This window comes from Zea mays, chromosome 5, assembly GCF_902167145.1.
Source record: "Zea mays cultivar B73 chromosome 5, Zm-B73-REFERENCE-NAM-5.0, whole genome shotgun sequence".
In the NCBI taxonomy this organism is placed as follows: domain Eukaryota; kingdom Viridiplantae; phylum Streptophyta; class Magnoliopsida; order Poales; family Poaceae; genus Zea; species Zea mays.
Window position 1 is genome coordinate 174,624,755 of NC_050100.1, and position 70,372 is coordinate 174,695,126.

At 48.2% G+C, this 70,372-nt stretch overlaps 4 protein-coding genes across 5 annotated transcripts; 2 read left to right on the top strand and 2 right to left on the bottom strand.

Annotated features, from left to right (window-relative positions):
- Positions 1-23,264: 23,264 nt before the first annotated feature.
- On the top strand, positions 23,265-30,003 carry LOC103627269 (uncharacterized). 2 transcript variants are annotated; one of them, XM_008647558.2, is made up of 5 exons: positions 23,265-23,686; positions 23,781-26,139; positions 26,554-26,740; positions 28,025-28,073; positions 29,259-30,003. In XM_008647558.2, exons 2-5 carry the CDS (start codon positions 23,834-23,836, stop codon positions 29,309-29,311), a joined length of 2,595 nt encoding a protein of 864 aa, XP_008645780.1. In that variant the 5' UTR covers positions 23,265-23,686; positions 23,781-23,833; the 3' UTR covers positions 29,312-30,003. The 2 variants fall into 2 exon arrangements, with proteins under 2 accessions (XP_008645780.1, XP_008645779.1); XM_008647557.2 differs by having other exon boundaries at positions 23,269-23,686; positions 26,509-26,740.
- A 412-nt stretch (positions 30,004-30,415) lies between these two features.
- On the bottom strand, positions 30,416-31,670 carry LOC100194254 (Tetratricopeptide repeat (TPR)-like superfamily protein). Its single transcript, NM_001139295.2, has one exon. It carries the CDS (start codon positions 31,584-31,586, stop codon positions 30,600-30,602), a length of 987 nt encoding a protein of 328 aa, NP_001132767.2. The 5' UTR covers positions 31,587-31,670; the 3' UTR covers positions 30,416-30,599.
- Positions 31,671-32,595: 925 nt separating this feature from the next.
- On the bottom strand, positions 32,596-36,534 carry LOC100382511 (Alkaline/neutral invertase CINV2). The gene is made up of 4 exons (NM_001175248.1): positions 35,925-36,534; positions 35,357-35,788; positions 33,735-34,293; positions 32,596-33,295 (listed from the first exon to the last, which is right to left on the bottom strand). Exons 1-4 carry the CDS (start codon positions 36,312-36,314, stop codon positions 32,997-32,999), a joined length of 1,680 nt encoding a protein of 559 aa, NP_001168719.1. The 5' UTR covers positions 36,315-36,534; the 3' UTR covers positions 32,596-32,996.
- Positions 36,535-60,486: 23,952 nt separating this feature from the next.
- LOC118472071 (zinc finger MYM-type protein 1-like) lies at positions 60,487-63,239 on the top strand. The gene is made up of 2 exons (XM_035959197.1): positions 60,487-60,715; positions 60,852-63,239. The coding sequence occupies exon 2, from the start codon at positions 60,860-60,862 to the stop codon at positions 63,194-63,196; it is 2,337 nt and encodes a 778-aa protein (XP_035815090.1). The 5' UTR covers positions 60,487-60,715; positions 60,852-60,859; the 3' UTR covers positions 63,197-63,239.
- Positions 63,240-70,372: the final 7,133 nt, after the last annotated feature.

The following is a 70,372-nucleotide window of genomic DNA, read 5'->3' on the forward strand; positions in this document are numbered from 1 at the left end:
GCCAGGCTGTCGGCCAGATCGTTCTTCGACAGCACCGAGAGCCCGTCTTCTAAAGTTGGGAATCCGAAGCTCTTGCTCATCTCCCGACAGACAGAAATCTCCTTGTTGTCGGGGAGACAATACAAGAAGTCTTCTTCCCCACTGCCATTGAATATTAACGCTCCCTTTGGATATTTCAGTTTTTGGGCGTAGTGCTGGGCCTCTTGCTCTTCTTTTTCTGATAGTTTTTTCCCCGAAGCATGACGAACAATATAATCACGAACTTTGAGGGATGCTTCGGGGGCAATAACACCGGTTTCTTCAACAAAAGTTGGCTTTGTTATTTTTTCTGCCTCACTTTTCAAGGATTTTATCTTTGCGGGCTCTGAGGGTCCAGCTTCGGCTTCAGTTTCTTGCTCTGGAGCTTTAGAACCAGAAATTTCAATTGTTGTTTCAGGAATGACAACAGCCTTCTTCGGAGGTGTGTTTGAAGATTTGATCGTTTCCAGTACATCTAGCACGTTGGCCATCCTCTTTCTTTTCGGAGTCACTGCTAGCACTTTTTGGTTTTTTACTGTCTCAGTGTTTGCTGCAGGACTCAAAACTTCTGATGTTTTGGATCCCTCAGTTGCTTCTTTTACTGTGGACGGCGCTTCGGCCTTCTCTTTCGTTTCTGATAACAAAATCTTTGATTGTTCCAATTCTATCTTTGTTGGCACTTCGGCCGTTTCTGCGACTTCTGGCAGCAAGGTTGGCTCGGTCGGTTTTTCAGCTTCGGTGGCCGAAGAAGTTTCTCTGGTGAACTCAGGCACCGAAGCTGGTTCAATATAGCGCGGCCGATGTGTAAGGACTTTTATCCTCTTTCTTTTTGGCTCGGGCTCGCTAGGAGCAGCTGCAGCTTCTTCTTTCGCAGAGGTCGTGCCTTTTCTTTTCTGCCCTCGAATGGGATAATGATAGTCAGGGTAGACGAACCCGATCGCATCAAACACCCGATTCAGCCTCCTCTTTTTTCGGCCTCCGAAGGCTGCTGACAGTGCAGTATCTTCGGCCTTCGAATAAGCCCCAAGCAGTTCATCACTTAAATTTTCAATGCTTTTTAGCCAGTCATCATCTGGCTCAACGAATTTATCTCCAAATTTAAAAGTGTACTTCAACCTGATAAGTCCACCTTCGTCGGTCTCTTTTACGGTTTCTTGTGGCATTTCCCATTTCTCTGCGAGCGGCCATACCCTGAAGGCAATATGCTCTTGTACTAAGTCTCTCGTTCCAATGAAAGAGCAGACTGCGCCGAAGGCCCTCTGGCATTCTTCGGCAGCCTCATTCATTTCAACCTTCGGCCTCCGAAGGCCGAAGCTTTGCCAAATAGGGTGCATAATTATACCTTTGATGTCTTCTCGTACTGTCAGGTCATTCTTCACATAAAACCATTCTGTCATCCAGTCCTCGGGCCATCTCTTCCGAAAAGTTGGCACGAGACAACTTGACCCGGATCGAGAAACGAAACTGTAGCAGCCAAAATTATTATGGTACTGTTCTTTGCCCCAAGGTTTTGTTTCGTATGATAATTCGTGTATAGCGCAGAAACTTTTTGCATCAGGCTTCAGACCTTGGCTTCTCACGGCCCACACGAAGATATTCAGCCTTATAATTGCTTCGGGGGTAAGTTGATGAAGATAGATATCAAACATTTTCAACACTTCTACGACGAAGCTGCTCAGGGGAAATCGTAGTCCAGCTTTCAAAAAGCTTCGGAACACTACGACTTCATTTTCTTCAGGGGTCGGGCAAGTTTTCTCTCCTTCGTCGACCCTCACAATGGATAAATCCCGGAAGTATCTTCCCCTCATGTTGACAAGATGATTTTCTTTGATATTTGATTTACCAAAAACTGAATGGCTTGGTCGCCAGGGGCGATCTTCGGAGTCTTCACCACCACTATCCACATCATAGCTGTCGCTGTCATCAGTATCTTCAGACAAACCTTCTAAAATCTCCTTGGTGATTTTTTCTGTGTTGGTCTTCGACATTGCTATAAGGAACCCCAAGTTCTTCTCTTCGTCGAGACTCAGCTTCATCTCAGCAGCAGCTTTCTTCTCTTCAGACATCTTCGGAAACGCTAAAAAACTGTTTTCAAAGCCGAAGCTTTAAAACTAAACGCTCAGCAAATTTTAGTGCGCAAGAGCTAAAAATTGAGTAAGCAGGAGCAGATGGCAAGAGAGCGTGCCAAATGAGCTCGCGGTACACTCTTATTTATACGCCCAGTGCGTTAAAAATTGAAAGACCCCGCCTATCAGTGAATGTTGCTATTCTAGCAAAGGGAAGGTGTTTTTTCGGACCTTCGGCTTAAAGCCTTCGTTCATGTCGCAATCTAAATTTATTATTTTAACAAATTAATATTGCGAGGGGCTACTGTTGGGGGCCTTCGGCTTCCGAAGGTCCTCAAAAACAGGATTTAACAGTGTTTCTGGAGTATAATGTGTGAACAGGTATTTTCGGACTCAGGTCGATATCACAGTAGGAGAAGCCCAAAGTAATACGAAGGTTGATACAGCGCCGAAGATGTGAGCGGGAAAGCTTCGGCGTGGTAGCGGAAAAAGAAACCGACTTAAAGATGAAAAGGCTATTCGGACCTCGGTGGATTACTATAGAATTATTATCAAGTGTAGAGGGCATGAATGTAAATTTACACGGGCTGTGTCCCGTGCCTATAAATAGGTGAACAGTACTCCCGTACTGTTCACGCTGACTTGGCATTTACTTCTGCGTCACGCTTGTACTTTTACCTTCTTTCAAGCCGAAGGTACGCTTGTAATTTGTTCTATTTTTCTATAATGAAAATATAGAAATAAGTCAATAATTATACATAATTGTTTATGTTATCCCTTGTATTACATATGATTCCTTCTTCATCATGATATGTCGTGATTATGAAGGTTTGTCCTTCATAACCTTCGTCCGAAAATCATTATGTCTCAAGGGAAATAATGCTTCGAGGGACGAAGGACTTTAACGTTTAACATTTTTTGTGTTGCCTTGTTCTTAACTCATAGCATTTGAGAACAAGTCACCAACAGGAACGACTTTTAATATCTTCGGCAAACTTACGTTGTGTTCCTTAGAACGACTTGTAATGTGATTTCTAGGCCTACGTTCCCTTAGGAACGACTTTTGTGCTTTAGTGACTTTTTGAACTTCGTGAGCCTGTGGAGAAGGTATATTTCGCTATGACAAGAACGAAGCTATTACAAGAAATTGAAAATGTCAAGAGAACTAGGTTTTCAACAATTGTTCCTAATTTAATAAGAAAATGGCAATGAATGTAAAAACTATTTCGAGGGTACGATATCTCTCAATAGATATGCTTCGATTCTGGCACAGTACTGTTGACTGTGCGAGCTTTGGACTCCTCCCTGAAATCTCGCTGTTGATGGGTCTGTTGGCTCCCTTCTAGCTGTTGGCCTCGTGAATACATAGGCTGTAGTGGTGGCGGAGGTGGAAGCTATGGCCAAGACGGTTGTGGCTGGCTAGCCGAAGCAACAGAAGCTACAGGATGGTTACCCACATACTCTGGTATGTAGGGTGAGTGATACGAAGCGGTGTGCATGACCTGCTTCGGCTGGTTCTACTGAGCTGCAGCTTCTGCTATTTCCTTTTGTTTCTGAATGGTGACATGGCACATCCTTGTAGTATGGCCCTTGTCCTCACCATAGAATAAGCAATAAATTTTTCTGGGCTGATCCCCAAACCTTCCTCCGAAGCCCCTGGCGCCTCTGCCTCTTGGAGCTGTCGGCCGGAAAGAGCTTTGTTGCTGCCCTGAAGATTGTGAAGTATATTGTGACTTCTGCAGCTGACTTCCTCTGTCATCATTCTGAGTGGAGTGAATTGACCTGACATGCCTTGGGTGGGTTCTTCCTCCGAAGCCCCTGGTCATCTCAGAGAACCTGTAGGCTTCCTCTCTTCTTTGGCGAAAGTCATTGTCAGCCCGGATGTATTCATCCATCTTTTGGAGCAACTTCTCTAGGGTCTGAGGGGGCTTCCTAGCGAACTATTGGGCCGTAGGTCCTGGCCGAAGCCCTTTGATCATAGCCTCAATGACGATTTCATTGGGCACAGTTGGCGCTTGTGCCCTTAAGTGCAAGAACCTTCAGACATACGCCTGGAGGTATTCTTCGTGCTCTTGCGTGCACTGGAACAAAGCTTGAGCAGTAACCGACTTTGTCGGAAACCCTTGGAAACTGGTGATTAGCATGTCCTTCAGCTTCTGCCATGATGTGATTGTTCCTTGCCGAAGAGAGGAGTACCAGGTTTGCGCAACATTCTTGACTGCCATGACGAAAGATTTTGCCATGACTGCGGTATTGCCCCCATATGAAGATATGGTTGCTTCGTAGCTCATTAAAAACTGCTTCGGATCTGAGTGCCCATCATACATGGGGAGCTGGGGTGGTTTGTATGATGGAGGCCATGGGGTAGCCTGCAGTTCTGCTGACAGAGGAGAAGCATTATCAAAAGCAAAATTTCTATGATGGAAATCATCATACCATCCATCCTCGTCGAAGAAGCCTTCTTGATGAAGCTCCCTATGTTGGGGCCTTCATTCTTGTTCGTCCTGAGCAAGATGGCGTACTTCTTCAGTGGCTTCGTCGATCTGCCTTTGAAGATCAGCTAGTCGGGCCATCTTCTCCTTCTTCCTTTGTACTTGCTGATGAAGTATCTCCATGTTTCTGATTTCTTGGTCCAACTCCTCCTCTTGGAGTGTTGGACTAGTGGCCTTCCTCTTCTGGCTTTGGGCCTCTCGAAGAGAAAGGGTTTCCTGGTTTGGGTCCAGTGGCTGCATAGCGGCAGCCCCTATCGCTGAAGCTTTCTTTGATGGCATGACGAAGGTCAGTGCTTGCCGAAGGTGGTCGAAAAGGATTCACCGGAGGTGGGCGCCAATGTTGGTGATCTGTTCTCAAATGCTATGGATCAAGAACAAGGCGACATAAAATGTTAAATATTAATGCCCTTCGTCCTTCGAAACATTATTTCCCTTAGGATATAATGATCTTCAGACGAAGGTTATGAAAGACATACCTTCGAATATCAAAAGTAAGATGGTAAAAGAAAAAGGCGTGTAAAATACGAAAGATGACATAAAGAATCATATAGCATTATGAATTCATCTCCATTCTATTATCATGAGAATATAAAAACAATATTGAATTACATTCGATACCTTCGACTTGATAAATAGCAAAGGTACGAGCGCGATGCAAAGGCGAATGTCCAGTTAGCGTGAATAGTATGGGGGTACTGTTCATCTATTTATAGGCATGGGACGCAGCCCACGTGAAATTACATTCATGCCCTTTACATTTGCTAATGATTACAAGGTAACTAATCAGGGTCTAAATAGCCTTTTCCCCTTTAAGTCGGTTCCCTTTCCTGCTGTCATGCCGAAGCTCCCTTGCGCGTAGCTTCAGCGCCTCATCAATCTTCGTATTGTTCATGCTTCCCCCACTATGGTTCTGATTCGAATCCGAAGGTTCCTGCTCATGTATTACAACTCCGAAAACAATGTTAAATCATGTTTTTGAGGACCTTCGGAAGACGAAGGCCCCCAACACTTATCGTCCTGCCGAAGGTGTATTTTGCTTAAGGGGACCTTCGGCGGAGAGAAGAAGCCCCCAACAGGTATGGTGTAGTGCTCTGTCCTTCTGGTATGCGGGTTGCTGTGGAGACTCTGATGCTTAGGTCTCCCACGATCGGGGATTGTTGGTCCCACAAGGCAGAGACGGGTAACGCTAGAGACCATACGCGGTGGTGTACGTCATGTCGATGGAGACTTCCCGGCACCCCCTTTGGTATGTTGCGCCATTGGTTCCGATAGAGTTTGGTGATGACGGGGCCTTTTGTGGCTGATGTGGATCAACAGTACTTGCCTCGTTTTCACCCGGGCGAGCGCAGGCGTACGTGAACAATTATTCGGGGATTGACAGGTGGGCCCACGGGCGTGTGCGCGAATCACAACCTGGTCAGAGCCTTCGCCTTGCTGAGTTGCTTGGCGGAGACTTGGTCGAAACCTCTTCCTCGCTGAGTTGCTCGGCATGGGCCTGGTCGGGACCTATGCCTCATTGAGTTGCTAGGTAGGGACCTGGTTGGGACCTCTGCCTCGCTGAGTTGCTTGACAGGGACTTGGTGTGGTAGAACCGCCCGAATTATTCCAGCTTAAGTGCCCGAGTTGCACCTTAAAGGCAGCAACACACTTAAATCAGAATAACTCGTTAGTTCTTCGGATCTCGTTTGATAGAGCCACTTACCAAGGATCGAGTACCATTAGCTCACACGATGGCGAGGCTCAGAGATAATACAATAAACATGAAACCACAAATTAAAGTACTTGAGTTATTACATAAATCAAAGTTTGATAAAAGATAACAAGTTCTTAACAGTGTAGCGGATAATAGATAATGTCGATGCTGAGGAATAGGGCAAGGCCTAGCCCACTACTCCTCCTAGTCCTCTCCTGCCGACGTGACATCCCACTCGACCGTCCAACCCGGTGGCGGGATGGAGGGCCAAGTTACACCATCAACCATGTCCTACAGTGTACCTGTAAAAATAATGCCACAAGCAAGGCTGAGTATACTAATACTCAGCTAGACTTACCTGGTGTGAGGAGTCTACTCCTCTACCTCTAGACCATGAAGCTATTTGGCTGAGGGGTTTGTTTTGCCAAAAGCACTAGCTGAGTCTAAAAATAGTTTTAGCTTTTCCAGTTTTAGCATATTTAATTAAGCTAGGTGTCCTCCTTTCTAAGCATATATGGTAACAATCATTTAATGCAATCAACATGTTATCTCAAGAAACCTCATTTCACTTTTTTTACTCGATGCGGTACAAGGGGTCAAGCAGTCTTATTAGCTGCGATAAGCAGACGATTCTAATCGAGTTTTAACATTGCAAGGTAAACCTAAACACACGACATGTAGGGGCACTCTGTCCCCACACATATCAACCGTCCCCATCGATTCCCTGGCAACAGAACATGGCTCATGGCCTTGGCGTACAATGCTCCAATTGTCCCCGACTGCCACCGTGCAACGACCGCACTTGTACCCACCATAGCTAGCATGGGAGACTCCATGCCAGGTCCAATGAGGAGTAAAGTCTATGGGCAGGTTCAATCAGGTACTAGGCTTATCGGTTACCATATTTCCCGACATGTGTCCAGTACGTTCAAACGCTTGACTCAGGTATCCGCACATTAATCCTTAATTTCATTCCTCTCTCATAGACAAGGCATCCACCCTGGATCCGTGTCCATGGACCATCATCGATCATGTTATCAAGATGAATACAATCAAAGCTTGACCTCGCACGAGTGCTAGAAAAATCACTCGACTTCTACCGAGATCCTAATTAGCGAAGCAGCTACTCAACCTATCATACTAGTATCCATCTCAAAAGGAATCCTGAGTTCATGCAGCCAGGGTTTCAAGCAACTCCTACACTTAAGTGCACGGTACAAGCCTACAAACATTAAATATAGTAAAAATAGCATATATAACAGTTATGTATAGAACCGAGGCTTGCCTTCAATTGCGGGTGCAGCGGGAGATTCTTCGGCGACGAGTTCGGGAGCTAGTTCCTGAGCTTCTTCTTGCTGTGCCTCTGGCTCTTGGATCAAGACGTAATGTCTGTCTGCGAGGTTGCAATCTGATGAATGCAAATGTATGAGTATGAATACAACATAATTATATCCATTTGTACATGTCCAAGGTGCATACTAGGTTTCAAGGATTTCTTTCTCTTTTTAATTCTTAAGGTCTTTTATATGGTAGTTTAAACTACGCTTCTATTTTAGAAATTTCCAAAAATCTTATAAAAATTATAGTGGGTTCTTATTGACTTACACAAGTCTGTCTCAAAAATCGAGGCCTACAATAGGGTTGGTTTTCTTTGTACAAAAATATTAAAGTCTAGGGTAGAGGGGGCACTTTAAATTACAACCCTTGTGAAGAAGTGGCTTCTGCCCTATAACTTTTTTGTTGGTGTTTATGGGTGATATTATGCTCCTACTCCAAATTTCAGCCAAGGATACCTAATGGTTAATTAATGATGATTTTCTAAAGTTTGGAGGCTTAGTGGGTGCTTTCTACTACCACTCTATTTTAAAAATGTCAAACAACAGATTTCCCAATTTTTCTAGTTTCTTCTTTGTGCAAGAGCAATCATTCCTAAAGTTGGTTATTTTTACTTATAGGAGATGGGTTGTACAATTTCTTAGAATATATAATCTTTCTCATGCGGCAGGGGATGGGGTGAATTCCCTTGTATATCTACCTTAGTTTTATATTTTTTCCTTATAGTACCTATCACAAGTACTTAGAGGAAAATGAGGTTACGTACTATTTTCCACTTTTGGTCTCTCTTTTTTTGAAGTATTGGCAAAATCCTAGTTTTATTGGTTTGACCCACTTACTGTGATATTCTGGGGGTGGTTACTATTTTTGCAGTGGTACAATAGTGGTCAAGGGTCCACTGAATTTTTCTTATCACTATTACATATGTCCTATTATTTTTAATCATTATCTTACTTAAATACTCAATACCTAAATAAAATCATAAATTCCAGAATAGTACTGGACTAGGGTTCCATATATTTTTTCCATGAACTTTATCACCTAATCATGCTAGGAAAATAGTATTGCTCTCTGGTTTCTATTTTTAGTGCCTTTTTCTATTTCTCCAAGGTTTGGGTGAAAATAAGTACTAGGGGATAAAATTTGTTTAATCTTGGGTACTGGGGTACTTAACATTTTTAAACAGTGTAACTACTGGTCAAGTATCTCCATAAATTTTCTCAAGCCTAGTCTAAAAGTTTTCCTACCAGTTTCCTTATTTTCAAGGTTTAAGTTGTTTTCTCCTTTAGTTCAAAACTCTAAAAAGTAATATAGGAAATATGGGTTCTACAATTTTTGCTTGGTAGATTATATTATGCAGAGTCCAGTAAAATTGGTTTGATCTCATTTGGATGAATAATACCCAAGTTATGTTTTTTCTAAGTCTGTTGTTTATTAAAAAGGAATTAAATGTCAAAATGGAAAAGGAAATCCACTTTGTGCTTGGGTCCCTGGTGTATTTTCCTTGCGCTCCTTACAGACGGGTCCCTGGGCTACTATTCATCTGAGTCACTAACATTGCAGAAAACCCTCTAAGCTTGTGAGCTATTGAAAGTCGCCTAGAGGGGGGTGAATAGGCGGAATCTGAAAATTATAAACTTAAGCACACACTACAAGTCGGGGTTAGCGTTAGAAATAAAATTGAGTCCGAAAGAGAGGGCGAAAACAAATCACAAGCAAATGAAGAGAGTGATACGGTGATTTGTTTTACCGAGGTTCGGTTCTTGCAAACCTACTCCCCGATGAGGTGGTCACAAAGACCGAGTCTCTTTCAACCCTTTCCCTCTCTCAAACGGTCACCTAGACCAAGTGAGCTTTTCTCCTCAATCAATTGGGACACTTAGTCCCCACAAGGACCACCACAACTTGGTGTCTCTTGCTTTGATTACAAAGGTGTTGAGAACAAGAATGGGGGAAGAAGAAAAGTGATCCAAGCGACAAGAACTCAAATGAATACAAATATCTCTCTCTCACTAGTCACTAAATGTTTGGAGTGATTCCGGACTTGGGAGAGGATTTGATCTCTTGTTTGTGTCTTAGAGTGAAGTCTAGAGCTCTTGTATTGAATGCAATGGCTGAAAACTTGGATGCCTTGAATGTGTGGTGGTTGGGGGTATTTATAGCCCCACCCACCAAAATGGCCATTGGGGAGGCTGTCTGTCGATGGGCGCACCGTACAGTCCGGTGCGCCACCGGACACTGTCCGGTGCGCCAGCCACATCACCCAACTGTTAGGGTTCGACCGTTGGAGCTTCTGACAGCTGGGCCACTGGACAGTCCGGTGGACAGGTCCTGTTCACTGTCCGGTGCGCCTTCTAGCGCCTGCTCTGACTCTGTGCGCGCAGTCCGCACTGTTCACTGTTCATTTTGCAGTCGATCGTTGGCGCTGTAGCCGTTGCTCCCGCTGGCACACCAGACAGTCCGGTGCTACACCGGACAGTCCAGTGAATTATAGCGGGGAGCGATTTCCAGAAACCCAAAGGTGGCAAGTTCGGAGTTGATCTCCCTGGTGCACCGAACACTGTCCGGTGGCACACCGGACAGTCCGGTGCGCCAGACGAGGGCAGCCTTTGGTTGTCTTTGCTCCTTTAATTTGAACCCTTTCTTTTAACTTTGTATTGGTTTGTTGTGAACCTTTGGCACCTGTGGAACATATATTCTAGAGCAAACTAGTTAGTCCAATTATTTGTGTTGGGCAATTCAACCACCAAAATCATTTAGGAAAAGGTTTGACCCTATTTCCCTTTCAATCTCCCCCTTTTTGGTGATTGATGCCAACACAAACCAAACCAAATATAAAAGTGCAGAATTGAACTAGTTTGCATAAGGTAAGTGCAAAAGTTGCTTGGAATTAAACCAATTTAAACTTTCATAAGATATGCATGGATTGCTTTCTTCTATTTTAACATTTTGGACCATGCTTGCACCGCTAGTTTTGTTTTTGCAAATTCTTTGGAAAATTCTTTTCAAAATCCTTTTGCAAATAGTCAAAGGTATATGAATAAGATTGAAAGACGCATTTTCAAGATTTGAAATTTTCTCCCACTGTTTCAAATGTTTTTCCTTTGACTAAACAAAACTCCCCCTTAATGAAGTTATCATCTTAGTGTTTAAGAGGGTTTTACCAACTGAGATAGAATTTCTTAGAGGAATACTAATTTCAAAGATACCAATTGAAAAATATTTAAAAACTTAAACTTGTTTCGAAAATTTTTGAAATCGGCGTGGTGGTGCGGTCCTTTTGCTTTGGGCTAATACTTTCTCCCCCTTTGGCATTAATCGCCAAAAACGGATACTTAGAGTGAAATATGAGCCCTTTAACATTCTCTCCCCTTTGGCAAACAATATATGAGTGAAGAGTATACCATTGGAGATATGGCGGAATACCAACAAAGAGTCGATAATACCGATGGAGTTGAGTGGAAGTGTCGTCTTTGCCGAATACTCCATTTTCCTTTCAATTCTATGACTAAGCATGAGAATACACTTGAAAACACATAAGTCATAGACATAAAAGAGATATGATCAAAGGTATATAAATGAGCAATGTGTGCAAAGTGTCAATCAAAGTTTTGAGAATCAAGAATGTTTAGCTCATTCCTAAGTTTGGTAAAGGTTTTCTCATCTAAAGGCTTAGTAAAGATATTGGCTAATTGATCTTTAGTGTTAATATAGGCTATCTCGATATCCCCCTTTGTTGGTGATCTCTCAAAAAGTGATACCGAATGGCTATGTGCTTAGTGCGGCTGTGTTCAACGGGATTATCCGCCATACGGATTGCACTCTCATTATCACATAGGACAGGAACTTTGCTAAAATTGTAGCCATAGTCCCTAAGGGTTTGCCTCATCCAAAGCAATTGCGCGCAACAATGGCCTGCGGCAATATACTCGGCTTTGGCGGTAGAAAGAGCTACTCAGTTTTGTTTCTTTGAAGCCCAAGACACCAGGGATCTCCCAAGAAACTGACAAGTCCCTGATGTGCTCTTCCTATCAATTTTACACCCTGCCCAATCAACATCTAAATATCCTAATAAATCAAAAGAGGATCCCTTGGGGTACCAAAGGCCAAACTTAGGAGTATAAACTAAATATCTCAAGATTCTCTTCATGGCCCTAAGGTGAACTTCCTTAGGATCGGCTTGGAACCTTGCACACATACATACGGAAAGCATAATATCCGGTCGAGATGCACATAAATAGAGTAAAGATCCTATCATCGACCGGTATACCTTTTGATCTACGGATTTACCTCCCATGTCGAGGTCGAGATGCCCATTAGTTCCCATGGGTGTCTTGATGGGCTTGGCATCCTTCATTCCAAACTTGTTAAGAATGTCTTGAATATACTTCGTTTGGCTGATGAAGGTGCCCTCTTGGAGTTGCTTGACTTGAAATCCTAGAAAATACTTCAACTCCCCCATCATAGACATCTCGAATTTTTTAATCATAATCCTACTAAACTCTTCACAAGTAGATTTGTTAGTAGATCCAAATATGATATCATCAACATAAATTTGGCATACAAACAAATCATTTGCAATGGTTTTAGTAAAGAGAGTAGGATCGGCTTTACGGACTTTGAAGCCATTAGTGATAAGAAAATCTCTTAGGCATTCATACCATGCTCTTGGGGCTTGCTTAAGCCCATAAAGCGCCTTTGAGAGTTTATACACATGGTCAGGGTACTCACTATCTTCAAAGCCAGGAGGTTGCTCAACATAGACCTCTTCCTTGATTGGTCCATTGAGGAAGCCACTCTTCACGTCCATTTGATAAAGCTTAAAGCCATGGTAAGTAGCATAGGCAAGTAATATACGAATTGACTCAAGCCTAGCTACGGGTGCATAGGTTTCACCAAAATCCAAACCTTCGACTTGTGAATAACCCTTGGCCACAAGTCGTGCTTTGTTCCTTGTCACCACACCATGCTCATCTTGCTTGTTGCGGAATACCCACTTGGTTCCTACAACATTTTGATTAGGACGTGGAACTAAATGTCATACCTCATTCCTCGTGAAGTTGTTGAGCTCCTCTTGCATCGCCAGCACCCAATCTAAATCTTTAAGTGCATCCTCTACCCAGTGTGGCTCAATAGAGGAAAGAAAAGAGTAATGTTCACAAAAATGAGTGACTCGAGATCGAGTGGTTACCCCCTTATGAATATCGCCGAGGATGGTGTTCACGGGGTGATCTCTTTGAATCGCCTGGTGGACTCTTGGGTGTGGCGGTCTTTGACCCTGTTCATCTTCCTTGTCTTGATCATTGTCATCTCCCCCTTGATCATTGCTCTCCTCTTGAGGTAACTCATCTTCTTGATTTTCTTCTTCACCATCTTGAGCCTGTTCCTCATCTTGAGTTGGTGGATATGCTTGTATGGAAGATGATGGTTGATCTTGTGCTTGTGTTGGCTCCTCGGACTCCTTAGGACACACATCCCCAATGGACATGTTCCTTAGCGCGACGCATGGATCCTCTTCATCATCTAGCTTATCAAGATCAACTTGCTCCACTTGGGAGTCGTTAGTCTCATCAAACACAATGTCACAAGAAACTTCAACTAGTCCAGTGGACTTGTCAAAGACTCTATATGCCCTTGTGTTTGAGTCATAACCAAGTAAAAAACCTTCTACAGCCTTAGGAGCAAATTTAGATTTTCTACCTCTTTTAACAAGAATAAAACATTTGCTACCAAAGACTCTGAAATATGAAACATTGGGCTTTTTACCGGTGAGGAGTTCATATGATGTCTTCTTGAGGATTCGGTGTAGATATAACCGGTTGATGGAGTAGCAGGCGGTGTTAATCGCCTCGGCCCAAAACCGATCCGGTGTCTTGTACTCATCAAGCATGGTCCTCGCCATGTCAAGTAGAGTTCTATTCTTCCTCTCCACTACACCATTTTGTTGTGGCGTGTAGAGAGAAGAGAACTCATGCTTGATGCCCTCCTCCTCAAGGAAGCCTTCAATTTGAGAGTTCTTGAACTTCGTCCCATTGTCGCTTCTAATCTTTTTTATCCTTAAGCCGAACTCATTTTGAGCCCGTCTCAAGAATCCTTTTCAGGTCTCTTGGGTTTGAGATTTTTCCTGCAAAAAGAACACCCAAGTGAAGCAAGAATAATCATCCACAATTACAAGACAATACTTACTCCCGCCGATGCTTATGTAAGCGATCGGGCCGAATAGATCCATGTGGAGTAGCTCAAGCGGCCTGTCGGTCGTCATGATGTTCTTGTGTGGATGATGAACACCAACTTGCTTTCCTGCTTGACATGCGCTACAAATCCTGTCTTTCTCAAAATGAACATTGGTTAGTCCCAAAATGTGCTCTACCTTTAGAAGCTTGTGAAGATTCTTCATCCCAACATGGGCTAGTCGGCGATGCCAGAGCCAACCCATATTAGTCTTAGCAATTAAGCAAGTGTCAAGTTCAGCTCTATTGAAATCAACTAAGTATAGCTGACCCTCTAACACTCCCTTAAATGCTACTGAATCATCACTTCTTCTAAAGACAGTAACACCTAAATCTATAAAAAGACAGTTGTAACCCATTTTGCATAATTGAGAAACTGAAAGCAAGTTATAATCTAAAGAATCTACAAGAAAGACATTGGAAATAGAATGGTCAGGTGATATAGCAATTTTACCAAGTCCTTTGACCAAACCTTGATTTCCATCCCTGAATGTGATAGCTCTTTGGGGATCTTGGTTTTTCTCATAGGAGGAGAACATCCTTTTCTCCCCAGTCATGTGGTTTGTGCACCCGCTATCAATGATCCAACTTGAGCCCCCGGATGCATAAACCTACAAAACAAGTTTAGGCCTTGTTCTTAGGTACCCAAACGTTCTTGGGTCCTTTCACATTAGAAACAAGCACCTTGGGTACCCAAACACAAGTCTTTGAGCCCTTGTGCTTGGCCCCAACATATTTGGCAACTACTTTGCCTGATTTGTTAGTTAAAACATAAGAAGCATCAAAAGTCTTAAATGAAATAATTGGCTCATTTGATGCAGTAGGAGTTTTCTTCTTAGGCAATTTAGCATGAGTGAATTGCCTAGAACTAGATGCCTCACTCTTATACATAAAAGCATGATGAGAGCTAGAGTGAGACTTCCTAGAATGAATTCTCCTAATCTTCTCTTCGGGATAACCAGCAGGATATAAAATGTAACCCTCGTTATCCTGAACCATGGGAGCTTTGCCCTTAACAAAGTTAGACAATTTCTTAGGGGCATTAAGCTTGACATTGCCTCCCTGTTGGAAGCCAATGACATCCTTAATGCCAGGGCGTCTCCCACTATAGAGCATGCCTCTAGCAAATTTAAATTTTTCATTTTCTAAGTCATGCTCACTAACTTTAGCACTAAGTTGAGCTATGTGATCATTTTGTTGTTTAATTAAAGCTAGGTGATCATGAATAGCATCAACATTAATGTCTCTACATCTAGTACAAATAGAAACATGATCAACAGTAGATGTAGAGGGTTTGCATGCATTTAATTCATCAATCTTAGCATGTAACATGACATTCTCATTTATAAGATTGGAAATAGAAACATTGCAAACATTTAAATCTTTAGCCTTAGAAATTAATTTATCATTCTCAATCTTAAGGCTAGAAAGTGATTCATTCAACTTGTCAATTTTAGAAATCAAACTAGCATTATCATTTTTGAGGTTGACAAGAGAATCATCACAAACATTTAACATGCTAAGCTATTAATTTGGCATTTTCATTTCTAGGGTTAGAGATAGTGTCATGGCAAATGCTAAGCTCACTAGTTAATTTTTCACATTTTTCTACTTCCTGAGCATAAGCATTTTTAACCTTAACATGATTTTTGTTTTCCTTAATAAGGAAGTCCTCTTGGTTATCCAAGAGTCCATCCTTCTCATGAATAGCACCTATCAATTCATTTAATTTTTCTTTTTGTTGCATGTTTAGGTTGGCAAAAAGAGCAAGCGAATTATCTTCATCATCACTAGAGTTATCCTCATCACTAGATGTTGCATATTTAGTGGAGGCTCTCGATTTTACCTTCTTTTTGTCGTCCTTTGCCATGAGGCACTTGTGGCCGACGTTGGGGAAGAGGAGGCCCTTATTGATGGCGATGTTGGCGGCGTCCTCGTTGGAGGATGAGTCGGTGGAGCTCTCATCGGAGTCCCACTCCCGGCATACATGGGCATCGCCGCCCTTCTTCTTGTAATACTTCTTCTTTTCCTTCCTCCTTCCCTTCTTGTCGTTGCCCCAGTCACTATCACTAGATAATGGACATTTAGCAATAAAATGACCGGGCTTACCACACTTGTAGTAAACTTTCTTGGAACGGGGCTTGTAGTCTTTCCCCTTCCGTTGCTTGAGGATTTGACAGAAGCTCTTGATGATGAGCGTCATCTCCTCATTGTCGAGCTTAGAGGCATCGATGGGGAGCCTACTTGATGTAGACTCTTCTTTCTTCTCCTCCTTTGCTTTGAAGGCAACGGGTTGCACCTCGGGTGTTGCGGTGGCGCCTCGCTCGATGATTTGTTTGGAGCCTTTGATCATCAATTCAAAGCTCACAAACTTCCCTATAACCTCCTCGGGAGACATTAGCTTGTATCTAGGATCACCACGAATTAATTGAACTTGTGTAGGATTAAGAAAAACAAGTGATCTTAGAATAACCTTGACCATTTCATGGTCATCCCATTTTGTGCTCCCGAGGTTGCGCACTTGGTTCACCAAGGTCTTGAGCTGGTTGTACATGGCTTGTGGCTCCTCTCCTTGGTTGAGCATAAAACGACCGAGCTCCCCCTCGATCGTCTCCCGCTTGGTGATCTTTGTCACCTCATCTCCTTCGTGCGCGGTTTTGAGCATGTCCCAAATTTCTTTGGCACTCTTCAACCCTTGCACCTTATTATACTCCTCTCGACTTAGAGAGGCGAGGAGTATAGTAGTGGCTTGGGAATTGAAGTGCCGGATTTGGGCAACTTCGTCCGAATCATATCCCTCATCCCCTACGGATGGTACCTATGCTCCAAACTCAACAACATCCCAAATACTAGTGTGGAGTGAGGTTAGGTGATGTCTCATTTTATCACTCCACATACAATAATCTTCACCGTCAAAAACCGGTGGTTTGCCTAATGGGACGAAAAGTAATGGAGTACGTTTAGAAATGCGAGGGTAGCATAAGGGGATCTTACTAAACTTCTTGCCTCATGGCGCTTAGAAGTGACGGACGGCGCATCGGAGCCGGAGGTAGATGGTGACGAAGAGTCGGCCTCATAGTAGACCACCTTCTTCATCTTCTTTTTCTTGTCGCCGCTCCGATGTGACTTGGTGTGTCAAGAGGATCCCTTCTCCTTGTTGCCGGACTCTCCTAATGGAGTCTTCCCGTGGCTTGTGGCGGGCTTCTCGCCGGTCACGACCTCCTTCTTTGCGTGATCTCCTGACATCACTTCGAGCGGTTAAGCTCTAATGAAGTACCGGGCTCCGATACCAATTGAAAGTCGCCTAGAGGGGGGTGAATAGGCGGAATCTGAAAAATATAAACTTAAGCACACACTACAAGCCGGGGTTAGCGTTAGAAATAAAATCGAGTCCGAAAGAGAGGGCGAAAACAAATCACAAGCAAATGAAGAGAGTGACACGGTGATTTGTTTTACCGAGGTTCGGTTCTTGCAAACCTACTCCCCGTTGAGGTGGTCGCAAAGACCGGGTCTCTTTCAACCCTTTCCCTCTCTCAAACGGTCACCTAGACCGAGTGAGCTTTTCTCCTCAATCAATTGGGACACTTAGTCCCCACAAGAACCACCACAACTTGGTGTCTCTTGCTTTGATTACAAAGGTGTTGAGAACAAGAATGGGGGAAGAAGAAAAGCGATCCAAGCGACAAGAACTCAAATGAACACAAATATCTCTCTCTCACTAGTCACTAAATGTTTGGAGTGATTCCGGACTTGGGAGAGGATTTGATCTCTTGTTTGTGTCTTGGAGTGAAGTCTAGAGCTCTTGTATTGAATGCAATAGCTGAAAACTTGGATGCCTTGAATGTGTGGTGGTTGGGGGTATTTATAGCCCCACCCACCAAAATGGTCGTTGGGGAGGCTGTCTGTCGATGGGTGCACCGGACACTGTCCGGTGCGTCAGCCACGTCACCCAACCGTTAGGGTTCGACTGTTGAAGCTTCTGATAGCTAGGCCACCGGACAGTCCGGTGGTCCACCGGACAGGTCCTGTTCACTGTCCGGTGCGCCTTCTGGCGCCTCCTCTGACTCTGCACGCGCAGTCCGCACTGTTCATTGTTCACTGTTCATTTTGCAATCGATCATTGGCGTTGTAGCCGTTGCTCCCGCTGGCACACCGGACAGTCCGGTGCTACACTGGACAGTCCGGTGAAAATTATAGTGGGGAGCGATTTCCAGAAACCCGAAGATGGCAAGTTCGGAGTTGATCTCCCTGGTGCACCGGACACTGTCCGGTGGTGCATCGGACACTGTCTGGTGGCACACCGGATAGTCCGGTGCGCCATACTAGGGCAGCCTTCGGTTGTCTTTGCTCCTTTAATTTGAACCCTTTCTTTTAACTTTGTATTGGTTTGTTGTGAACCTTTGGCACCTGTGGAACATATATTCTAGAGCAAACTAGTTAGTCTAATTATTTATGTTGGGCAATTCAACCACCAAAATCATTTAGAAAAAGGTTTGACCCTATTTCCCTTTTAGTTGTCCCACCCGCGCTCCTAACCTCACCAGAATAGTAACTGTGGCGGGATAAAAGGGCAGCGGGGCTTACTGGCGGTGGTATAGCTCTAGCGAAGTGTCCATGGTGGTCGAGGAGGTCCTGGCGAACACGTCGATGGGCTCATGGCGGTCGGAGGTGGTCGGAGTCGCTCTGGCCGCGCGCGGGGGCGGAAGAGCTCGTCGGCGGTGAGGAGTCCGGCCTAAACACGGCGGTAGAGTTGAAAGGGAAATGTGCCCTTGGGCAATTTCTATTATGTTTTGGTGATTAAGTGCCCAACACATTTAATTAAGTTCTTATGTGCTAAATGAAGAGAAAAATGCAAATCAAGACATGAGGTATGTTTCTAGACTTAGTACATTGTTTTGAGTACTAACATATTTTGTCTAAGTGCTAGAAACAGGAAAAGAAAGAATTGCAAAAGACTTGGCTGTGTGCAGCCAAAGTCCAGCTCAACCTAGCACACCGGACTGTCCGATGGTGCATCAGACAGTGTCCGGTGCGCCAGGCTAGACTCCGTTGAAAAGGCCGCTCTCGGGAAAAGTTCAGCGGCGTACGGCTATAATTCACCAGACTGTCCGGTGAGCCAACGGTCGCCAGCACAACGGTCGGCCGCGTAATCCGCGGGCGACGCGTGGCCCGCAGCAACGGTTGGTTGGGCACACTGAACTGTCTGGTGTGCACCGGATAGTGTCAGGTGCGCCAACCGATCTCGAGGACCAACGGTCGAATGCGCCAGAAAAGGAAAGAGATCGCGCACCGGACAGCTACAGGGACTGTCCGGTGGTGCACCGGACTGTCCGGTGCACCACCCGATAGAAGGCAAGTTTGGCCTTCCAAGTTGGCCTCCAACGGCTCCTAGCTACCTTGGGGCTATAAAAGGGACCCCTAGGCGCATGGAGGAGCTACCCAAGCTTACAAGAAACATTCTAAGACTCCAAGACTCCAACTTCACACATTTGATTCTTTGAGATAGTGACTTGAGCTCTATTTGAGTTGTGAACTCCGTGTGTTGCGTTTTGAGCTCAAGTTGTGACTTGTGTGCGTAGTTGTGCTGCGATTTATGTCTTGTGTGTGTTGCTCATCCCGACCTTACTCCGTGCTTTCATTGTGATCTTTGTTGTAAGGGCGAGAGACTCCAATCTTGTGGAGATTCCTCGCAAACGGGAATAATCATCTAAAGGAAAAACCGTGGTATTCAAGTTGATCATCGGATCACTTGAAAGGGGTTGAGTGCAACCCTCGTCCATTGGGACACCACAACGTGGAAGTAGGCAAGTGTTACTTGGCCGAATCACGGGATAAAAATCGCGTGTCTTGTGTTGCTCCTCTCTGTGATTATTTGTGTTCGCAAGAGCTTGCTTCAAACTATTTAGCCGTAGTAACACTTATAACTAAGTTTTGTGGCTATTAGTATTTGATTTTTACAGGATCATTTATTCACCCCCCCTCTAGGTGCTCTCAATTGGTATCAGAGCCTTTCTCTTCACGCAAGGGACTAATCGCCCAAAGAGATGGATCCTAAGGGAAAGGGGATGGTGGTCAACGACAAGAAGAAGGAGTCCTCCCTCAATGAGCCTAGAGACGACAAGCCTACCGACTCAGGCTCAAGTCACAAGAAGAGGGATGGGAAGAAGAAGAGGCGCATCAAGAAAATCGTCTACTACAACAGCGATGCCTCTTCATCTTCACCAAGAGACGACAATGACGACGACTCATCATCGAAAAAGAAAATGGTTAATCAAAATTATTCATTTGATTATTCTCGTATTCCATTCAATTCTAATGCTCATTTACTATCAATTCCACTTGGGAAACCTCTGCACTTTGATGGAGAAGACTACTCATTTTGGAGTCATAAAATGCGTAGTCACCTATTTTCTCTCCATCCTAGTATTTGGGAGATTGTTGAAAACGGAATGTATTTTGATAATACTGACAACCCAGTTTTCATAAATGAGCAAATTCATAAGAATGCACAAGCTACCACTGTTTTGCTAGCATCTTTGTGCAGGGATGAATACAACAAGGTGAGCGGCTTGGACAACACCAAGCAAATTTGGGATACCCTCAAGATATCACATGAGGGAAACAACGCCACCATGATCACCAAAATGGAGTTGGTGGAAAATAATATTGCTCTCTGGTTTCTATTTTTAGTGCCCTTTTCTATTTTTCCAAGGTTTGGGTGAAAATAAGTCCTAAGAGATAAAATTTGTTTAATCTTGGGTACTGGGGTACTTAACATTTTTAAACAGTGTGACTATTGGTCAAGTATCTCCATAAATTTTCTCAAGCCTAGTCTAAAAGTTTTGCTATCGGTTTCCTTATTTTCAAGGTTTAATTAGTTTTCTCCTTTAATCCAAAACTCTAAAAAGTAATATAGGAAGTATGGGTTCTACTATTTTTGCTTGGTAGATTATATTATGCAGAGTCCAGTAAAATTGGTTTGACCTCATTTGGATGAATAATACTCAAGTTATGTTTTTTCTAAGTCTGTTGTTTATTAAAAAGGAATTGAATTTCAAAATGGAAAAGGAAATCCACTTTGCGCTCGGGTCCCTGGTGTATTTTCCTTGCGATCCTTATAGACGGGTCCTCGGGCTACTATTCATCTGAGTCACTGACATTGCGGAAAGCTTGTGAGCTATCCCACCCGTGCTCGTAACCTCACCGGAATAGTAACCGTGGTAGAAGAAAGGGCGGTGAGGCTTACCGGCGGCGGTCTAGCTCTAGCGAAGTGTCCACAGAGGTCAGGGAGGTCCTAGCGAACACGTCGATGGGCTGATGGCGGTCGGAGGTGGTCAGAGTCGCTTTGGCCGCGCGCGGGGGCGGAAGAGCTCGTCGGCGGCGAGGAGTCCGGCTTAAACATGGCAGTAGAGTTCAATTGGTCGGTTCGGGGTGCTTTACCAGGTGACGCAGAAGCTGTGCGCACGAGGAATTTGAGAATTGTGCAGCGGCTTACCCGGTCCACACTCTCCGGTGGGCGGAGGAAGTCCGGCGAGGGTGATCTAGCGTCTCCGGTGGGGTTGCGCTTGGTCTGAGGGCTTGGGAAGCTTCACGAGTCTCTAGTGAAGCTATCCGAGCAGCTGGCGTGGGTGAGGGGTGGCTGGGGTGAGCTGGCCACGGTGGCCAGAGCTCGGGTGGCTCGGCGGGCGGTGAGCTCTCGGTTCACGGTCAGGGCTCCAGTGATTGAGCGCGGTGAGTGTGCGAGGCTGAGGCAAGGATGTCCGAGGGGCTGACGGCCTTTATAGGCGCGGGCGCGTAGCAGACTGACCGTGCGCGGGGGCGAGCGCGCGCAGGGGTTGGGCAAACGTCGGCATGCCGACCAGGGTCGAACATGTGTGTGCGTTGTTTCTGCTCGAGTTTTGGCGTGTGTAGTCGCTCGTCCAGGCCTGTTCTTGCCTTGGTCAGTGAACAAAACCTCTTCCCCTTCCCTCAAGCTACCGATCTTGTGTGGTGGTCAAAGGATTTGGTCTACTGGATCCAGAGATATTGAGCACTCAAGTAGGATCCGTCTCATAGCCCAAGCCCGAGGCAAATCCCTGGTTTTGTCGTGTCTAAGACCCGAATCCCAATGCCATCTTCAGATATGTGGTAGAGGGGTTAGTTTAACACAAAATCTTCATGAACGCGGGCAATCTTTGTAAGAGGGCTGAAATTCAATTAGGAGAAATCCTTATTTGCTTTGGGGCCCTCGGCTTGGGTGGTTTATTTAGGGATTTTGCAAAATCTTTTTGAGCCAACATTCTTACTATCTTTTGTAGGTTATTAGTTGTATTACAACTTTTATAATTGGCCCAAGTCACGACAATGTGATTTTCTTGGTCTTTTATTGAGTTTCTTTTCAATGTCCCATTGCTCTAAAGAAAAGGTTAGGGTTTTGGCATTTTCCTTCTTCCTTAAGCTTCATATGGTCAGGGTATGATTCTTAGGGTGAAAAAGACTTGATTAAGTTTTAGCTCCTCAAGATTGGTGCCTTTTGCTCCAATTAAAACACATGTGATAATGGGTCATAATGTGGGTACTAAGGAGAAACCCTGAGTAACACCTAGGGTGTTACACTTGGTCGGGACCTCCTTTTGCTGAGTTGCTTGGCAAGGATTTGAACGGGACTCCTGCCACACTGAGTTGCTCGGTAGTGGCCCGGTTAACAAGTGGGCCGTCGAGAGTCTTGGGCCTACTTTAGGCATCTGGTTCCTGGGTACCCGACACTTTTATTATTGATAAGGTACGAGACTTCAATATTTTATATTTGGTGCTTAATTTTGCGATTAAAATTATCATATCTATTGAAATGTTTGTGGGTATGGGTACCCGATGGGTACCTGTTATCCGTTGTATGGGGTAATTTTATAGCCATGGTGGATATTGGGTATAGATAATGCAGTCTTTTCTCTGGTAAGTATGGTATGGCCAGTGGCGGATCTACACCCCGGGCCACCCGGTCCGTGACCCGGTGCTTGATTCATGTAACTCTATATAAGTCTCTATTTAATACGGTATAAAATAGTTAAGATAAAATGAAGAGAAGAAAATTTGGTAGATTTGGTCCGAGTCATAGAAAAATTCTGGATCCACGCCTGGGTATGGCATGACGTTGTGTGCCCGTGGATATCTTATCCGCTGCCATCCCGATATGGAAGCAACAACAATGAATGTATATGTACATTATTTTAGTGCAAGATAGTAATAAACTACTAGTGTTGACAATGCTACAATCAAGACAATTTAATAGAACTCAAGAAAATAAGTGGCAGCAATTGATCCACTAGTGTAGTATACCTACCACAGTCAGGGGAACAAAGTTATGCGTGGAGTGATCATGCCGTTCTCCACACCGGACCTGCCCCATGTCGGTTAGTTAAAAAAATAAACTCCTCCACGAACCGTCCTCACGAAATGACATCCGGGACCCACAAACCATCCCCATACCTCCCCCTCCCCGCCCTCCCCCGACCCAAGCAGCAGCCAGCAGGTAGAGCCGTAGAGGCATTGGATCCACGTGCGGATTCACGCGCGCAACCGGAAACTGGTACTCCGACCCACCAAAAGCAGCGACCATTAGTTCCCCCCTCCTTTTTATTAATTCCCTGGTTTAAACCAAGCAGCAAATTCTTGCCGTAGAAATTAGAACTCCCAACAGAAATAGGTGCGTCATCGCGTTCTTGTAATCTAGTAAAAGTCTTCCATTTTTCTGTGATCCTTCCCCTTCTCCCGCATCGATCGTCTCTCAAGAACAGAGGGTAGAATCACAGGTAGAAAGAAACAAGAACTGAATTAGCCAGTGGTAATTCCGGCCTGGCAGCTGAATCGTGACTCGTGAGTTCTTGCCCTCATTTTAGGGTTTCCTGTTCCTCGCCGCGATATAAGTCGCAGAAATCGTAACACTTTTTCTTTTTGGTCTTTGCCTCAGAATTCCTGACGAATTTCTCGTGGATTCCGTGGAGAAAAAGTGTGACCTTTCCGATGCAGTACAACCACCGCAGCCGCTTGCCGCCGCCGCCGCTGCCGTTCGGCCGCGGAGGGCATCCTCGCGGCCCCAAGCAGCCATGCTACGCTCCGCTTCCTCCGCCACCGTTTCCTCCGGCGCCGCCGCCGCCGCCGCCGTCGCTAGAGCGCAAGTACGAGGTGCTTATGGAGGCCGGTCGCCTCGCCACCGAGTATCTGGTCGCCCAGGGCGTGCTCCCCCCGGCCGCTCTGCAGCGCGGCGCCGGCATCTCTGGCGCGTGGCCTGATCATCCTCTTCCTCCGCCACCGCAGCTGCAACAGCAGGAACCCCGGGGGGGTTATGGCCGGAGGCGGTACAAAGATGAATACAACAATAATCCTAGGCGAGCCAATGACACTAGTAGTAGCACCAGTAGCAGAGATGATTGCAGCCGTGGCAGCTACAATGGAAGAGGGAAGATGAAGTATGGGAAATACAGGAGGGGGTATTTGGATTCAGGGAGGGACAGGGAGAAGGAGAGGAGAAGGCCATTTCCAAATGGCCGGCGCTACGAGGAGGATAAGGATGAAGATGGGGCACCTGGGTTTCGGAGGGAGCGACACGGCAATCGGGGGAGTGATGAGGTGAGGCCTCATGATACAGAGGCACTGAGGGAAGGGACACCATTGACAGCGAAGGCTGTAGAAGGGTTCTGCATGGAGGATGCAACGTCAAAGATTATGAGCTCTTTCAAAGATACTATTAAGGATTCTAATGATGCGCCAAAGGTGCCGGAGGAGACTGAGGAAGGCGAGGTGGAGGATGACAGGGAGACGCAGAATTCAGAAACTGAGGTAGTGAAGCAAGGGATAGATACCGATGTAAATCATGCTTCTTGTTATGTTATTACAGAGTCAAATCCCAACCAGTTATCAGATGGTAAGATTCAAGATGAGATTCCTGACGAGGAAGCTGAAGATGACAAAAAAGTTATGGATGAGGCTACTTTGGATCACAACACTTGTGATGGTGAGGTGACAAATATGGAAGTTGAGATGCACGTTGGTAAGGAGAGTTTGATTGACTATTGTAACTTCACGAGAACCCCAACAAGGCCTAGGTCAGCACGTGCACACAGAAATGCAGCATCTATCCCAGGAGAACCTGCAGTAGTTGAAACATTTGATTTAGTTTCTTCTGGTCAAGCTTCACATATGGTAAGCGCTGAATCTGCTGAGAGATTTTTTACTAAAATTGTGTCAGAAAACACAGAAGATAAATTTTGCCAAGAAAACACTAGCTCTGGTGATGTCCGTGCTCCACCAAAGGAGCTGATGCTTCTTCAAGAAAATGGAATAACAGTTGTGACTGAAAACATGGCAGAAGATAATGTTGATGCAGAACCACATGTGGTCGTCCAGCAATATAAGGAAGAAACTAACCTATCTCCGTTAACAGATGCCCTCGAGAAGAGCTTGAGGCAGGAAATCACATTATCTCCATTTGCAGCTTCTCACAAGGATAGCTTGATGCAAGAGGGTGGCTTGATGCAAGAAGTTGATTTATCTCCGTTGACAGCTAATCACAGGGAGAGCTTCACTGAAGAAACCGAATTGCCACCATCAACAGCTTCTCACAAGGACAGCTTGATTGAGGGAACTGACTTAACTCAGACAATATCTTCTTATAATAATAACTTGAAATTGCAATTTAAGGAAGGAACACAGGTATGCGATATTGATATGCTGCCACAAGATGTGAACCTCATTGAGTTGCCCGATCAAAGGAAAATCATTGGTCGTGATGTTGGTGCTAAAGCTGTCACCGGAATGGAAGAAGGAAAGCTGGATCAATCTAGCTCACTAAATCTATCGGATGTTGACCTAGTTGGTGGTACAGAGGTTGCCGCTATACACAATAATCCAGTGTTGGTCCAGCTGTCTGCAGCTGGATCTTCCACAGAGTCAAATAATAAACAGCAACAAGATCCTGAAACTTTTACAGGTGCCAATGCCAGTCCTACAGATGATTTATGCCAGCTTCCATTAGATAATAAGGATGTTCAGGTAGTTAATATAGAATGTGGCACACCAGTTGAAGTTGGTGGATTTGGTTTGTCAAAATCAATACACAATAATCCAGTGTTGGTCCAGATGTCTGTAGCTGGATCTTCTGCAGAGTTAATTAATAAACAGCAAGAAGATCCTGAAACTTTTACAGGTGCCAATGCTAATCCTACAGATGATTTATGCCAGCTTCCATTAGACAATAAGGATGTTCAAGTAATTGACATAGAATGTGGCACACCAGTTGAAGTTGGTGGATTTGATTTGTCAAAGTCAAAGTGAGTTTCTTCAACTCCAGTTATTTTCTAGTCTATGTTGATCCAATAAATTACAATCTTTTTGTAGCGAAAATGTTTGCATCATATAGGAATTCTTGGCAGTCCTGAGACTATCTTCAACAGCTTACCCATCCTCATACCCATATTTAAACTACACTATGCGAACAGTGCATTCTACAATGTAGAACAGTGCAAAAAACAGTGTTTTGGATAAACTATGGTTAAACTGCTGGACACGGTCTGAACATGGTCTCCATAGTTCTGCATGTCTCTCTGACCTTTTTCCTGGCGTGTCAAGAGACCAGTCAGATAGATGGTTCATGATGGTGTTTGTTTTGTTAGCACACCAATATATTGTTTGTTTTTCAGTGTCATGGCATTTCAGCTAAAAGTTATACAATTTGATTCAACCAGAAATAAGATGGTATGCTCTAGCATGGATAGCATCATGGACCCTGGCGATGGAATACATACGGATGTTATTCCTGTTGTTCAAGATGGCTACAGCCTTGCATTTTCAGATTTTCTCAGTTCTGATATACCATGCTACCCGTCAATGCAATCAGATCTTCATGCTGGAATAAGTGCCAACGACTCAGAGGTGAGACGGGAGGCTTCCTGGTATTTTTATGTAGTTTTTTCCTACTTGCAGGCAATTAGTGAAGTTCCCGGAAATAATTACTGTATTTCTTGCATGAATAACATATGAGTAAAGTGCATTTCCAGTCCCTTAACTTGCGTCGGTGTGTCAACCTGGTCCATAAACTTTTAAAGTATGTCTTTTAAAGTCTTAATTGATGTTCGGGTCTTTGTTAGGTCCAAAACGGTTCGAAACAAACCCGGTAGCAAGTATTTCCTCCATCCATATTGCTATGGCCCATATGTCATTTCCTCCTTCCAACCATCGATCTGGGTTCGTGTTTTGCCCGCTGGCAGACCGGTTCCCAAGAAAGAGAGGGTGAGTGAAGCGCGGAGGAGAGAAACAAGTGTGCGGCGCCCAGCTCGGCCTCCGGCCGTGCTTCACGGCGCATCTGGCACCTCCTCAGCTCCTTGGACCCTCCTCACCACAACCGCCGCCGCCTCAAATGCTGCCCCAGTGAGGCTAGCAAAGGCGGCGAGGCTGCTACAGCTGCGTCTACACCGTCGTCATCGTCTAACTGCACGCTCCCCTCCAACCCCAACGACGGGGGCAAGCTGCTCGTCCACGCCTACTACTCCACCGCCTCCTGCCTGTACGAGTGCTGTTTCGGTTTCACTACCTCTCCCTGTCCTCTTCTACCGCCAGACGCGTGCCACCAAGTGCATCCTCTCCCCCGAGCAGTCGAGCACCCTACAACCACCTGTGCCGTTGCTCCTGCAGGCGCTGAAACGGTTGCAGCCAGAAGGGATGGCCCGGCGGGCCACCCAGCAGCCACCAGAACGTGACCAGCTTTTGTAGGCTCACTTGCCCCAGGTGGAGCAGCAGATGCTCCGCCATGCCTGCGCCTGCAGCCGGACGGTTTGTCAGCAGCACCAGCGAGCTGTTGTGTCTCTGGCCGCGATAGAAGAGAAGCCAAGGAACCGAGAGGAAATGGGCCTGCAGACCAAGACTAGAATTGAGGACGACTTAATACGTGCTGAATGAATATACGAGCGGCAACGAGCGCACACTACCGGACGGAGGAAGAAGAAGGAGATGACAGGTAGGCCAAGGAAGAAGACTGAAAGACCTGCTACCGGATTTGTTTCGAACCGTTTTGGACCTAATAGAGACCCGAGCAGCGATTAAGACTTTAAGAGACACATTTTAAAACTTTATGGACCGGGTTGACACACCGGCGCAAGTTAAGGGACCGGAAATGCACTTTACTCAATAACATATTCAAACAATTCTCCCTTCTTTCAGGGTATTACCGTTATGGATGATCCTATATATGGGTCTCTCGCTGATATTGGTAAGTTGATGATTTTCTTCTGTTTCCTTAATACGTTCCTGTCCATGCCCACTTGTCTGTTTTTTGTGTACTCCCAGTTTCAGATGCATACGTACAAAATTTGCAGTCTCTTCATATCCTATGAACATAGCCATATATAGCTTAACAGTTCTGAAACTATTTTTATTCCAAAATCACTTGTCAGTGTTGGTAGCACGTATCATTGGATCGTTTTCAAAGATTGCATGTGCAGTCGTGTTTTTAGATGGTCTTTCCTTTTAGTGGGGCAAATGTGGTTTATTGACCTTCGTTGACCCAAATGCGTTTTAGATGGCCCTTCCTCTTTTGGGTTGCCTTATGCGAGAATAGCTGGAATGATCTTTATTGAGTATTGACCATACTCAGGCACTACTGGATGCAACCTCTTTTGTTTTATTAGGAATGGAACAAAGATGTAGTTTATAACTTCACTTACATGTCGTTTACCATATTTCTGTTGGCTTAATTGGAAATGATATTGCCAAATAATGATAGTAGTTGTACCCCCAGTGAACTTATAAATTGATAAAAAAATTGTCCATGAAAATTACAAATACATGATGCGGTCATTATTCATTAGCCAGCAAGTTAATCTGTACAGTGCAACGAGTAAATCTCAGGCTAGAGTGAATGAACTTAAAATCACGTTTTGGCCCTTAGTCTTCCTGGCATTTATGGATTGTGGAACTTTGAAGAACACATTTAGGTTAGGATTGCTACTTATGTTGTGCGGTCTGTTGACCTAGAAATTTTAGCCAAGGGATGATTTCTTGGGTCACTAATTTATCTAAGCAACTTTCCAGTACTTGAGCAAAGACCCTCGACTACGATGAGATCCTCATCGTCTTGCCCTTTGAATCCTAGCTGGTACAGCCTTCACATACCTTCTACAGTGCAAAAGCCACAGTACTCTCTTGTGTAACCCTCTAATCCTCTATCTGTTATTTTGGGCTCCCATCTGTCTGAGGCATACAGACCTTACCCTGGCCGGTATTCAAACTTGGTGACTACGACACAATGGTTTTTTGCATTGTAACTTTTTTTAGCCAATGGTTTTTGCATTGTACTGTACTTTAAAAGTGTTTGCTGGATGATATATTTGTCGGATGATACCAGAGTAAGTTAATTCCAAAAGCTAAAACGATTTCTTCGTCCATATTGTTTCAGGTTTCATGGACATGTGGGGGCAGCCCACTCAAGACTACGACAAATTCTTCTAGGCTGCCGCCGAAGGCCCAAGTTCATGAATTTGACAAGGAAAATTAGTTGAGTTAGCTCAGTACAGGCGACAATAAATAGATCGGGTTATATCAGATAAATTAGTTGAGTTTAGCAGCAAGATCGGCCGGGCCAATGCAGCCCGCCTCTCCGACTTGTCCTCGGACAGAAGGTTTGGATTGGATGGAGCCACCCGTTGGCCCGTGACCGTCCTGGCCGCGGCGCAAGGTCGCAGCCGCCATGCCCAATAAGGCCTTAGTTCGGTTTGAGATGGATTAAAGAGATCCACCTCTAACCGAACAAGCCGACATGGAGGAAAGTCCTAAGCCGACATGGCGACACAGCCGCAGGATTTACGGTGCCTCGTCTCATCTGCCACCGTCTTCGTCCGGCCCTAGCCCCTAGCACAGCACGTAGCCGGACTTGTGTCCACCAAAGCATCAGTTGTAATTAGTTGCAGTCCATGATAATTCTTAATCCCGTTGTTAGCCCGACTGTGGAGATAATTTGCAATAGTTGACCACCTGATTTGTTCATGACAGCAGTTTAAAACTGGATTAACGTAGACATAGGCGCTACTAGATGACGGACATGCGTAAAAGGTGCGTTTTGCAGTACTTGTTGCCTATGAATCCCGTGAAAACAGACATCGCTTTTTTCTCGCGACAAAAGAATCAAGAGATGTCACCTTTCAGTACTGTTTCATTATGTTGAGTTCAATTTTATTTCGGTGTAATCATGAGTTTCAGTGTCACTCGAATCAGACAACCAGAGTGGCAGCGGACTGCACTGGGGAGAGGGAGCCGCGCCAAACGGCGATGCGCAAACAAGCGCTCTTCGCGTATGGGGATTCGCAGCTCTACATGTTTAAAGATCATGTTTAAAGGATCTTTGTTCGGTTCTACCCCAATCCATATGGATTGAGTGGGTTTCAATCCTAGAGTCAAAATTTGTTCTCATCCATATCAATCCTCTTCAATTTATATGGATTGAAAAAACCGAACAAGTACTAAGGTGGGTGTGGTTATAAATCATTGTGAGTTATGACAAGAGGAGAAAAACTGGGATTCATCATTCTTCGCATGTATGATCACAACAGCATGTCTGTCTCCAATTCACTCTTGTTTTCAATCATGTATACCAATCATGTCACAATTTCCATGCACATAAACAGAAATTGGTTGAATTGGAATGCTATCTAAACAGAGATAATCACATTTCAGCATGTTGACATAACAGCCATACACATGGCTGGCTACAATGCTGAATTGCAAAAAGGCAGAGTACCTCCTACATGCGCGTGCAGGAGGTGTCGAAGTCGTCGGGCGCAACCCTGGCGATCCACTCAGCAAGGCTCCTCTTGACCTCGCCGTGGTTGACGAAGGCGAGCTCGTACATGCTGCACAGGTTGACCACCACCGTCTCGTTGAGCGCCGCCGTGGGGACCCTCTCGAGGGCACCCTCCAGCACCTTGATGGCGTCGCCGAGGTCCCGCGAGTACATGAGGCACAGCGCCTTGTTGTTGAGGGCCACGGCGTCCGCGGGGTCCGCCTCGATGCAGCGCTCGTACTCCCGCACCGCCGCCGCGTAGTCCTTGCCCACGATGCACTCCAGCGCGCGGTTGCGGGCCAGGAGGTTGGCATGCCGCGTCGGGTCCTCGGACGCGGCGGCCACGGACTCCACGTGGCGGAAGGCAGCCGAGGCCGCGCCGAGGTTGCCGATCTGGAGGTGCGCGTAGGCGAGGCGCGAGAGGAGCACCGGGTCGCCCGGGTAGCGGCCGGCGATGTCGGCGAGGAGCGCGAGTGCGACGTCGAACTCGCGGTGGGCGAGGTGGTCGGCGGCGAGGACGGACGCGACGAGCGCGTCGCGGCGGCGCCACTCGGGGTGCCCGGCGTTGGGGCGTGCGCGGACGGAGGAGAGGAGCGTGTAGAGGCGGTCGAGCGCGAGGGGGCGGTCGGGGAGGAAGAGTGGGAGGAGAGCATGGAGGAGGCGGATGAGGAAGGGTGGCGGCGGGCAGGCCGGATCCGGGTGGAGGGAAGCTAGAAGCGCAGCGGCGTCGGGGAAGCGTCGGAGCTTGGCCAGGCAGAGGGCGGAGAGAGCGGAGAGGAGGAGGCGGTGGTGCGGATGGGGCGTGTGGGCCGGATGGGAGAGGTGGGAGAAGAGCGCCTGCCACTGCCCGCGGGTGGCCAGGTCGTAGGGGATCGAGAGATCGGGGACGCCTGGAGCGGCGACGTCGGTCGCCGGCGGCGGGAAGGTTGGGGAGGAGGCAGCAGCCATGGCGTAGCGGGGATGGAGATTGCCGAGATCTGGAAGACGGAAGCGTGGTCGACCTTCGACAGGTGTAGTGGGCTGGAAATGAACTGTGTTGCAGGCACTGGGCTTCTGTGTTTGTCCGCTTATATGTTAAACTTCGGGCCTCCAATAGAATTTTGATTGCCTTTTGAAAATTTGCTGGCGAAAGCCCGATGATAATCGCTGTGCACTCTTCGGGCTTGTTTGTGATCAAAGGTAATGTAGTGGATTAAGGGGGCAAGAATCCCCTACTACTTAATTTTGAATAGTGAGGGATTATAGTCCCCTCAATCCCTTCCATTACCCTTTGCCCCAAACAAGCCCTTCGTGTCGTAAAATGTACTGTATGATTTAAATTATCAGTCAAATAGAGTTAAAAGTTTGAACAAATATAAAAATATCTAAATCTAATATTTTAAAGGTATTTTTTATTTTCTGCCTCTCACTCTCACTACTCATGGCGTAGCGAGGCAGCAGCCATGGCGTAGCGGGGATTAGACCTGAAAAAAGAATGGCCAACCGAAAATAAGAGCCCAGTACATAAGTACATAGCCTGACACGAAAAAAATGGATCGAATTGGCACGACTCGAATGATTGAACTATGTCGTGTCTCAAACTCAGGCATGAAGCACTACTCATGTCTTGAATCATTTCTTAAATTCTTACACTGAATGATGTTTCTGAGTCTTGTTCCGCACGTGGATTGAATAGAATTAGAAACATTATTATAAAAGATTTTAACTTGTTTGAGGTTTAAACTCGTCCAATCCCACCTAATCCACATGAATTAAGAGCAAATTGAATAAGCCCTAAATGTATAGAGGGGAACAGGGGTGGCTGGATCAGAATTGTTTTCTTTCCTTGAACACAAGTACAACCGCGAAGCTCTAGGAGACAAAAGGAGGAAGAGACACACAAGGCACGCTTTCTATGACTTGTCGTCACAGGGCAGGGAGACAGGCAGTCAAGTAAACGCAATAGAAACACAGGCATCCAGCAACACAGAGAAAGGAGCTTTATTCATTCGTTAGAAAGAGCACTTATGCTTCACAGGGAAGCTGGAATCAGCTTACTCATCCGTATAATCCACTGGCACAACAAAGTTGACTCTAACCAAAAGGATCCACAACTTATAGGATGACCCAAGCAAGAATCAGAGTATCTTCTTACAGAGATTGCGAAAGAAGAAAACAAAATGCCCATTTCTGCAGTTGCTTCTTTTTCTTTCAACTCAGAAAACGAGCTGATATATTGTACAACCAAGGAAAATCCAGAAGACACAAACCATCCATGTTTGGAAGTCAAAGGAAACGGATCAGCAGACAAGGAGATGCTACCCCCAAGAACTCGTGTTTTCAGCAGCCTTTGCTTCCCTAAAAATTTTTGTGGCCATCTCAGTTTGTCCATGACGCAGACCGCTTCAAAACAGGCTTCAACATTGCCCTATCCTCTTCCAGGGAGATCATGCCGAGATGTGAAGGATCTTCCAACATCATCTTGGCGACCAAATACCCCGCGATGGACCAGGTCTGGAATTTCCTCGCCTGCTTGCCAACATACCGACCAAGCTTCCCATCATAGTACTCAGGCCATCCATCCTTCAACAGCCTCCTTTCTGCTAGGTCAATTGCCCTTCTTGCGATTTGTGGCCGTCCAGTTTTGATGCAGGCTGCAGTCAGCAGCCACAGAAGTACTGCAGAAAGATGTGCAGGAGTATGAAAACGATGTTTGGAAATACTAGCTCGTACTGTTTGGGTTCCTTGGACTAAGAACAATGAATAGATACAACATGTCATGTTATGAATTTCTACTAGAAAGATAAGAAAATAGGAACATCGTTGAACAGATAAGGACCAAAGTATTCTGCCTTCTGTGGTACAGATTAAGATAATTCCATATGCATATCAAATTTGAGCAAGGGAAGACATCCGGTGTTCAATAAAACAGAAGATGACATGCTCTTCTCGTCAGTAAAAAGGAATCATTTAATATAAGAAACACAAATGTATGGAAATATAGAATGTATGGATTATGGAACATCCAGTATATACTTAAATTATCATCCCCATTGTTTATTGTAGTTCAGTGTCCGCAGAAAGAGAAAAAGAACAATCCATGTGAAGCTCACTAACCTGGCCACGATCCTCCATTATGATAACTCCATCTAGTGTTTTTTGGATCACAGCCCGTCACAATTCGCCATTCATGGTTCTCAATAGCAGGATAACATATCTTCAGAGGCATTTCACCAATGAGCTCTTCCCAACGCTCCTCAATAAGATCCATTATAGCAACAGATTGCTCAGGTGTTGCAAGGGAAGAAAGTATAGCAATCATGTTTCCAAGTGCGAACCATCGGAAGTCCATCCTGGCAGGACTGACATTACCAATGAAAAACCCACCCTGACAAGGCATAAAGTCAAATAGCCAATCCGGAATTGAATCAGGAATGACATTGAATTTGTTGACAGCAGTGTGGGAATATTCTTCTGTCTTGTAACGATAGATGTCATTTAGCTGTTGGAAATCGAGCCAAAAATAACTCCGCATGTGATAACTTAAAGCGTGAAGGCGAGTAGCAATCTTCTCTACAAACTCCTTCCCTTCATTATCATGCTTAAGCATTTGAAGAGCACACCTTAGTGCCATAAAGAAAAGGGCCTGAATCTCAATAGGGTAGCCATATACACCCTGCAAGTAAGAATGACAATAACATAAGCTCAGTTAGAAATCAAATAGCATTTCAAGCTAAGAAAATTAACAATTGCATTCACAAGTAACTAGAGATTGGCATGCATATGTTCAAAGCCAACAACAAAGGAGGAAGGATAAGATTAATAGATATTGCTCAAGAAAGATTTGCTGTGGAATGAAAATTACTCTATTTTCCATATTTCAATTCTTAACTAGCAAGGGAACCACAAGTTACATAGGATAGAATGAGACAAGTAGCAGGTTTCAAATACGTCGTGCCTATGGGGTTGGATGACACAATTGTCCACAAAAATGCATAATTGCATAACCATCAACAAACATAGGTGACAGTCTTCATGTATCTCTGCGCAAGGTTAAAGATGAGACAGCAGAACCTGGTTCTACCAACAGCTAAAAAACTGTCATATTAATCTGAATTTATCATCTGTTGTAGGCAAGTTCACAGTTCACACTCAAAGATTAGTAGACATTTGGTGATATTTTCAGTAGAAAATTACTAACTTTGGTTAATTTTTGGAAACCCTAGTATAATACATATTAAACGAAAATAGCAGCAACATCAAGTTTAAATCATAATATGATGAAGGCTAATCCACAACATGTCATTAGTTTATTGGACAACTGAAAGTACGAGCTCCACTACACAGGACAAACAAACAGTAACCGGAAGTAGCCATAAAATAGTGTTTCCACATGTCACATTTTAGCCATATCCAGCGGTTATTTATACTCTTCTCCTTCATATTATGATGCACAGCTCTACTGCAAGTTTGAGGGGGGGGGGGGGGGGGGGGGGGGGGGGGGGGCGGTTATTTGTATCATATGTTAGGAGCACGGGACACAGGACGCATGCATATCAAATCTTATGTTTCAGAAATATCACTAGAGCGCGAATGTAAACTATCATTACTTAGGAGACAAATGGGAGATCCTAAGTCCACAAAATTGACCAGTGATGCTCCAGATACTTATTCTGTAATGAAATTTGAAATAGCAATGCTAAACTTAGACATAAGCATACTGAATGGTCAGAGCTTACCATTCTGCGATCTATCATACAGCAACCATCAGCACATAACAATGTCGGGAAGGTATCGAACCCCTCGGATAAGCACAGGCTGAGTATGAGCCTCATCCCTTTCTGGCACTCCGGCGTCTCTGCCAGCGTCAAATCACCGGTGGTTTTTGTGTAGGCCCGGAGGAGTATGATCCACCAGAACCCCGAATCCACAGGCGCAACCCTCCCAATGGCGCTCTCCCCAAAATCAGCATGTAGGGTCTCGACCCCCTTCTTGGCGTCATGCATAACCTTGAAGCTAGCCGGCATGGCACCCTCCCCGAGCTTGAACCGGTCGACTTTCTTCTCCCAGCCCTGCAGCAGCAGGGTCTTCAGAAGGAAGTTCTTGACGATATCTGGCTCGCCATTCATCAGAAACGCCAGCGCGCTCGGCACGAAATCCCTCACAAACACCTGCCCAGCCGGTTACCCCAGAAGATATTTAAGCGTCCGAATGACAAGCTCGGGATCAAAATAATTTTCAACTGCTGTCAACAAAACAATTATTAATTTTCAGTAGAGGGAGCTATAAAATAGAGTGGCAGCCCACTTGGTCGTAGTTGAGGACTTCCTCGGACGCGTGGTCGACGGCGGCAACGGTGCCAAGGGGCTGGCCGCGGAACAAGACGAGGGAGCGGCGGAGCGCCTCCCAGGCGTCGCCGACGATGGGGTGGGGCTCGAAGGAGTGCAGCCCGGAGGAGGCCGGCGTGCCGACGAGGGAGCGCAGGCCGCCCCCAGGCGAGTACATGCCGTCGAAGCCTCCCCTGCCGTACCCGCCCGAGTGCGAGACGTCGCTAAGCGAGCGGTCGTCGAAGGAGCGCTGGCGCTCGACGTTGATCCGCGGCTTGCTGAGCAGCCGCGTGAGCTCGAAGTCATCCGACTCCGACAGCGAGGTGTGCGACGCCGACCGCCGCATCCCGCCGCCGACAGCCAGCTCCATGGCGTCCGCGCGTCTTCCCTCGCCTCCTCACCGCTTTGGGTCTTACCAAACTTGGACACTGGCGCACGGCTCCGCCTCCGAGCTCCGCCCAGATCTAGCCGGGGCGCCGGCGAGCGAGCGAGAGATCTGGGCGCTGACGCGACCTTGGAAGGAAGGGGGGCAACAGAGCAGCAGGCGCGAGCAAGACACGGCCGCGCAAATCTCGATGCGAGTAGCAACGACGGCAGGGTGGGAACGCGGAAAGAGGGGAAAAAAAGATCAGCTGGTTGTGAAGGCGTATTTATAGTAAACCGAGCGGAGGCGTCGCCGGCGCCGGAGCCGTGCGGCACCACGACGTTTTTATACCGGACCACGGTGCGTGGCGTGGGGGCCCTTGCGTCGGCGAAGGTGCGGTGCCTCTCTCTACATATATAGGCAAAGGGAAAATTGGTGATCCACTGGTCCTATCTTCACAAATTTACCATCTCCAAAGATTCGTTTCTTTAGAAATATCAGGCAGGATAGCTCACAAGCGCTTGTTTGAGAAACTCAATATTGAATGGCTTAAAGGGATAAAGGCTAGCTTTACATTTTCCTACTATGAGCAAATTTCGTGTTGCCAAATCCTTAATAAGGTAAGACCAATGATAAAATTCAACAAAAGAAGGTGTTTAGAAATTAAGAGAACATGAAAAACATTGTTAAGAGCAAGAAGTCACACATTAGTATTGATAGAATAGGAACCAATATATTTAATTTGCAAGCATGCATCGTTGCCACTTGCACTGTGTCACCGCCATCATGTTGATCCCGCATAGCTAGACGATCAAGGTCACTGATGATGTGATCCATGACACTATTATCGTTGTACTAGTTGGGATCGATCTTATAGGATCCTGTAGACGCTAAGACCGTCAAAGGTTCATTATGGTATGAATCATCCATTCGGTACCAACACTTCATGGCAGTGTTGTTGAGCTTGCGATCGATATAGCAATGAGGGCGAGGGTTGCTGCCACAAGGATCACCAGGGGAGGAAGCACCACCATATAAGTGATCATCGTGGCCACGACCATGGGAGGGTCCGCTGCGACCCATGTAGTTGGCAGAGTCATTGTGTTGCACCTGTAATTTAGTGACACGTTGCAGTTAGCTAGCCTCAAATGCATCCAGATGTGCGAACACACAGTCGATGGAGAGTGGCTCGATCTTGGTCATCATGGAGGTGATGAATGGGTCATAGTCGATCGGGAGCCCCGCCAGTAGATAGGCGAGGACCTCCTTATTGCGTAGAGTGGCGTCGGTGATGGTGAGCCCCGTGATCTTGTGAAAGAATTCACGACAGACAGATCGTGTTTCTTTGGTGTAGCAAGATCCACACGGATTTACACGATGCACGTCTTCGTAGAAGAAGCAAATTTCTTCGGGAGGGAGTCTCAGACCACCTTAGACGATATGACACTGACAATGTCTTGAAGGACTTTCTTGATCATTGTCGGCGTTCCGAGACCGGGGGGTCCCTTGGGCCGACGAGTGAGTGTCGCCGCGTGCCCCAGCCCAGATGGGTCGAGCGCGAGGGCGAGCGCGAAGGGGGGAGAAGCGAGGCGGCCGGAGACCGGCGTGAGAGAGGTGGGAATCCCGTGGCCTTCGTGTTCGTCCCGCGCCCAGGTCGGGTGCGCTTGCAGTAGGGGGTTACAAGCGTCCACGCGGGAGAGGGAAACGAGCGGCCCCGAGAGAGCGCATGTCTCGTCCTCGTCCCCGCGCGACCAACCCTCTCTAAGAGGGCCTTGGTCCTTCCTTTTATAGGCGTAAGGAGAGGATCCAGGTGTACAATGGGGGTGTAGCAGAGTGCTACGTGTCTAGCGAGGGAGAGCTAGCGCCCTAAGTACATGCCGATGTGGCAGCCAGAGAGATTTTGGCACCCAGCTGGTGTGATGTCGTGGCCGTCGGAGGAGCGACGGAGCCTGACGGAGGGACAGCTGTCGGAGCGGTTGGGTCCTTGCTGACGTCCTCTTGCTTCCGTAAGGGGGCTGAGAGCCGCCGTCGTCACGGAGTATGCGGGGCGCCATCATTGCTTATCTGGCGGAGCTAGCCAGATGGGACACCGGTCTTGTTCCCTGCGGCCCGAGTCAGCTTGGGGTAGGGTGATGATGGCGCCTCCTGTTGACGTGGCTGGCCTGCGCCCTAGGTTGGGCGATGTGGAGGCTCCTCCGAAGCCGAGGTCGAGTCTGTCTTCCGTGGCCGAGGCCGAGTCCGAGCCCCTGGGTCGGGCGAGGCGGAGGTCGTCGGCAGAGGCCAGGGCGGAGTCCAAGCCCTGGGGTCGGGCGAAGCGGAGTTCGTCGTCTTCTGGGGCTGAGCCCGAGTCCGAGCCCCTGGTCGGGCGGAGCGGAGTTCGCCGTCTTCCGGGACTTTGCCCGAGTCCGAGCCCTGGGTCGGGCGGAGCGGAGTTCGCCGTCTTCCGGGACTTTGCCCGAGTCCGAGCCCTGGGTCGGGCGGAGCGGAGTTCGCCGTCTTCCGGGACTTTGCCCGAGTCCGAGCCCTGGGTCGGGCAGAGCGGAGTTCGCCGTCTTCCGGGACTTAGCCCGAGTCCGAGCCCTGGGTTGGGCGGAGTGGAGTTCGCCGTCTTCCGGGACTTTGCCCGAGTCCGAGCCCTGGGTCGGGCGAAGCGGAGTTCGCCGTCTTCCGGGACTTAGCTCGAGTCCGAGCCCTGGGTCGGGCGGAGTGGAGTTCGCCGTCTTCCGAGACTTAGCCCGAGTCCGAGCCCTGGGTCGGGCGGAGCGGAGCTTCCTATGATGCCTTTGGCAGGGCCTGACTGCCCGTCAGTCTCACTCTGTCAGGTGACACTGCAGTCGGAGTGGCGCAGGCGGCGCTGTCCTTCTGTCAGGCCGGTCAGTGGAGCGGCGAAGTGACGGCGGTCACTTCGGCTCTGCCGGAGGGCGCGCGTCAGGATAAAGGTGTCAGGCTACCTTTGCATTAAATGCTCCTGCGACTTGGTCGGTCGGTGCGGCGATTTAGTCAGGGTTGCTTCTTAGCGAAGGCAGGGCCTCGGGCAAGCCGGAGATACGTTCGCCGTCGGAAGGGGGGCCTCGGGCGAGACGGAAATCCTCCGGGGTCGACTGCCCTTGTCCGAGGCTAGGCTCGGGCGAGGCGTGATCGAGTCGCTCGAACGGACTGATCCCTGACTTAATCGTACCCATCAGGCCTTAGCAGCTTTATGCTGATGGGGGTTACCAGCTGAGAATTAGGAGTCTTGAGGGTACCCCTAATTATGGTCCCCGACAGTAGCCCCCGAGCCTCGAAGGGAGTGTTAGCACTCGCTTGGAGGCTTTCGTCGCACTTTTTTGCAAGGGGACCAGCCTTTCTCGGTTGCATTTTGTTCCGGTGGGTGCGCGCGAGCGCACCCGCCGGGTGTAGCCCCCGAGGCCTCGGAGGAGTGGTTTCACTCCTTCGAGGTCTTAATGCCTTGCGTAATGCTTCGGCTGGTCTGGTTGTTCCCTCATGCGAGCTGGCCGTAGCCCGGGTGTACGGTCGGGGCCCAAGTTCTCGGGCTGGTATGTTGACGCTATCAACGGTTCGGCCGGAGCCGGGTTTGCGCGAGCAGCCCCCGAGCCTCTGCACAGGGCGAGAGGGCGATCAGGGACAGACTCGGCTTTTTTACTTACGCCCCTGCGTCGCCTTTCCGCAAGGAGGAGGGGGGAAAGCGCCATGTTGCCCTCGATGGGCGCCGAACATGGTGTCTCCGGTGAGCTGCAAGCGGGTAATCCGAGTGGACGTCCGTGCCCCGTTCGTTAGGGGTCGGCTAGGGGCCCAGAGGCACGCCCAAAAGTACCTGCGGGTGATCTGCCGGACCCGGTCCCCTGGCGACGGGGTCCGAGGGCTCGATGCCTCCCTCTGATGGGATTCCGTTACAAGATCGCTCCCGCTGGTCTCGGAAATGTCCTAGGGTACCTCGGGAGCGCAGCTCGAGCCTCGGTTATGTATTGAACGTACCCATGGTCATCCCTCGCTCGGCGTCTGAGGCGGCTGTGAACCCTTCGGGGGCCAGCCTTCGAACCCTTGATCAGTAATGGGCGCGGAGCCCGAGTAGCCTGAGGCGGCCGTGGAACCCTTCGGGGGGCCGGCCTTCGAACCTCTGACCAGTAGTGGGTGTAGGGCCCACGCGATCTGAGGCGGCTGTCGAACCCTTCGGGGGGCCAGCCTTCGAACCTCTGATCAGTAGGGAGGCTCGGAGCCCGGTTCCTTCACGGGGAAGGATCCTTTTCGGGGTATCCCCTTTCCCGGTCCCTGTTGCAAGAGAGAGAGAAAGAGGAAAAAAGGAAAAGGATACGAAATCGAACGACGCGGCGTACCTTTTTTGGCGCGGTTATTTCGGCGAAGGTGAAGCGTCGCCCGCTTCTCCTGCCAGAGGTGCCGCCTGTCCCGCCGCGGAGTTAATGCGATGGGGCGAGTGGTTGGCGGGGCGGCCATCGCGCGTGCGCGAGCCGTTCGAGGAACGGATCACGGGCGCGTTGTCTTCACGCCGTGAGAGGGGGTTCTCTTGCTGCCCCCGGATGGGACGTGAGCTAGGCTGACGACGTGACCGCTGCTCCCGCCCGCCTGCCACCGTCATTACTGCCGGCCCATTTTTGACCGCATTGACCGTCGCGCTAGGCTGGCGCTGCTGGGTCGTGCGCTGGGTCGCCTCGAGTCGCGGTATTGGTTCCGCAATTGAGGAGGCGCGGTGGTGGCGCAAGTGGCGGTGCAGTTGCTTGCATGAAGCATCCGGCGCGCCGGTTGCGTGACGCGTGGGCCTGGGCCTCCATGCTGGGCGTGTCGGGAGTCGGAGAAGCGCGTCCACTTGGCGCGGTTGCATGCCGCTTGCATGGCTGCCCGCCTCTTTCGCCCGTTGGTCTGGGCAAAAGTGGAGGGTCACTTGTAACCGCTGGGCGGTCGTGTGCACCACGCGCGGCGGTTTTGGCTTCTTCTGCTCTGAACCGGCTTGCATGACATGCGGGACCCAGCCCCCGCGCCGCAGGGGAGGGCCTTGGAGCGTGTTGGAGAAGACTCAGCCCGTGACGGTTGGGGGCGCAAGTAGGGAGAGTTACCTTTAAAAGGAGGGTGACCCCCTTCGGAAGGCGACCATGTCTTCGTGCTCCCTTATGCATCGTGTCTTTCCACCTTCCAAGCCCCCGGATGGGGGATACCCGCCGTCTTTTCGCCTCATCGTTGGAGGAACGCAACTCCGTGGGAGTTGGTACCTTTCAGCCATCGTTCGGCTTCAAGGATTTTCATCATGCAGCCCGGCTGCACACCTCCGCCGGCGGTCACCCAAGATGGTGACCTCCAGCTTGATGGTGGGGGAAAGCGAGCCGGGCTGCGGCCTCTGCCCCTCCCTCAGCCTCAAGGATTTTCATCACCAGGGCTGGGGAGGGGAGTGTGCCGAGTTGGGGTCGGCCCCTGCATGGGCGGTGGCCCGCTCCTTCACTCAGTGATCGGAGGGAAGGGCGGTCGTCGTCCGTGGCGCCGGCAGCTGCACCGTGCCTGGCTCTCGGACGCGAGTGGCTTCGGAGCCGCTCGCGGCGCCGGCGTCTGCCACGGCAGCTGGAAGAGGTTCTTCCGCCGGCGAGACAGCCAGGGCCGGCCACGGACCGACCTCCAACTCTACGGCCTTCTGCCCGTCCTTGCCTCACGAGTTTGGGCATGGGCGGGGGCCTCCTGGCAGCAGCATCCGCCCTGAGGTCAGTGCTGCCGCTGTTCGGCCCCCCGGAGCAGAAGTCGTCGTCGTCGCTGCTGCTGGAGCGGGTGACGGCGCGCCGTTCGTCGGTCTTCTGTTGCTCCGCAGGCCCTCCCCTATCGAGTGGGGTTGTTCGTACCTGCGGAGGGGGAACCGGAGTTCCGTTTGTAATGGCACTTTGAATGCCAGTGTTTTTGTTCATTATGGCTGTCGAGGCCTGAACATGTATGTAATTTTGGCACGGAGCCGTGTTTTTTTCCTCATTTTCGAGCACTAAGACTCGCCTGTTGATTATCTGAACCGCTTCACCAAGCATGAGTCGCCCCGTGTCAAGGTGACGAGTGAGGTATCCGTATCCCGGAGGCGTAGGAGTCCCTCGGCTCGGTCGGCCTTGTTGTCTTGGGCTCCTCTAGCTTAGTTAAAGGGACCCCTTGGCCGCTCTTCGACGAGCCGAGGCCAGGGGTAGCGATATCAGCATGAACAGAGGCGGAGTTGGCTCGAAAATGAAACCTGGTTGGCCGGAGCCTAGCCGGGTTGTCCGTTAGCGAGACCGACGCCGGAGTTGACCAGCCGAGGCCTCGGGTCGGGCTGGCGCCCTTGGAAGATGGTTGGCCGAGGCCCCAGGGGTAACCGGCTGAGCCGCCTGCTCGGGCCGGATTCCCGGAGAAGTCCCTGGCAGCGATTGCCCGGGCGTGGCGATGACGTCGTCCTCCAGAGTGGAGATCCTCGGACCGCGTCGCCGTCTGAGGCTAGGTCGGACCTCGCTGAAGGTGTCGTCGATGCCGAGGGTGCTACTGCCCCCTTCCAGCGTCAAGACCCGAGCCTGCAGGATCAGAGTGTTTTGTAGCGTGTGCCTTCTGCGGTCGCCGAGGCCAGAACACACACCCTCGCTGTGTTGTAAAGCTGCGTCTCCTTTCCTCTTGTTTCGAGTATCTAGACTTTTTTGTCAGTAACAGGGATGCTTGTGCGAGCGAGAGTTGCTTCTCGCGGAAGGTGATGAGTGAGGTATCCGTATCCCGGAGGCGTGGGAGTCCCTCGGCTCGGTCGGCCTTGCCGCTTACGCGCACTTTCACCCGTCCATGAGGCCCTGTCACCGACTCAGTCGAGAAGGCTCGAAGGATCGCTTTGGCAGAAGAGCTTCCGAACGTGAAGACTTGTTCGGTCCGCGGAATCACTTTATCCGAACGCGAGTTACTTATCGCAAAAGGTGATGAGTGAGGTATCCGTATCCCGGAGGCGTAGGAGTCCCTCGGCTCGGTCAGCCTTGGCTGCTTACGTGTACTCCGTCATTTTCAGGATCCACTTTCCGAAGTAGTCAGAAAGCACGAAAGATATTCTGGCAGAAGAGATCTTTTTTCGAGGAAAATTTCAACGCAGAGGGGGTTCCCCCCCTTTTAGCCCCCGAGGGAGGGTCGGGCTTTGCCGAGGCGAGGCCGACCCTTCCTTGATGACTAAACTTTGCGTGGGTGCGAGGTATATGAACAACTTGAAAACATCTTAAGGGTAGAAGCGACGTAGCTGTTGGATGTTCCAAGCGTTGCCGTAGACCTCGCCTTGACAGTTGGCCAGCTTGTACGTTCCGGGCTTCAGAACTTTGGCGATGACGAATGGCCCCTCCCAGGGGGGCGTGAGCTTGTGCCTCCCTCGGGCATCTTATCGCAGCCGAAGCACCAGGTCGCCCACCTGGAGGTCTCGGGACCGGACCCCTCGGGCGTGGTAGCGTCGCAGGGACTGCTGGTACCGCGCCGAGTGTAGTAAGGCCTTGTCCCGAGCCTCTTCCAGCTGGTCCAGCGAGTCTTCTCGGCTAGCTTGGTTGCTTTGATCGCTGTAGGCCCTCGTCCTCGGGGAGCCGTATTCCAGGTCTGTGGGGAAGACGGCCTCGGCCCCGTAGACTAGGAAGAACGGCGTGAAACCCGTGGCTCGACTCGGCGTCGTCCTCAGGCTCCAGACCACCGAGGGGAGTTCCTTCATCCATCGCCTGTCGAACTTGTTGAGGTCGTTGTAAATCCGAGGCTTGAGCCCTTGTAGAATCATGTCGTTGGCACGCTCTACTTGCCCATTTGACATGGGATGAGCCACCGCGGCCCAGTCCACCCGAATGTGGTGATCTTCGCAGAAATCCAAGAATTTTCCGCCGGTGAACTGGGTGCCGTTGTCAGTGATGATGGAGTTCGGGACCCCGAAGCGATGGATGATGTTGGTGAAGAACGCCACCGCCTGCTCGGACCTGATGCTGTTCAGAGGTCGGACCTCGATCCACTTGGAGAATTTGTCGATGGCGACCAGCAGGTGTGTGTAGCCCCCGGGTGCCTTCTGCAAAGGGCCGACGAGGTCCAGACCCCACACGGCAAAAGGCCAGGTGATGGGTATCGTCTGTAGAGCCTGAGCGGGCAGGTGGGTCTGCTTCGCATAGAATTGACACCCTTCGCAGGTGCGGACAATTCTAGTGGCGTCAGCCACCGCCGTGGGCCAGTAGAAGCCTTGTCGGAAAGCATTCCCGACAAGGGCTCGAGGCGCTGCGTGATGGCCGCAAGCCCCCGAGTGTATCTCTCGCAGGAGTTCCTGACCTTCGGCGACGGAGATGCATCGCTGGAGGATGCCTGAGGGGCTGCGGTGGTAGAGCTCCTTCTCATCGCCCAGCAAGACGAACGACTTGGCGCGCCGCGCCACCCGCCGAGCCTCGGCTTGGTCGAGGGGTAGCTCTCCTTGGCGGAGATATTGCAGGTACGGGGTCTGCCAATTTCGATCAGGTGTGGCCCCGCTCCGCTCCTCCTCAATGCGCAGTGCCTCACCCTCGGAGGCCGAGGGTGCCTCGGGCTGAACCGAGGGCGCCTCGGGCCGAACTGAGGGTGCCTCGGGCTGTGCCGAGGGTACCTCGGGCTGGACCGAGGGTACCTCGGACTGGGCCGAGGGCACCTCAGGCTCGGGCGTGTCGTCGATCTTGACGGAGGGTTGATGTAGATCCCGGGAGAAGACGTCCGGGGGAACCGTTGTTCGCCCCGAGGCTATTTTAGCCAGCTCGTCCGCAGTCTCGTTGTAGCGCCGAGCGATGTGGTTAAGCTCGAGCCCGTAGAACTTGTCTTCCAGGCGCCGAACTTCATCGCAGTAAGCCTCCATCTTCGGGTCATGGCAGTGGGAGTTCTTCATGACTTGGTCGATGACGAGCTGCGAGTCACCACGGGCGTAAAGGCGCCGGACCCCTAGCTCGATGGCGATCCGCAACCCGTTGACCAGAGCCTCATACTCAGCCACATTGTTGGACGCCGGGAAATGGAGGCGCAGCACATAGCGTAGGTGTTTCCCGAGGGGCGAGATGAAGAGTAGGCCTGCGCCGGCTCCCGTCTTCATCAGCGACCCGTCGAAAAACATGGTCCAGAGCTCCGGTTGGATCGGAGCCGTCGGTAGCTGGGTATCGACCCATTCGGCCACGAAGTCCGCCAAGACCTGGGACTTGATGGCCTTCCGTGGGGCGAACGAGATTGTCTCGTCCATGATTTCCACCGCCCACTTTGCAATCCTGCCCGAGGCCTCTCGGCACTGGATGATCTCCCCCAGGGGGAAGGATGACACCACAGTTACCGGATGAGACTCGAAGTAGTGTCGCAACTTTCGCCGCGTCAGGATCACCGCGTACAGCAGCTTCTGAACTTGTGGGTAGCGGATCTTGGTTTCGGACAGTACTTCGCTGACGAAGTAAACTGGCCTTTGGACGGGCAATGCATGCCCCTCTTCTTGCCTCTCGACCACAATCGCGGCGCTAACCACCTGAGTGGTCGCGGCGACGTAGACCAAGAGGGCTTCTCCAGCAGCTGGGGGCACCAAGATAGGCGCCTTTGTGAGGAGCGCCTTCAGGTTCCCGAGAGCTTCCTTGGCCTCAGGGGTCCAAGTGAAGCACTCGGCCTTCCTTAAGAGGCGGTACAGAGGCAGACCTCTTTCACCGAGGCGTGAGATGAAGCGGCTCAGAGCCGCGAGACATCCCATGACCCTTTGTACGTCTTTTAAGTCCTTGATGGGCCCCATGCTGGTGATGGCTGCGATCTTCTCCGGGTTGGCTTCGATGCCCCGCTCGGAGACGATGAACCCCAAGAGCATGCCTCGGGGCACCCCGAAGACACACTTCTCGGGATTGAGCTTGACGCCTTTCGCCTTGAGGCATCGGAATGTCACTTCAAGGTCGGAAAGGAGGTCAGAAGCTTTCCTTGTCTTGACTACGATGTCATCGACGTAGGCCTCGACCGTGCGGCCAATGTGTTCGCCGAACACATGGTTCATGCACCGCTGGTACGTCGCGCCCGCATTCCTCAAGCCGAACGGCATGGTAACATAGCAGTACATGCCGAAGGGCGTGATGAAAGAAGTCGCGAGCTGGTCGCACTCTTTCATCTTGATTTGATGATACCCTGAGTAGGCATCGAGGAAAGACAGGGTTTCGCACCCAGCAGTGGAATCCACGATTTGATCGATGCGAGGCAGAGGGTAGGGAACCTTCGGACATGCTTTGTTGAGACCAGTGTAGTCTACACACATCCGCCATTTCCCCCCTTTCTTTCTCACAATCACAGGGTTGGCAAGCCATTCGGGATGGAATACCTCTTTGATGAACCCGGCTGCCGTTAGCTTGTGGATCTCCTCGCCTATCACTCTGCGCTTCTCCTCGTCGAATCGGCGCAGAGGCTGCTTGACGGGTCGGGCTCCGGCCCGAATATCCAGCGAGTGCTCGGCGACATCCCTCGGTATGTCGGGCATGTCCGAGGGACTCCACGCAAAGACGTCGGCGTTTGCACGGAGAAAGTCGACGAGCACTGCTTCCTATTTGTGGTCGAGCCTGGAGCCGATCCGGATCTGCTTGGAGGCGTCGCCACTGGGGTCGAGGGGGACGGCCTTAACCGTCTCCACTGGCTCGAAGTTGCCGGCATGACGCTTCACGTCTGGCACCTCTTTGGAGAGGTTTTCCAGGTCGGCGATGAGGGCCTCGGACTCGGCGAGGGCCTCGGCGTACTCCACGCACTCCACATCGCATTCGAACGCGTGTTTGTACGTGGGGCCGACGGTGATGACCCCGTTGGGGCCCGACATCTTGAGCTTCAGGTAGGTGTAGTTGGGGACGGCCATAAACTTCGCGTAGCATGGCCTCCCCAGTACCGCGTGGTAGGTTCCTCGGAACCCGACCACCTCGAACGTCAGAGTCTCCCTTCGGAAGTTGGAGGGCGTTCCAATGCAAACGGGAAGGTCGAGTCGTCCGAGGGGCTGGACGCGCTTCCCGGGAATGATCCCGTGGAAGGGCACAACGCCTGCTCGGACGGAGGACAGATCGACGCGCAGGAGCCCGAGGGTCTCGGCGTAGATGATGTTGAGGCTGCTGCCTCCGTCCATAAGGACCTTGGTGAGCCTGACGTCGCCGATGACGGGGTCGACGACGAGCGGGTATTTCCCCGGGCTCGGCACGTGGTCGGGGTGGTCAGCTTGGTCGAAGGTGATGGGCTTGTCGGACCAGTCTAGGTAGACTGACGCCGCCACCTTCACCGAGCAGACCTCCCAGCGCTCTTGCTTGCGATGCCGAGACAAGGCATTCGCCGCATGCCCACCGTAGATCATGAAGCAATCGCGGACCTCGGGGAACTCTCCTGCTTGGTGATCTTCCTTCTTGTCGTCGTCGCGGGCCCTGCCACCCTCCGCGGGTGGCCCGGCCCTGTGGAAGTGGCGCCGAAGCATGACACACTCCTCAAGGGTGTGCTTGACGGGCCCCTGATGATAGGGGCACGGCTCCTTGAGCATCTTGTCGAAGAGGTTGGCACCTCTGGGGGGCTTCCGAGGGTTCTTGTACTCGGCGGCGGCGACAAGGTCCGCGTCGGCGGCGTTGCGTTTCGCTTGCGACTTCTTCTTGCCTTTCTTCTTGGCGTCGCGCTGAGTAGACGCCTCGGGAGCATCTTCCGATGGGCGGCCGTGGGGCTGCTTGTCCTTTCGGAAGATAGCCTCGACCGCCTCCTGGCCAGAGGCGAACTTGGTGGCGATGTCCATCAGCTCGCTCGCCCTGGTGGGGGTCTTGCGACCCAACTTACTCACCAGGTCGCGGCAGGTGGTGCCGGCAAGGAACGCGTCGATGACATCCGAGTCGGTGATGTTGGGCAGCTCGATGTGCTGCTTCGAGAATCGCCGGATGTAGTCCCGGAGAGACTCTCCCGGCTGCTGCCGGCAGCTTCGGAGGTCCCAGGAATTCCCGGGGCGCACGTACGTGCCCTGGAAATTGCCGGCGAAGGCTTGGACCAGGTCATCCCAGTTGGAGATCTGCCCCGGAGGCAGGTGCTCCAACCAGGCCCGAGCGGTGTCGGAGAGGAACAGGGGGAGGTTGCGGATGATGAGGTTGTCGTCGTCCGTTCCACCCAGCTGGCAGGCCAGGCGGTAGTCCGCGAGCCACAGTTCCGGTCTCGTCTCCCCCGAGTACTTTGTGATAGTAGTCGGGGGTCGGAACCGGGTCGGGAATGGTGCCCGTCGGATGGCCCGGCTGAAGGCCTGCGGACCGGGCGGTTTGGGCAAGGGACTCCGATCCTCCCCGCTGTCGTAGCGTCCCCCACGCCTGGGGTGATAGCCTCGGCGCACCCTCTCGTTGAGATGGGCCCGACGGTCGCGATGATGGTGCTCGTCGCCGAGGCGGCCCGGGGCCACAAGCGCGGTGTTGCGCGTGTGCCCGGTGTAGACCGAGGCTTCCCGCATGAATCGGGAAGTCGCGGCATGAGGTTCCGAGGGGTATCCTTGCCTTCGGGAGGCAGAGCTCTCGGCCCGTCGGACCGCGGCGCCTTCCAGGAGATTCTTGAGCTCCCCCCGGATTCGCCGACCCTCGGTGGTGGATGGCTCCGGCATCGCGCGGAGGAGCATCGCTGCTGCAGCCAGGTTCTGGCCGACGCCACTAGATGCGGGTGGCGGCCTGACCCTGGCGTCGTCGGCGACGCGGTGCTGGAAACCCTGGGGCAGGTGACGTATTTCTCCGGCCGGGGGTTGGCCCGCCCATGCCTGCCCGACGTCCCGGCGGATTGGCTCAAGCGCTCCTGCTCCCTCGTCGAACCTGGCCTGCGCCCCGCGGACTTGCTCGAGCTGTGGGTCGTGACCCCCCGCCGGAACGGGGACCACAGCTAGCTCCCGTGGGACGTCAGCGCGAGGCACCGGCCTAGGGAGATCACCGTCCTCCGGCATGCCGAGATGATTGCCTTCGGAGGGACCCCCTAGATCGACGTGGAAACATTCGCGGCTTGGGCCGCAGTCCTCGTCGTCGAGGCTGCGGCTACCGTCGGAACAGTCGGAGAGGCAGAAGTCACATGCGGTCATGAAGTCCCGCATGGCACTGGGGTTGCCAAGTCCAGAGAAATCCCAACAGATGCTGGGGTCGTCGTCTTCCTCGGACCCAGAGGGCCCGTAGGTCGAGACGTCCGTCAACCGGTCCCAAGGCTACCGCATGCGAAACCCCACAGGGTTTGGACTCGCCTCTACGAGAGCGTCCGCCAAAGCGAGGTCGCTAGGCGGGTTGAGGCTGAATCCAAATGACGTAGGATGGGAATCGGTCGGTACCTTTTGGTCGACGAGCGGCGATGAAGTCACGTCGAGGACTGACTGCACCGTCGTCTCAGGTACGAGGGCGACGTCCTGCAAGCTTTTCGCAAGCGCGCTGGCGTCGTCCACTTGCTCGGGATTGGCGTGTCGCGGGGAGTCGGCGCTCGTCTTCGTCTCAGGCGCGAAGTCGATACCCGGAGCGCCCCTCGTTGGGGCGCTGGGGCCGTCGACTCGCTCGACAGCCGACGAGGTGCGGCCTCCCGCTTGGCCTTGGTTGCCCCGCCTCCTCCTCCGTTGGCGGGGGAGAGGACGGGGTGAGCTCGAATGTTGTTCTTCCGCCACGCGGGGAAGACGTCGTCGATTTCGCCGCCGGCGGGCGGGCTGTCGGTCGCCATTGTCGTCGTCGCGCGGCGGTGGAAGGAGTATCATGTCGTAGCTGCCGTCGAGGGACATGAACTCAAGACTCCCGAAACGGAGCACCATCCCGGGTTGGAGAGGTTGCTGGAGACTGACCATCTGGAGCTTGACGGGAAGCTGTTCGTCGACACGCAGCAGCCCCCTACCTGGCGCGCCAACTGTCGGCGTTCCGAGACCGGGGGGTCCCTTGGGCCGACGAGTGAGTGTCACCGCGTGCCCCAGCCCAGATGGGTCGAGCGCGAGGGCGAGCGCGAAGGGGGGAGAAGCGAGGCGGCCGGAGACCGGCGTGAGAGAGGTGGGAATCCCGCGGCCTTCGTGTTCGTCCCGCGCCCAGGTCGGGTGCGCTTGCAGTAGGGGGTTACAAGCGTCCACGCGGGAGAGGGAAGCGAGCGGCCCCGAGAGAGCGCCTATCTCGTCCTCGTCCCCGCGCGGCCAACCCTCTCTAAGAGGGCCCTGGTCCTTCCTTTTATAGGCATAAGGAGAGGATCCAGGTGTACAATGGGGGTGTAGCAGAGTGCTACGTGTCTAGCGGGGGAGAGCTAGCGCCCTAAGTACATGCCGATGTGGCAGCCGGGGAGATTTTGGCACCCAGCTGGTGTGATGTCGTGGCCGTCGGAGGAGCGACGGAGCCTGACGGAGGGACAATTGTCGGAGCGGTTGGGTCCTTGCTGACGTCCTCTTGCTTCCGTAAGGGGGCTGAGAGTCGCCGTCGTCACGGAGTATGCGGGGCGCCATCATTGCTTATCTGGCGGAGCTAGCCAGATGGGACACCGGTCTTGTTCCCTGCGGCCCGAGTCAGCTCGGGGTAGGGTGATGATGGCGCCTCCTGTTGACGTGGCTGGCCTGCGCCCTAGGTTGGGCGATGTGGAGGCTCCTCCGAAGCCGAGGTCGAGTCTGTCTTCCGTGGCCGAGGCCGAGTCCGAGCCCCTGGGTCGGGCGAGGCGGAGGTCATCGGCAGAGGCCAGGGCGGAGTCCGAGCCCTGGGGTCGGGCGAAGCGGAGTTCGTCGTCTTCTGGGGCTGAGCCCGAGTCCGAGCCCCTGGTCGGGCGGAGCGGAGTTCGCCGTCTTCCGGGACTTTGCCCGAGTCCGAGCCCTGGGTCGGGCGGAGCGGAGTTCGCCGTCTTCCGGGACTTTGCCCGAGTCCGAGCCCTGGGTCGGGCGGAGCGGAGTTCGCCGTCTTCCGGGACTTTGCCCGAGTCCGAGCCCTTGGTCGGGCGGAGCGGAGTTCGCCGTCTTCCGGGACTTAGCCCGAGTCCGAGCCCTGGGTCGGGCGGAGCGGAGTTCGCCGTCTTCCGGGACTTTGCCCGAGTCCGAGCCCTGGGTCGGGCGGAGCGGAGTTCGCCGTCTTCCGGGACTTAGCCCGAGTCCGAGCCCTGGGTCGGGCGGAGCGGAGTTCGCCGTCTTCCGGGACTTAGCCCGAGTCCGAGCCCTGGGTCGGGCGGAGCGGAGTTCGCCGTCTTCCGGGACTTAGCCCGAGTCCGAGCCCTGGGTCGGGCGGAGCGGAGCTTCCTATGATGCCTTTGGCAGGGCCTGACTGCCCGTCAGTCTCACTCTGTCAGGTGACACTGCAGTCGGAGTGGCGCAGGCGGCGCTGTCCTTCTGTCAGGCCGGTCAGTGGAGCGGCGAAGTGACGGCGGTCACTTCGGCTCTGCCGGAGGGCGCGCGTCAGGATAAAGGTGTCAGGCTACCTTTGCATTAAATGCTCCTGCGACTTGGTTGGTCGGTGCGGCGATTTAGTCAGGGTTGCTTCTTAGCGAAGGCAGGGCCTCGGGCAAGCCGGAGATACGTTCGTCGTCGGAAGGGGGGCCTCGGGCGAGACGGAAATCCTCCGGGGTCGGCTGCCCTTGTCCGAGGCTAGGCTCGGGCGAGGCGTGATCGAGTCGCTCGAACGGACTGATCCCTGACTTAATCGTACCCATCAGGCCTTAGCAGCTTTATGCTGATGGGGGTTACCAGCTGAGAATTAGGAGTCTTGAGGGTACCCCTAATTATGGTCCCCGACAATCATCAACGAGAGAAGGTCACTTAATAGTTGTTGTTTTTTATCATACCAGCTAGCATACATCGAATTGGAGACTTCGGTGGCAAGACTGTTGATGAGGCGATCTTCTTCTCAGTGGCGGCATTGGATTCGTCATGGTATTCTAGAAGCTTCGAGCTCCATAGATACCAAAGGAGCACGCCATATGAAAAACATTGGATTTAATGAGGATCAACACCATGGTGATAGAAGTAGTGGCATCAGATATGGAAGGAGGAAGAGGAAAAGTATGTGTGGTGGAGAATTATAAAATTTACTTGGCTATGGTATCATGTTGAAGTGGCACAAGACAAAGCCATATTATTGCTGTAATCATGTATACATAGATATATACAAGATAATGATTTAGAGGGTGTTTGAATCTACGTCACCAAACTCATTTTAATCCATTCACATCCAATGTTTAGATATTTAGTCTTCATGCGTGTGTATGTGTGTAATTAGTTTTGTAATTATACTATATTTAATACTTGTAAGTCATACTCAAACATTCAATGTGATACAAATTAAACTTTACTAACGGGACCAAACACCCCTTTGCATGCGTGATAATATTGTTGAGATCATGGGATGTAACCTAGGGCGGAGGACCTAGTATTGCTAGGTGTTGCTCGAGGAGCACCTTAGTCCATCCCAACTAGAGACCCATAGTAAAAAAAACTAATTTCTAAGTCTCCTAACCCTACTATTTGGGCGAGACCAGCGAGGCGCACGCACTCGCCTCCAGTCGGCGACGCCAACATTTGAGCTACATTCCATGCATGCCGACCGAATGAGCTCCACCCGGCTCCTCGGTACCCGGCGTGGTGAGGTCCTCCCTGCGGGCTATCGCACCGACCGAGCTCCTCCATGCGGATCCGCCCCAGCAAGCCAACCGAGCTCCACAGTTCGCCCTGCGCCACAACGCTTCTGTAGTGGTGCCCTAGAACGCCACATCCCGTCGCCTCTTCTCCCACCCCCACCACACCCCCACGCCGTTGCGATCTCTAGACGCGTCGCATTACCCGCGTCCACGGTGGCGCTGCTGACATGGATTTATTTGCTTCCTATGATTCAGTTTCCAACCCGGATCAATAAAAAAGGTATTTGAAAATAAAAAATGGACAAATGTTTTCCTTGTTTAACGTGACTTAATTAGAAGTATATTCTTATTTCAATTATGTAACATATTTTTACATCAATTTGCTATTAATAACTCTGTTTCTCTTTTTCAGATTTATTCGCAATATGACATTTGTTGTAAATGTATTATGATAATGACTCTTGAATTGGTAATTGTGAATTTTATTTCGTCTTGATTTTGGTGTGTCCTCCACCGCTGATATAGCCCCATGCTTTTACACGACAGTTAGCAGCACTGCTAAAATTAAAAGACGTAACTCCAAACCTAATAAAATCAGGGAGCATTCGTATCTGAGCCGGAATGTTGGCACGGCGCGACGCAACATGATCTGAGCGTCGTGCCAAAGCTCTTGTACCGTACCAGGCCGTGCTGATGCAGGACTCTGCGTTCCTGGTGGGTCCAAGCAGGCAGCTAACAGGTGCTGCACGTGGGGTTGGTGGGAGGGTGGGGGAGGACGCGGCGCCGACGTGGCACTGTAATCGCGGTTGAGTGGCTGGCCCCCACGGGTTGGTGCCGCAAGAAAAGGAGGAGGAGGACGGGCAGGGCGACTGGCCAACGGTGTGGCGAGCTGCCCGGCGATTTGGGGGAAGCCGGCGGGGCCGCGCGGCAGCCGCCGTCGGATCTCGTGGGATCTGCTTGGCTTATTTTTGGCTAGTGATCGTCTTAATCTATGGCTCCTTGTGCATCCTCAACCTGATTGAGACATTGATTGATAGATTGATGTGCCTATGGATATGCTTAATACTTTGAAGTGTTATTCGGTGGTATATATGCGTGGCCGCGATGGCAAGTCTATCGTTTCCTTGGAGGTAGGCGTACTGTTCGTCATTGAATCTTTCTTTTAGAACTTATTCGGATAAGCAACATTTTTTTCTAAGAATATCGACGACTATACAGACATTTTATTTATATATTCGCTTCATTCTAAATTATTGAACATTTTAGCTTTTGAGAGTTAAGCTATTTCAAGTTTAACTACAACTGTTGAGAGAATTATAAAAAGTTATAACATTAAGTGTTATTTAGGAAATGTTAAGGAATATAAATTATATCATAGTCATGTTAATATAAATTATTATTAAGAAATATTTAATGGCTTATTTATATTATATAGCATAGTCATGTTATCAAAGTTCAGCTTTTTTTTAGCTTCTGGCCACTATAAGTTGCTGCGGACTTTCAAACGTCAAGCTTTTAAGCCCGCTTATATGAGAATCACTTTAGTCAAAATCATCCAAAATCAACGTAAACATAGAATTGGCTGAGTCGTTGCGATAGTAGAAAACTGTCACTTTCTCAATCCTAAATCTTATGAACTCTTTTACCTTAATTTATATGTGATCTTTATGATACTCAGATTCTCTTTATAGCTAGATTTTTGAAAAAAAAACTTCTCAGAAAAAACTGAATCAAACAGTCACGCATATCAACGTGGAAATATGGTTGAACATATGTGAGAAAGGCGGTGGCAATTTCTTGTTTTTTTTGTCAACGGAAGGGGAAAAATGCTCGGTAAGAGGCATGTTTCACGCAGCTCTTTGGGCGGACCTTCCTGCTTGGTACATCTACCTAAAAAAGGGAACAGCTTTAGAAACTGTGTATCAAAAGTAGTTTTAGCTGCAGTCAAAGATTTGGCTTTTATCCAAGAACTTGTTTGGCGTTGCTCCATATATATAGTTATATATATTGTACTGTTTTACACTATTTATAACTAATTTGTTAACTCCATTTTCCGAATAATTTATATTTTCTAAGAAAAAATAAATCAATTTTCTTTGAAAAAATAAATATCTTGAAAAATAAGGCTTCCAAACTAGCCTTTAGTATTGTAGATAACTGCAGTAAAACAGTAAGTGTTTCATGTTGGGACGCTGCAACATAATTACATAAATGGTTTACGGGGATGATAGTTTCCTCTGCAGTGTCAAAGCACAAAGCTATGACGATGAGCCGATGAACAATTTTAGCCGCGGAGGTAATTTTCTAGATCAATAATGGCAGATTAAAAAATCGAGATAGCTGTGGTCAAAGATTTGGCTTTTGCTAAAGTAAAAGTGTAAAACTAAAGCGATTTGCATAACGGTGTCAGTGTCACGGAAGCGAAGATTCTTAAGCAATCGTCCATGTGGTGTGTGTGTGTGGCATGTTGATACTTGATAGTCTCCGGGAACATGCATGATGCCGTGAAATGCTGTAGTCATGTTGCTATCAGTGACCGGTATGACAGTTACGCGCGGAATTCAGAATTCACCATGTGACATGACATGGGTACCCTAACCAGAAAAAGAAAACGTACTTGTGTTCTTGCAATAGTAATAGTAATAGTAATAATATAATAATAACTGTACAATCCAAAAAAGGGCTGTTCAATTAGACAACATATGAGTGGTTTTTTATCTGTTCCTCGTGTGGGCTGATGCAACAGTTAATCGCTTTGGGACAATCCCAAGATTCACGAGTCCGCGACGACTGTACTTTTTTTTCTTCCTTAAATCAGAGCTCCTTTTGACTTTTAGCAAACCATCACTGCCACCGGAAACGCCAAATTAATTATTCCTTTTTTGCGAATAAAAATTAATTATAGAAGTCAGATTAACACGCTAGCTATTTCACAGAAAAGGTCTACGCTCTTGCTTAAAAGAACAATGATATTCAACAAGTATCGGATGAGTAATATAAGCACATCAATCAAAAGTTTGAATGGTTCCATTTGATAAACCGTCAACGTGAAATTTGAACGCGTTACTTGGCTTGTACACGGTGCCGCCATGAATTTGTAACTAATATAATAATGAGACTTCTGGCAACTAATTATATAACTTAATGAACCTTTAAGTAAACATGACTCAAATTATGATAACGCAGCCAACTTGCATTGTGACTACTTCGTCTGTCCCTAAATGATAATCGGATTTTGATCATGAAGATGTTAAACAAAATAAATTGTAACTGATAATTGCTTAATGTTAGCCTTCATTAGACCTTATACAACATAATATAGGCTATGAAAACAAGTGCAATGTGTTGGTGTTTAGTAGTTATATATAGTTAAGGTATATTTCATAAATGTGTACGTGTATATTATCGTTTATATTTTATTGCATGTAATCACGTCAATGTTATAGTTTGGCATCTCATGTTTCTATTACAGATATGGAGATGAGAATATTTTATTTTTATTTGTGCATCACTTTGTGTAAACTTATATTATCTAATACGGCCAAATCTAGTGTACTAGCCAAATGTAGCTTTGTGCCTCTTTTAATGTGATTTACTAGCCCAAGACTTAATAGAATTAATAGAGTATCCATATCAATAAGGTGCATCTTCTTTTTCAGAAGCATATCCTGAAAAAACCTCCAAGTTAAGCGTGCTTGGCTTGGATCAATTTGGGATGAGTGACCGACCGAAAAGTTTTCTCGGGTGTGCATGAGTGAGGACAAAGTGCGCACAAAAGACTCGTTTTAGTTTGTGGGGCAATATATAATCCTATAGAGCTGCCATGAGTAAGTATCGCTGGTCCAGAGATTGGACGAGGTGTTACATTTAAGCAATGTGCAAGCCTGCATAAGAGTCTATGTAGGCAACCAAACATGAGCAAATTGTACTATATAACCATGTATAAAGGTTAACACAAGTAACTAATAAGAAGCACAATCTTAGAGACATTTTCAACATAAATCCATGGGAGTTACATGTTCTAAACTTGCATATAATTTGAATAATTGTTGTTGGCCTAAGTTTATGTAACTTGACCTTTTTATGGTTGATGTATGATTATCATTTTTTGGATGGAGGGAGTACTTATTATGGTTTTATATGAATGGCTTGCAAAACCACCTTAAAAGAAAAGAGATTGTATTAGCGCGGGAAAACATAATCATATCCTTCCCAATAGGAGGAAAGAACATTCGGCTATAGGAGTCCATTGTTGGCTCTTCAAATAATTATTGCATTATAAAGGATAGTCATATCCATAAATAGAAGATTTTTTCCTTGAAAATAAATAGAAGATATAGATATTTGACAGCTAGAATTGTTGCCTCTTGAGTATAACTTTCCATCATAAAAATACACGAGCCCTAGAATTTATCAAAAATAATACTCGCTCCACCCTTTTATATTTGTTTTATAGACTTGGACTTAGTTACCATGGATGATGGTAAAATACTCAAATACCTCTATACAACAATCATTTAGAACATGGTTGGGTTGTAAGAATTGCACAAATTTTATATAAGAATTTTATAAAAAATAATTTAAAATTTTACTTGAAAAAATGCACTGACATAAGAAACACGCCGTGTTCTAAATAGGACATTAACAATTGCAACTTTAAATGAAAAATCCTACAACACGAGGAGAAAGGGTCAAAGCTACCTTTTGGACGGGGCTCCGTGCATGAAAGTATAGCTAGATCTGTTTAAATGTTGGGTCATGTTAGGTTTAAGTTGGGTCGTGGGTGAAAGTCGTCTAGAGGGGGGTGAATAGATGGAATCTGAAAATTATAAACTTAAAGCACAACTACAAGCCGAGTTAGCGTTAGAATTAAAATAGAGTCCGAGAGAGAGGGCGAAAACAAATCAACCAAGAAATAAAACGGATAACACGGTGATTTGTTTTACCGAGATTCGGTTCTTGAGAACCTAGTCCCCGTTGAGGTGGTCACAAAGACCGGGTCTCTTTCAACCCTTTCCCTCTCTCAAACGGTCACCTAGACCGAGTGAGCTTTCTCCTTAATCAAACGGGTCACTTAGACCCCGCAAGGACCACTACAAACTTAGTGTCTCTTGCTTTGGTTACAAGTCACTTATAGAATAAGAATGAGGAAGAAGAAAGCGATCCAAGAACAAGAGCTCAAAGAACACGAGCAAAACACTCTCTCTAGTCACTAGGAGTTTGGAGTGAATTTGTGACTTGGAGAGGCTTTGATTCTTTTGAATTGTGTCTTGTATTGATTGCACTAACTCTTGCGTTGAATGAGATGTCTGTAAAACTTGGATACTTGGAGTGGTGGTGGTTGGGGGTATTTATAGCCCTCAACCATCACATAGCCGTTAGGAAGGCTGTCTGTCGATAGGCGCACCGGACAGTCCGGTGCGCCACCGGACACTATCCAGTGCGCCAGCCACGTCATCCAATCGTTAGGGTTCTGAAGATTCTGACCGTTGGAGCGCTGACTTCATGTAGCACAGGATAGTCCGGTGCTGCACCGGACATGTGCTATTTACTGTCCGGTGCTCCTCTGATACCCACTCTGACTTCTGCGCGCACTGTTCACGCTTTTGCAGACGACCATTGCACTGGATAGCCGTTACTCCGCTGGTGCATCGGACAGTCCGGTGGCACACCGGACAGTCCGGTGAATTATAGCGGAGTGTGTCCTGAGAAACCCGAAGGAGGCGAGTTTGAAGTGTACAACCCCTGGTGCACCGGACACTGTCCGGTGGCACACCGGACAGTCCGGTGCGCCAGACTAGGGTTCTCTTCGGTTTCTTTTGCTCCTTTCTTTTGAACCCCAACTTTGATCTTTTATTGATCTGTGTTGAACATTTATGCACCTGTAGAATATATAATCTAGAGCAAACTAGTTAGTCCAATATTTGTGTTGGGCATTCAACCATCAAAATTATTTATAGGAAAAGGTTTGACCCTATTTCCCTTTCAATCTCCCTCTTTTTGGTGATTGATGCCAACACAAACCAAAGCAAATATATAAGTGCAGAATTGAACTAGTTTGCATAATGTAAGTGCATAGGTTACTTAGAATTAAACCAATTTGTAGTTTTACTAGATATGCATGGTTGCTTTCTTTTATTTAACATTTTGGACCACTTTTGCACCACTTGTTTTGTTTTTCCAAATTCTTTTGGAAATTCTTTTCGAAGTCTTTTTGCAAATGGTCAAAGATATATGAATAAGATTGCAAGAAGCATTTTCAAGATTTTGAAATTTCTCCCCTGTTTCAAATGCTTTTCCTTTGACTACAACAAAACTCCCCCTGAATGAAATTCTCCCCTTAGTGTTAAAGAGGGTTTTTCAAATTTTTGAAAACACTAATAACTTCCTCCCCCTTTTGAAAACACATTAAGATACTAATTTGAAACTTTCTTATAAAATTTGGTGGTGGTGCGGTCCTTTTGCTTTGGGCTAGATCCTTTCTCCCCCTTTGGCATTAATCGCCAAAAACAGAGACTTTGAGAGCCCTTTACTTTCTCCCCCATTGGTACAAGTAAATATGAGTGAAAAGATTATACCAATTTGAGAGTGATGTGGAGTAATGATGAAGGGTAAATGATACCGGTAGAGTTGAGTGGAAGCCTTGTCTTCGTCGAGTACTCCATTTCCCTTTCAATCTACGACTTAGCATATAAACACACTTGGAAACACATTAGTCGTAGTAAATGAAAGTGAAAGTCGCCTAGAGGGGGGGTGAATAGGCGGAATCTGAAATTTACAAACTTAAACACACACTACAAGCCGGTGTTAACGTTAGAATTAAAATCGAGTCCGAGAGAGAGGGCGAAAACAAATCAACCAAGAAATAAAGTGGATGACATGGTGAATTGTTTTACCGAGGTTCGGTTCTTGAGAACCTAGTCCCCGTTGAGGTGGTCACAAAGACTGGGTTTCTTTCAACCCTTTCTCTCTCTCAAACGGTCACCTAGACCGAGTGAGCTTTCTCCTTAATCAAACGGGTCACTTAGACCCCGCAAGGACCACTACAAACTTAGTGTCTCTTGCTTTGATTACAAGTCACTTAGAAAACAAGAATGAGGAAGAAGAAAGCCAACCAAGCAACAAGAGCAACAAAGAAACATAAGTGATCCTCTCACAAGTCCTAGAGCACTAGAATTGAATTTAAGGACTTTGATTGGATCGGAGGCTTTGATTTGTATCTTGGAGTGTTGCACTTTGCTCTTGTATTGAATGCACTGTTGTGTAAGCTTGGATGCTTGGAGTGGTGGTGGTTGGGGGTATTTATAGCCCTCAACCACCATATAGACATTGGGGAGGCTGTCTGTCGAAGGGCGCACCGGACAGTCCGGTACGCCAGCCACGTCACCTAACCGTTAGGGTTCTGAAGATTCTGACCGTTGGAGCGCTGACTTCATATCGCACCGGACAGTCCGGTGCTGCACCGGACAGGTACTGTTCACAGCAGTGGCGAAGCCACGTATTGGCATGTGGATGCGGATGCACCCCCCCAAAATCCAAAAACAAGTTATTAAAATCAGATTTTGACCCCGTATGCACCCCCTTGGGCCAATATGCTGCACCCCCCACAGCCCAGCTCAAGCAGCAAGCCCAGTTAACTTGAGCCCATCACAGGAAGCCAGGAAGATGAAAAGTGCAGCGCGTATACGTGTTTTCCCTCGAGGCTCGCATCCGTCGCGGCGGCGGCCGACGGTGTCTCTTCCCATCCGTGCCTGTGCACTGTGCCTCTGCTTTCTGTGATCCGGCGATCGGCGAGTCGGCGACTCCTGTGCCTCAGCCAGCGGAGCTGTGGAGCACCTCTGCAATCCGGCCGGCGGCAGCTAGCTGCATGCCTGCATCTTGTACGAGCGCTGCTTGAAGTTGCAGAGGTACATAAAGCTGCTATCTATTTATTTCTTGTAGATATTTGCCTCTTTCTTTCTCAAGTTATTTAATCTCTATTTATTTCTTGTAGATATTTGCCTCTTTCTTTCTAAAGTTATTTACTAGACAGTGTATATACAGATTAATCGATGGAAAGATTTTTCAAAAGAAAAGCGCCAGAGCCAGATAGTGCCAACATTGCTAGCAATCTGTGTTTGGATGATATCAACTGGGAAGAGGAGATTAAATATGATCCAGGTTTGCGGAAACAAATAGATGACTACCATCCTAATCTCAGAGAAATGGTGAGAAGAAAGTACTTGGAAAAAGGGCCTTGTCAACCTCGCACATGTAGTTTTCCTGTAACAAATATTGGAGGAGGGCCAAGAAGGTTTATTCCAGATTGGTTTGATGAGTTTGGAAGTTGGCTTGAATACAGTGAATCTAAAGATAGAGCGTATTGTTTTTCCTGTTTCCTATTCAGAGGAAAGAAAGATGGTGGATATGAAGCTTTTGTGAAAAATGGTTGGAATGGTTTTCACAGAAAACAAAGGCTGAGAGAACATGTGGGTGATGTTGGTCGCTCGCACTATCTAGCAATGAAGAAGTGTGATGATTTGTTGCAAACAAGACAACACATTAATGTGGCTTTCCGTGGTGTAAGTGAAAGTGCTAAGAGGGACTATATGATTCGACTGAATGGGTCTATTGATGTCGCTAGAATGTTAGCAAAGCAAGGCTTGCCTTTCCGAGGCCATGATGAGTCAAAGGATTCCCTAAATAGAGGGAATTTCAGGGAATTTCGTGATTTTGCAGCGGAGCAAAATCCAGTCTTAAGGAAGGCAACAGGTAAAGGAAAATCAGAAAATAGTCTTTTGGTTTCTCCTGAAATACAAAGGGACATTGTGCATTGTTTTGCAAAGGAGGTGTTACAGGCTATTCTAGAAGAAATTCGGAATGATGTTTTTTGCTTGCTAGTTGATGAGTCAAGAGATGTTTCTTGGAAAGAACAAATGGATGTGGTCTTGAGATATGTAGATAAATGTGGAATTGTGAAAGAAAGATTTGTTGGACTTGTTCATGTAAGTGAAACAACTTCAGCCCATCTTAAGACTTCCATTGATGCACTATTTGCTGAGCTTAACTTAAGTTTGAAGCAAGTTAGAGGCCAAGGATATGATGGTGCTAGCAATATGAGAGGTGAGTTCAATGGCTTGCAATCATTGATCATGAGAGAAAATAGTTCAGCTTATTATGTGCATTGTTTTGCTCACCAACTCCAGTTAGTCCTTGTGGCTATTGTGAGAAAGCATAAAGGGGTTAGTGATTTTTTTACCAAGGTTTCCATATTATTAAATGTTGTTGGTGGATCATCTAAGAGAAGGGAAATGATTAGAGATATTAACCTTAAAGAAATGAGTAAGGCACTTGGGTGTGGGCAACTTCAAACTGGTACAGGGTTAAATCAAGAGCAAAGTGTTCAAAGACCTGGAGATACTCGTTGGAGTTCTCATTATAAATCTCTGAAGAGTATAGTTGACATGTTTTCTACAATAATGAAGGTGCTAGAAATTGTGGAAAAGGATAAGGACTGGAAAATTAGAGATCAAGCATCAAATCTTCGGGAGTATTTCCAGTCTTTTGACTCCATCTTCTATTTGCATCTCATGTTGACTATATTAGGAATCACAAATACCTTGTGCTTAGCACTGCAGCGCAAGGATCAAGACATAGTGAATGCTATTAACTGTGTGAGAGCCACTAGATGCCAATTAGATGATCTTAGAAGAGAAAAGTGGGAAAAACTAATAGATGATGTGTATGAATTTTGTGAGAAGAATGATATTGCCAAATTGGAAATGGAAGATGAATATATTGATCCAAAGAAGAGGAGGCACAAATCTGGAATCACAAACAAGCATTACTATCAAGTAGATTGTTTCAATGATATTATTGATTGGGTACTCCAAGAGCTTGACAGCCGCTTCAACGAGACAAGCTCTCAATTGCTTGTATGCTCGGCCTCTTTTAGTCCAAGAGACTCGTTTTGTGATTTTAATGTGGACAAGTTGTTGAGCCTAGCAAAGCTTTATCCACATGATTTTGATTCTGGGAATCTGAGGGACCTTAGCAATGAACTTGGCCTCTACATATTTGATGTGAGAAATGATGATAGATTCTCCAACATACAAACTATTGCTGAGCTTTCTCAGAAAATGGTGGAGACTAGAAAACATGATCGTTACCCACTAGTTTATCGACTTCTGAAGCTTGTACTAGTACTGCCAGTTGCTACTGCTACAGTTGAGAGGATTTTCTCTGGCATGAAGATTGTGAAAACAAATTTGCGCAACCGCATTGGTGATCAATTTATGAGCGATTGTCTTATTTGCTATGTGGAGAAAGAAGAAATGATGAAAGTCACGAATGAGTCTGTGATTCGTCGCTTCATGAAAATGCAAGAACGCAGATTTGATGATAATTAAAGGTAACAATTAACATATAATGTATTTTGCCTATTTTGATAGTTTTGACCATGCTAATAGTATTTATATTGCCATTTTCTTTTGTTACTCTTTTATAGTCGCACCCCCCTCTGTTACGCTCTAGCTTCGCCACTTGTTCACAGGCCGGTGCGCCTCCGACGCCTGCTCTGACTTCTGTGCGCACTGTTCATGCACTGTTCACGCTTTTGCAGACGACTGTTGCGCTAGGTAGTCGTTGCTCCGCTGGTGCACCGGACAGTCCGGTGTCACACCGGACAGTCCGGTGAATTATAGCGGAGTGCGCCCTGAGAAACCCGAAGGTGACGAGTTCGAAGTGTATGGCCCCTGGTGCACCAGACACTGTCCGGTGCGCCAGACCAGGGTTCTCTTCGTTTTCTTTTACTCCTTTCTTTTGAACCCAAACTTGATATTTTTATTGGTTTGTGTTGAACCTTTATGCACCTGTAAAATATATAATCTAGAGCAAACTAGTTAGTTCAATATTTGTGCTGGGCATTCAACCACCAAAAATATTTATAGGAAAAGGTTTGACCCTATTTCCCTTTCAATCTCCCCCCTTTTTGGTGATTGATGCCAACACAAACCAAAGCAAGTATATAAGTGTAGAATTGAGCTAGTTTGCATAAGGTAAGTGCATAGATTACTTTGGAATTAAACCAATTTTATAACTTCACTAGATATGCATGGATTACTTTCTTTTATTTATCATTTTGGACCACATTTGCACCACTTGTTTTGTTTTTGCAAATTCTTTTGGAAAATCTTTTCAAAGTCCTTTTTGCAAATAGCCAAAGGTATATGAATAAGATTGCGAGAAACATTTTCAATATTTGAAATTTTCTCCCCCTGTTTCAAATGTTTTTCCTTTGAGTAAACAAAACTCCCCCTGAATTAAATTCTCCCCTTAGTGTTCAAGAGGGGTTTTCAAATTTTTGAAAACACTAATAACTTTCTCCCCCTTTTGAAAACACATTAAGATACTGATTTGAAAATTTCTTTTAAAATTTGGTGGTGGTGCGGTCCTTTTGCTTTGGGCTAATACTTTCTCCCCCTTTGGCATTAATCGCCAAAAATGGAGAATTTGAGAGCCCTTTAACATTCTCCCACTGGTGCAAGTGAATATGAGTGAAAAGATTATACCAATGTGAGACTGATGTGGAGTAACGACGAAGTGTAAATGATACCGGTAGAGTGGAGTGGAAGCCTTGTCTTCGTCGAGTACTCCATTTCCCTTTTAATCTATGACTTAGCATAAATACACTTGGAAACACATTAGTCGTAGAAAATGAAAGAGATAAGGTCAAAGGTATATAAATGATCTATGTGTGCAATGTTTCAATCAAAATTCCGATAATCAAGAATATTTAGCTCATTCCTAAGTTTGCTAAAGGTTTTCTCATCTAAATGCTTGGTAAAGATATCGGCTAATTGATCTTTGGTGTTAATGTAAGCTATCTCGATATCCCCCTTTATTTGTGATCCCTCAAAAAGTGATACTGAATGTCTATGTGCTTAGTGCGGCTGTGTTCAACAGGATTCTCCATCATGCGGATAGCACTCTCATTGTCGCATAGAAGAGGGACTTCGCTCAATTTGTAGCCATAGTCCCTGAGGGTTTGCCTCATCCAAAGCAATTGCACACAACAATGGCCTGCGGTAATATACTCGGCTTCGGCGGTTGATAGGGCTACTGAATTTTATTTCTTTGAAGCCCAAGACACCAGGGATCTCCCCAGAAATTGACAAGTCTCTGATGTGCTCTTCCTATCAATTTTACACCCTGCCCAATCGGCATCGGAATATCCTATTAAATCAAAGGTGGATCCCCTAGGGTACCAAAGCCCAAACTTAGGAGTGTAAACTAAGTATCTCATAATTCTCTTCACGGGCCTAAGGTGAACTTCCTTAGGATCGGCTTGGAACCTTGCACACATGCATACGGAAAGCATAATATCTGGTCGAGATGCACATAAATAGAGTAAAGATCCTATCATCGACCAGTATACCTTTTGATCTACGGATTTACCTCTCGTGTCGAGGTCGAGATGCCCATTGGTTCCCATGGGTGTCTTGATGGGCTTGGCATCCTTCATTCCAAACTTCTTAAGAATGTCTTGAATATACTTCGTTTGGCTGATGAAGGTGCCATCTTGGAGTTGCTTGATTTGAAATCCTAAGAAATATCTCAACTCCCCCATCATTGATATCTCGAATTTTTGAACCATGATCCTACTAAATTCTTCACAGGTAGATTTGTTAGTAGACCCAAATATGATATCATCAACATAAATTTGGCATACAAACAAATCATTTGCAACAGTTTTAGTAAAGAGAGTAAGATCGGCTTTTCCGACTTTGAAGCCATTAGTGATAAGGAAATCTCGCAGGCATTCATACCATGCTCTTAGGGCTTGCTTGAGCCCATAAAGCGCCTTTGAGAGTTTATAAACATGGTTAGGGTACTCACTATCTTCAAAGCCGGGAGGTTGTTCAACGTAGATCTCTTCCTTGATTGGTCCATTGAGGAAGGCACTTTTCACGTCTATTTGGTAAAGCATAAAGCCATGGTAAGTAGCATAGGCAAGTAATATTCGAATTGACTCAAGCCTAGCTACAGGTGCATAAGTTTCATCGAAATCCAAACCTTCGACTTGTGAATAACCCTTGGCCACAAGTCGGGCTTTGTTCCTTATCACCACACCATGCTAATCTTGCTTGTTGCGGAATACCCATTTGGTACCTACAACTGAAAGGGAATTAGGCTTACACCTAGTTCCTAATTGATTTTGGTGGTTGAATTGCCCAACACAAATAATTGGACTAACTAGTTTGCTCTAGTGTATACGTTATACAGGTGTCAAAGGTTCACACTTAGCCAATAAAAAGACCAAAGATTGGGTTCAACAAATAGAGCAAAGGGACAACCGAAGGCACCTCTGGTCTAGCGCACCGGACTGTCCGGTGCACCACCGGACAGTGTCCGGTGCACCAGAAGACCCCAACTTCAACTCGTCACCTTCGGGAAAATCCAGAGGCGCTCCGCTATAATTCACCGGACTGTCCGGTGTACACCGGACAGTGTCCGGTGCTCCAAGGAACGACGCCTCAGGAACTCGCCAGCTTCGGGAATTTGCAACGGCTGCTCCGCTATAATTCACCGGACATGTCCGGTGTGCACCGGACTGTCCGGTGTGACAACGGAGCAACGGATATTTCGGCGCCAACGGCTACCTGCAGCGCATTAAATGCACGCCAGCGCGCGCAGAAGTCAGGCACGCCCATGCTGGCGCACCAGACACTCTACAGTACATGTCCGGTGCGCCACCGGACATCCAGGCGGGCCCAGAAGACAGTGCTCCAACGGTCGAATCCCAACGGCTTTGGTGATGTGGCTGGCGCACCGGACATGTCCGGTGTGCACCGGACTGTCCGGTGCACCATACGACAGTCAGCCCCACCAAACGGCTAGTTTGGTGGTTGGGGCTATAAATACCCCCAACCACCCACCATTCATTGCATCCAAGTTTTCACACTTCCAACCACTTACAAGAGCTAGGCATTCAATTCTAGACACACTCAAGAGATCAAATCCTCTCCCAAATTCCACACAAAGCTTTAGTGACTAGTGAGAGAGATTTGCTTGTGTTCTTTCGAGCTCTTGCGCTTGGATTGCTTTCTTCTTTCTTGATTCTTTCTTGCAATCAAACTCACTTGTAATTGAGGCAAGAGACACCAATCTTGTGGTGGTCCTTGTAGGAACTCTGTGTTCCAAGTGATTGAGAAGAGAAAGCTCACTCGGTCCGAGGGACCGTTTGAGAGAGGGAAAGGGTTGAAAGAGATCCGGTCTTTGTGACCACCTCAACGGGGAGTAGGTTTGCGAGAACCGAACCTCGGTAAAACAAATCTGTGTGTCACACTCTTTATTCGCTTGCGATTTGTTTTGCACCCTCTCTCGCGGACTTGATTATATCTCTAACGCTAACCCGGCTTGTAGTTGTGATTATTTTTGAGAATTTCAGTTTCGCCCTATTCACCCCCCTCTAGGCGACTATCAATTGGTATCGGAGCCCGGTGCTTCATTAGAGCCTAACCGCTCGAAGTGATGTCGGGAGAACTCGCCAAGAGGGAGATGGAGACCGGCGACAAGCCCGCTACAAGCCACGGGTCAACTTCATCGGAAGAGTCCCACAACAAGAGGAAGGAGAAGAAAAGCTCCTCCAACAAAGGGAAGGGGAAGGAGAAGAAATCCTCTTCCCACAAGTCGGATCGGAGAGGCGACAAACATAAGAGGATGAGGAAAGTGGTCTACTACGAGACCGACTCTTCATCACCATCGACCTCCGACTCCGATGCACTGTCCGTTACTTCTAAGCGCCAAGAGCGCAAGAAGTATAGTAAGATTCCTCTACGTTATCCCCATGTTTCAAAGCGTACTCCTTTACTCTTCGTTCCATTAGGCAAACCACCGGTTTTTTACGGTGAAGATTATAATATGTGGAGTGACAAAATGAGGCATCATTTAACCTCACTCCACACAAGCATATGGAATGTTGTTGAGTTTGGTGTACAGGTACCATCCGTAGAGGATGAAGACTACGACTCGGACGAGGCGGCCCAAATTCACCACTTTAACTCCCAAGCCACTACTATACTCCTTGCCTCTCTAAGTCGAGAGGAGTATAATAAGGTGCAAGGGTTAAAAAGTGCGAAGGAAATTTGGGACGTACTCAAGACCGCGCACGAAGGAGACGAGGTGACAAAGATCACCAAGCGGGAAACGATCGAGGGGGAACTCGGTCGCTTCATGCTTCACCAAGGGGAGGATCCACAAGCTATGTACAACCGCTTGAAGACCTTGGTGAACCAAGTGCGCAACCTCGGGAGCGAAAAATGGGATGACCATGAGATGGTCAAGGTTATTCTTAGATCCCTCGTATTTCTTAACCCTACACAAGTTCAATTAATTTGAGGTGATCCTAGATATAAGCTAATGTCTCCCGAGGAAGTTATAGGAAAATTTGTGAGCTTTGAGCTAATGATTAAGGGCTCAAAGAAAATCATCGAGCAAGGCACCTCCTCCACACCCGAAGCACAACCGGTCACATTCAAGGCGACGGAGGAGAAGAAAGAGGAGTCTACATCAAGTAGACAACCCATCGACGCTTCCAAGCTCGACAATGAGGAGATGGCGCTCATCATCAAGAGCTTCCATCAAATCCTCAAACAAAGGAGGGGGAAGGACTACAAACCCCGCTCCAAGAAAGTGTGCTACAAATGTGGTAAGCCCGGCCATTTTATTGCAAAATGTCCAATAGCAAGTGACAGTGACAGGGGCGACGACAAGAAGGGCAAGAGGAGAGAAAAGAAGAGGTACTACAAGAAGAAGGGCGGTGATGCCCATGTTTATCGGGAGTGGGACTCCGACGAAAGCTCTAGCGACTCCTCCGACGACGAGGATGCCGCCAACATCGCCGTCACCAAAGGCCTTCTCTTCCCCAATGTCGGCCACAAGTGCCTCATGGCAAAGGACGGCAAAAGGAAGAAGGTTAAATCAAAATCCTCCACTAAATATGAATCTTCTAGTGATGATAATGTTAGTGACGAGGAAGATAATTTGCGTACCCTTTTTGCCAACCTTAACATGGAACAAAAGGAAAAACTAAATGAGCTAATTAGTGCCATCCATGAAAAGGATGATCTTTTGGACTCCCAAGAGGACTTCCTAATCAAGGAAAATAAAAAACATGTTAAGGTTAAGAATGCTTATGCTCTAGAGGTAGAAAAATGTGAGAAATTATCTAGTGAGCTAAGCACATGTCATGACACTATAGGCAACCTTAGAAATGAAAATGTCAAATTAATTGCTAAGGTTGACTCTCATGTTTGTAATGTTTCAACTTCCAATCCTAGAGATGATAAAGTTGATTTAATTGCTAGGATTGATGAGTTGAATTTTTCCATTGCTAGCCTTAGGATTGAAAATGAGAAATTGCTTGCTAAGGCTAAAGATTTTGATGTTACTATTTCAACCTTAGAAGTGAAAATGACATATTGCATGCTAAGGTTATAGAATTAAAATCTTGCAAACCCTCTACATCTGTCGTTGAGCATGTATCTATTTGTACCAGATGTAGAGATGTTGATATTAATGCTATTCATGATCACATGTCTTTAATTAAACAACTGTCACACCCGGATTTTAGGGGTCCAAAACCCGGGCGCGAACATAAACACCAGGTGTGCTGGGACCAAGTCTCACACATATGATGCATAGTGGCACAGGATCGAATGTCACATCTTTACTATATAACAGGAGTTCTGTACAAAAATAATTAAATAATTACATCATATGAGGAAACGATCCAGCAACCCAAAGTTGACTGGGAGACGACGGCCTAGACCTCTCACGAACACATCGCAGCATCCTCCATGCGCCTCATCCTGCGGTACCTGTTCTTGACCTGTGGGGGGGTGTGAGACAGCAAGAGTGAGCTCACATACGTTCATAGCTCAACAAGTTGTGGGAAATAATGTGCATGAACTCGCCAAAGGTGGGAGCACACGTGAAGTGTAAGGCTTACCAAAGAGGATGGTTAGAGCTGAGCATTGCTTTTAAAGTTGGTCAAAATTTTATTAGCAATTACTAAGTATAAGTAAATACCAACCCAATTAAATAGTAGAACAGAAGTAACAACATCACCTGCGATGCAATGCATATGACAAATTGAATTTAAGTTCCATAGATTAATCATGTGAGGGTCCGAGCTGCTCATGACCGTGAGCACGGCTAGTATACCAGTTTTACACTCTGCAGAGGTTGCGCATCTTTACCCACAAGTCATGTTACCCATCTGCCAAGGGATCGCGACTTCCCATACACCTCTACCGAGGAGGCGAGGCAGGGTAACACTACGAGGCCTTTACAAAGTTCCACTAGCTTCAGAAAACCCGCTACAGTTTATAGGAAGCTCCAATGCAGGAATCCCTTGCAGGACCGCCATCGCAGCAAAATCCTCCCGAGGGCCTCCCTACACTGACCACTCCCCTACTGCCCTTGCCCCTTTCGGGTAAGGTAGTCTTCCACTAGCTTTCCTAATTAATCGGCCAAGGGCGTCCCATTAAACCCTTGTGGTAGCACTGTTTTCCCGGGTGGTT

Excerpts from the sequence above, each read along its gene's own strand:
- LOC118472071 (XM_035959197.1), top strand. The coding sequence starts at position 60,860 with ATGGAAAGATTTTTCAAAAGAAAAGCGCCAGAGCCAGATAGTGCCAAC.
- LOC100194254 (NM_001139295.2), bottom strand. The coding sequence starts at position 31,586 with ATGGCTGCTGCCTCCTCCCCAACCTTCCCGCCGCCGGCGACCGACGTC.
- LOC100382511 (NM_001175248.1), bottom strand. The coding sequence starts at position 36,314 with ATGGAGCTGGCTGTCGGCGGCGGGATGCGGCGGTCGGCGTCGCACACC. Across the intron at positions 34,294-35,356 it reads GTATGATAGATCGCAGAATG|GGTGTATATGGCTACCCTAT; the intron begins GTAAGCTCTGAC and ends TCTTACTTGCAG. Across the intron at positions 33,296-33,734 it reads TAATGGAGGATCGTGGCCAG|TACTTCTGTGGCTGCTGACT; the intron begins GTTAGTGAGCTT and ends ATCTTTCTGCAG.
- LOC103627269 (XM_008647557.2), top strand. The coding sequence starts at position 23,834 with ATGCAGTACAACCACCGCAGCCGCTTGCCGCCGCCGCCGCTGCCGTTC. Across the intron at positions 26,140-26,508 it reads TTTGATTTGTCAAAGTCAAA|TGTCATGGCATTTCAGCTAA; the intron begins GTGAGTTTCTTC and ends TTTGTTTTTCAG. Across the intron at positions 28,074-29,258 it reads TGGGTCTCTCGCTGATATTG|GTTTCATGGACATGTGGGGG; the intron begins GTAAGTTGATGA and ends ATATTGTTTCAG.